The sequence below is a fragment of the Corvus moneduloides genome, chromosome Z (genome assembly GCF_009650955.1).
Source record: "Corvus moneduloides isolate bCorMon1 chromosome Z, bCorMon1.pri, whole genome shotgun sequence".
In the NCBI taxonomy this organism is placed as follows: Eukaryota; Metazoa; Chordata; class Aves; order Passeriformes; family Corvidae; genus Corvus; species Corvus moneduloides.
The window spans coordinates 6,383,816-6,455,904 of NC_045511.1; the positions used below are offsets into that span (position 1 = coordinate 6,383,816).

The 72,089-nt window shown below is 40.2% G+C and overlaps 2 long non-coding RNA genes across 2 annotated transcripts in view; one reads left to right on the plus strand and one right to left on the minus strand.

The window, feature by feature from the left end:
* The first annotated feature begins 2,119 nt into the window (after nt 1-2,119).
* Nucleotides 2,120-23,816, plus strand: LOC116438616. The gene is made up of 4 exons (XR_004237842.1): nt 2,120-2,292; nt 11,190-11,307; nt 13,702-13,812; nt 22,599-23,816. It is a non-coding gene; the product is annotated as an uncharacterized LOC116438616 (long non-coding RNA).
* Nucleotides 23,817-71,097: 47,281 nt separating this feature from the next.
* LOC116438528 overlaps nt 71,098-72,089 on the minus strand; it is a 14,865-nt gene continuing 13,873 nt past the window's right edge. Inside the window, exon 4 of the long non-coding RNA XR_004237794.1 lies at nt 71,098-72,089. This exon is cut by the window's right edge and continues 8,509 nt beyond it. This is a non-coding gene — a long non-coding RNA (uncharacterized LOC116438528).

Here is a 72,089-nt window from a genome sequence, read left to right on the forward strand (position 1 = left end):
AACTGCCAGTTCCAGCTACAGGGAGTGTGGGCGGGAGGGGACTCCTGTGTCCCAGCTGTCCCTGGTCTCATTCCCAGCAGTGCATCTCAGTGACTTCAGTGGGGGATTGTCTCAGTTTTGGAGACAAAACTTCAGGAAGAACACTCCGGAGTGAGTGTCTCCTCCGAAGGGAAAAGGGCCTCCCCTTTTACTCCACCAATAAGACAAGTGGGTCACAGCAAGTGAGAGAGGAAAGAAAACCAACTGTTTATTAACACACAAACAAAACAGGGTAGAACAGGATAAAAAAAAAACCCTCAAAATACAACAAGTTCCCGGAGAGGGAACAGACACGCGGGCTCGGACCAGCCGGGGCCACCCCGCGGGCCCGCCGCACTGACGAGAAGGGAAGGGAGGCAGGGAGGCAAGGAGGAGGGAAGGGGAAAAGAACAAGAAAAAAACCAACAGAACCTTTCCCCAGCCAGCCGGAACACAGAGGAACCCCAGAAAAGCAGCACAGGGCTCCCGGCGCGCTCGCTCCCGAGCCCCGCCGAGTCCCCGGAGCCCTTGGGCTGAGCCGTTCAACGCCCCTCAGGTCCGTGGCTCCGGCCCCGGCCCCTTTCGGGTCCGTCCCAAAGAAACAGCGTCCCTGGGCATCGAGCGGATGCTTAAGGAATAAAGCGACTTCATAACATCACCCCCGGACAGGGATACCTGCAGGTCAGAGGCTTGGTCCTCACCTTAAAGTGTAACAGAATTGCTGCAACCAAGATGTTTGGATGAGGGTTTTGTTACTTACTGTATGATTTGGGGGTTTTTTTCCTGCTTTTCCCAGCAATAATACTGGATATTCTATTTCTCTTTGAGGGAAGTAGATACGGTTCACATTATTTTGGGGGTTTTATAAGCAAAAAGCTTTGGTACCATCTTTTTTCAGGGGGGGAAATGCTGTAATTAATTCTATACTACTTCTTATAAAATACTTCATGATCCATAATACTCTGTGTGCTATATAATACTCTAATTTAATTTTGCATGTGGGTTGGGTTTTTTTACATGGAAGGCTTAATTCAAAGGAGCATAGAAAAAAATGCACTAGAAGCCTCATTTTACATACACAGTGGTAAAGCCAGTACTGCAAACTGTGGGCTCTAGCCAGCTTCGTGTTTTGCTGAAGAATAAAGAAGCAAAGTAAGGGGTTTTACAGGAGCACTTAATGTATAAAACCTGCTCAAAGCCAAGTACCTTAAAATGGAGTCTGTTGTAAGGTTGAGTTTTTAAGATGTCAGTTTCCTGCATCTCTGTCCCTTGTAACAAACAAGCTAATTGTAATTGCAGCTCTGCCTCCAGTAGGAAGGCTTTTGTACTGAAAGAGCTAGCCTTACAACAGAGGGACTGACTGTAATTGTCTTCTTGATGTGACAATAGGCATGACAATTTAAACTAGAGAGAATACTTGACAGAATGACTTCACGAAAATACACTTTTTATTGAAGGTAAAATATATTAAGGAGACCTACTAGTTAGGTGGGAAGTTTCGCTTTCTTTTTCTTCAATAAGGCGGATTTTATCCTCTGAGATCACAATCAGTCTTGAATGTAAGGATTCCTCTCCTTGCTGTACTCAATCGTGCAATCTGCCCAGCACCCAACTGCCCTCACACCAAACAAATGCCATAACAACTTCAGACTCTTTGTATGGATTTAACTGCTGTGTGGTACTGACATATCTTCTCTAGATTAAAGATCCTGGTGGCTCTTTTCTCCTTACTTTCACCAATTTTTTTTGAGGTGAAAAATGCCACCTTTCCCACTGAATCCTGGCTCTCATACATCTACTGAAAAACTGATCAAAATCTGTACATCTCCATTTTCACATAACTAAAGGGGACAGCACTCCTTTTTACTGTGGAACAAAAAAGAACCTGGAAAGTGAGAGGGCTGCTGTGAAAGGGTATGCTCCACATCTGACTTTCTTTCATGGTGTCCTGGTTTCAGCTGGGATAGAGTTGATTTTCTTCTTAGTAGCTATATTTCAGATTTAAGATAATAATTTTGGTAATACACCGACGTTGTCATTGTTGCTGAGCACCACTTACCCTAAGACAAGGACTTTTCAGCCTATCTTGATGCCCTAACAGAGAGGAGGCTGGAGGTCACAAGAAGCTGGGATGGGACACAGGCAGGACAGCTAACCACAACTGGCCAAAGGCATATTCCATACCACAGGATGTCATGATCAGCATATTAACTGGGGAGAAATCTTGCCAGGAGGACCACTGCTCAGGAACTAGTGGGCATCCAGCCATTGGTGGTGAGTTGTTTTCATTTCCATTCATTGCTTTTCCTTTTTTGTTACTTTGCTTTTGTTGCAATTATTTTTTATTATTACCATTAATATTATTGTTATTGTTATTATTATGTTATATTTCAATTTTTAAACTCTTCTTATCTCAACCTACAAGTTTTCTTTTACCCTTTCAATTCTCTTCCCCATTGCACCAAAGGGGAAGGGAGCAAGCTGCTGTGTGGGGCTGAGTTGCTGGCTGGGGTTAAACCATGACACATGCAAAGTCAGCAAGCTAAACCCCTCTAAACTCATTGATGGGGTCAGGAAAAGCCCCTTTTATTATATTTCCTTTTACTTTTATTATATATCCTGTATTTTTTTCTATGCAAAACCAGAAGACTTCAATGACTAGAAAGTGAGGTTGAAACCTCTTTCAGGTACTCAAAAAGAAAAGCATATGAAAGGAACTGAAGGTGCCCATCAAGCTGCTCCATCAGTCCTCCTCCTCAAATGGACAGGGGAGAAAATATGACTGAAGTCTTTTCGGTTACAGATAAGCACAACATTCACCAATTACCAACCAGCACGGGCAAAACAGACTCAGTTTGGGGAAATTAATTTCATCTATTACCAATCAAATCAGAGCAGAATAATGAGAAATAAAATCAAATTTTAAAGCCCCTTTTCCCCCACCCCTCCGTTCTTCCAGGGCTCAATTTCTCTCCCAAATTCTCTCCCAGTGGTACAGGGGGACAGGGAATGGAGTCTGCAGTCAGTTTATTGCACAGTCAGGTCATCCCACATTGTCACTGCTGTTGTTTTCTCCTCCATGGGAGGACTCCTCTCCCTCTTCCACTGCTCACATGTGGGGTCCCTCCCACAGTAGACAGTCCTCCACAAGCTTCTCCAAAGTGAGTCCTTCTCATCATGAACTGCTCCAGCATGGGTCCCCCATGGTGTTACAAGTCCTGCCAGCAAACCTGCTCCTGCATGAGCTCCTCTCCCTCTGGAGACAGTTCCTGCCAGGACCCTGTTCCAGCACAGGCTTTCCAGAGAGTCACAGCCTCCTTCAGGCATCCACCTGCTCTGGTGTGGGTCTCTCCATGGGCTGTAGGTGGGTTTCTGCTCCACCATGGACCTTTATGGGCTCAGGAGCACAGCTGTCTCACCATGATCTTCCCCACAAGCTGCAGGGGAGCCTCAGCCCTCAAGCATGGAGCACCTCCTCCCCCTCCTCCTTCATTGACTTTGATTTCTGCATAGTTGTTTCTTTCACTCTTCTCTCACAGCTGTAGTTGTGCAACATGGTTTTTTCTCCTTTGAAATACACTGCCCCAGAGGTGTTACCACCACTGCTGATGGACTTGGCTTACTGACTTACTGGGCTTAAAAGTAATTTTGAGCTGGGACTCGTCTGAAATATGAACTGTGGCACAACAAAATAAAAATATGTTATGTGAGCTGGTCCAGTATATTTCTTTGGATACTACCAATGCGGTTTCCTGCAACAGAGACAAGATTAATAATGCTAAACAACAGACATGATGCAAAAGATTTGATGTTACTCTTTTACAATAATAATTTAAAGCCAGTCAGAAAAAGAAAAACTGGTTCTATTCACGCTTGCTGAATCTGCGAAACTGAAAATATCTGCAGAGATGCTGTTTCTCTGGGTTCTTCAGGAATCCTTTCCAGGTTTCTGCTAGGGCATTTATACCTGAGCCCATCAAGGAGGTTATATGGGATCTGGACTGCCCGGAAGCAATGGATCTGGAGCCTCCCCAGGCAATTACTGACCCTGCAGTCAGCAGTTTCAGTACTGACATTTGCAGCTCTCTTGAATGGATCTGCTGAATCTCCTGATGAGAACCACTGGAATTTCAACATCCCAGGCAGAGAAGCAGACAGTTTTGTGTTCCATCATTGGGCTGGCTGCCTGGCAAGGCTTCTGGGGAATTTGGGCTGCCATCCAGATTTGGTGGGTCTGGGCTGTTCAGCATTTGCACAGCAGGAAGGCTTTGTTAATGCTGTGAAACAGGAGTACCAGTCTAAGACTGTAAAAAAGAGTGAAGGGGAAAGAAACAATTTTCAATGAAGTTGGTTTGAAAACCAACTTCTGAAGTATCCATGTAATGGAATTTTCTTGCCCAGAGTAGTTTTTACAGCTATTCACCACAGTATTTCCAGGTGCAGAGAGGCTCACACTTCAGCCATTTACTGACATAAATGCCTTGCTGTTCCAAGGAAAGGCTCATTTGTATGAAGAGGAACTGGCAGACATAAATCCAGTGTGACTGAGAACAGGACTTCCTGTATATGAGCAGATAAACCTAATCACTCAGTAATGGGAGAAAGGAGTTAATGGTTTTCTATGAAATATATTATCAACTTTTAAATAAGGGCTAGCGCTACTTTATCACTTAATTGAGAAACTTTGGAATACTGTTATATATGGGATAAAACACTCAACCCTTAAAAGTTAGGAAGCTGATTAGAAAATTTATCTTTTAGCCATCTTGCTGTTTGGCTATTAAAACCAAGCACTCGCAGCTATGCATGCTAACAGCAGGAGGATTTCCCATCTGTGGTGTAATTGCTTTTGTCAGTTTGTTTCAACGCAAAAAGGTGCTGCTGTTTCACAGAGAACTTGTTCAGGGAGGTTCCTGGCACACCAACTGTTAACCACTGATGTCCTGCCAAAGAAACAGAAAAAGTTGCCTCTCTACTCTGCAATAAACTTGCTAGGATTGTGCACCTGTAAAGGAAGGAAAGAGGGGAAGTAGGGGAAAACCTACAACAAATCATTTGCTATCAAACTTGTTTGGCTATAAGGTAAAGTAGGTTGTGTTTTTTTCTAGATTTTTGATAAATGAAAAAAAACTTCCTCCCACTTAAATTCAGTTAGTTCATCCTCTTTGTCTTTTTTAGCTCTACTTAGGGTTTTTAAGCCTATAGAACTATTTTTAAAAGGAACCATTTGAAAGCTCTGTGTCTACTTTTCAAGCTGGAGTCATGAACTATAGCTTGAAACAAGTAACAAAATTTAGTGGTAATCTTTTTTTCTCTGAAGTGATTTTTAGCAATTTAACACCTTGCTTAAATAGTTGTTAGAGCTTAAAGACGGACTAATGACGCTGGTAGGTTTGACTTCTCTAGGTTCCAGATAGGAAATTAGACTGCAAGAAATTGCAGCCTTAGGCCCTTAGATCTCACAAATATCCATCCTTAAGTCTCAGTGAGCAGTATTCTCCTTATATTCCTTTGAATACGTGTTTAGAACATCAGTTAGGTCAACCAGTGATGTCAGGACTTTCACTCCTGCTATCTTCTTAAGACTGTCCTCTCCAACAGCAGCTGTTCCATGAGAAAGGAAGGAGAAAGTACTAAGACTAGACTGTGAGGAGGTACGTGTTCTGCAGGAAGAGAGGAGTCTCAACACAATTACCAAAACTGTACTTAGACTATGTTTATTTGAAAAAAAGGAAATTTACTTAAGGGGAGCTATAATTTTGGGTAGTTTGTGCAGTGACATGTTGGTGCTTTGTGCTCAGCTCCTGCAATCTCTATCCATAATTGACTGTGATATTTTCTTACAAGTGGTGAGGGTTTGATATGACTAAAGAAGTGAGACCAGAAATAACATGAGGGACCTAACTGGCTGGAAATCCTTGCTGGAAAACATGGTGTTCTGGCTATGGAATCTGGAGGAGGTGGGAAATTACAAACATTTGGTGAAATTTTGAGGCCACTGTGGTGCTTCCAAGTTCGGTTTGATCCTCTGCTGGAGAGAGTTCCAACCCACATCCCTCCTGCTGCCCTCGGTATCAGGGTATGGGCTGCTCTGCATGCTCCTGTAGCTTGTTCAAAGGTCAGTAGATAAAATGCCTAAAACATTCTCACGAATAAGGACTCTTCCCCTCTGGTAAGTGTGATCATTACCTGGCTAAAGAACCAAGCTGACACTTGTTTTCTGGTTTTTGTCAAATGAATCTTGAATCCTTCTGCTGTGCAGCAGAACAGCTTCAACAGGATGAAGCAGAATGACTTCTAAAGCAGAATAGCCAGTAAAAATGAGAAGAATGAACCTTGCTCAGTGCTTTGAGGGGAGGGAGGAAGGTTCTGGACTGAAGATCATGACCTGGCAGAGGTACCATCTTACAGACACCCAGATGTGAGATTTTTTTTGATCAGATTTTCCTGCTGGCTATCCCTAGTAATTAAAAGCTTTTTGTAAGGGCTCTGACATCTACTATTCAAGCAACATGACACAACTCACAGACTTTCAAGACTGACCCAGAGTCCTTAGTATTTCATATAACACGCTACACCATAACCTTGCCTTTCCTGCCCCCTTCACCCCCCAAAATCATAAGTTTCTCTATGCTGAGAATAAAACTTTTCACCAAGTGCTGTTGAAGATTTCATAAATATATTTTTCTTTGTTTGCAAAAATGATGCAGCCTCAAGGTACTTTGTATTTTAAAGCAGGGTAAAAATTGGCAAAATTCTCACTGAATTCAGGAGTGCTGCATTGATAGATTTAGTTTGAGAACCCTGAGTGTTGTATTTGCTTGGCCTGATATATTCTGACAAATATGACTAAACATTATTCTCGCAATTTTTTTTGTTTTCCTCTGGTGATTCATAGCTTAGAGTCTATTGTTAACACTGGATACATGCCACTTTCACCACTGAACATATTGCAGAAATCTAAAAACATTTCTGAAATATCTAGATGACAAAATTATTAAAAGCTCTTGATGATATGCGGTGTATTTGTAGCTCATGAGTGGGAGAACCATTGCATACTAAACATTATTCAGAACTCACAGTTTATAAGCCCATTTGCTTACTGAGAAAAGGCTTTTGCTATGTGGGTTTTCTTTTTAATATTTTAAGTTAACAAGGTAAGTCACTTGCTTCACGTGGGAAACAGATATGTGCTGAAAAAGGCAGTTCTCTTAATAAGGAAAGGATGTTAATAAGGCATTGTTGTTATAGTAAGTGTATATGATGTTCAGAAATGCCTATTGCCCCAAGGCAGTAGAATATTTCCCCCTCTGGATTTCTCTGTCTGCCCCAGATTTAGTTCCTATTCTGATAAACTGAGGTCAGTCAAGTTTCCCAGAGAGTACCCATGAGGAAGGAGTGTGTGCTTCCTCCCTTTGCTGTTTAACCCTCTCCAAAGCAAGAAGGCTCCACTTTGTGTAGCAAAACAATAGCAATCTCTCCTTCTCTGTGACTAAATCCTCCTACCAACATATTTCCATCTGAATATTCTTAAATGTTAACTTGCACCAATCAGGTGTTTTTTCTCCCACACAAGAGTGCACGACTAGCTACTGTATTTATCTGACTTCAAGGGTTTTGTGCTCTGGACACTGACCATAGTGTCTGAGAGCCTTCTGCATCCTTCAATTAAAAAATTGAAGTCATTGTGTATTTAGCGGTTTAAAGATTGACACTTTAGTTGGAATTTTAAGAGAATGATAATTTCATGACAACGTTGGCAAAGTTTAGAAGTAAAAATCAACATCAGTGGCTGAAATGCCTGAGGATCGCTTATGGGTTCCATAAAGATGTTCCATGCTTCTAGTTTATGTTCTGGTTAAAAATTACTCATCTTGAAAGTTAGGATCAGAGTCTCTGAACAGAAGTGTGGTGTGCATTCAGCAGCCTCTGGATGGATGAGAGGTACAGCAGTGCTGTGTGTGCAACCCTCATCCCTTTGGGTGCTGGCTTTTTCTGTGCATGAGAATGGTCCTTTGACTGCACTGTAATCAAGGTGTGCAATGACCCTGAGACCAGCTCAGCTGGTAAGAGCTTGGTGCTAATAATACTAACGGTCATCGGTTTGATCTCTGTATGGACTCTTCACTTAATAGTTGGACTTGATAATCCTTGTGGGGCCCTTCCAACTCAGAAGGATGTGATGTTTGTGTAATTGCAGGCATCTAGACATGGCCTTGGTGTGTGAAGCCTAAAGAAGTCCCAGTAGCTGTTTAATCCTGTCTGAGAACCTGGTGTATATTTGATTGCTGAAACCTAAGATGCTGTAGCTGTTTTGTTATCTTTCCTTGGCTAGGCAAATCAAAGTTACTATGATTATAAGCAAGAGTTTCTGGTGCAGAGGTATCTTGTAAAAGGTCTCAATTTCCCTGTCTTGATTTAGCCTTTCATATCTAGTTACTAAGGGTCTGACTATTTTATTAAAAGCAACCCTGGGATATGATGTCATTGTTCGTTACTGAGGAAAGGCTCATGAGAAAAGATGGGTCTTGCATTATGCTCTAAAAATAGTAAAGGTCACTCCCGTCAACAAAAGATAAGATTTTTCAAGTTAAGGAAAACCCTATGTAATCTCACACAGACAGAGCACACAAAACCAAGGCAAAGTGCAGGAAATACACCAACAAAGTCCAATTGTGGGAAAAGACATTCAAAGTACTTAACACTATGTTAATGAGAATATCTTTTCCATAAAATATTTACTAAAATTCAAGTTTTCTGACACAAACTATACAATAATTCTGCAAAACTCTTAACTCTGGGAAAGTTTGAATTCAGCTAAAGCCAAAGAACTTTTTTGAAAGTAGTGCTCTTTCAAAGTATTCCAAATAAAATTATTGGAGTTCCTTCTCTCCTATGAAGAGTTGCAGTTTTCCAGTTTTATTTCCAAGGAAACAAAATATCTGTCAAGTTCTGATATCAACAATTTCTCAGAATGAAGTAGTATACAAAATTCATGTGATTAGGGGGAAAAAAACCCCTAAATATCCTTAGTCTCATAACCGAGGACTCCTTGATCAGCTCTTCAGTTTTTGGAGCAGTATAAATCAATGAATTTTAGATGAGGCAAGAGAGAAACATCAAGTAAATATGTCAATAAACCCCACTAAAGGTAGAAGAATCATCATTTTAATTTTGAGCATTAAATTTGGGCTTAATCAACTCAGTAGGATGCAGTTGAACTACCCCTCATTGCAAGACAAGTAGAGACAAGAAAGGACAAGACCATGCTCACTGAAGCAGTGTGTCAGCCTAGCGCAGTGGAAGGAAAGGCGTCTGCAGTACTCTGTGTGTGGAGAGTTCTATGAAGAGCAGAGGCAGTGGGAATGAAGGGGAGAGAATGCAATGGGAACTTGTGAAACTGCCACCAGAATCCAAATGTCCGTAGACCACAAATTAATAAAGGTGCTATTCTGCATGGAGGCAGAGCTCAATAACAAGGTCTAAAAAGTAGGTCGCATGCCAGCACTAATATGGGCCCGTGTTAGTACCTGAAGATCTAAAGAGTCTGGATACTTGGAGGAATGGGAGGGAGGGAAAGTTGTCTGCTTATGTTAGTGCAATGAACCATGTGCTACATGGCTTATGCAAAAACTCATTTTTTAGGCTTATTTGACCTTCACAGTACGCAAACTTATTTTCAGTACAATAAGCTTCTGATAAATATTTATTGGTATTCTATATGAAGTAAACATTTGTAGGGGGTAAAGAGGAAAATGTTTTACGCATGTTTTTACATCTTTTGAAGTAAAAATCATGGTGAAAACAAAAAACCACAAAAATTACCTTATAGCAAATTTCCCATAAATTTAGTATTTTGTATGATTGGGAAATCTGTAGAAGTACAAAACATTTTTCTGAATTTGGAAAAGTGATGGAGATTTTTAATAGAAGTATCTAAGAATAAAAGTAATTGATGGCAATTTTCAATTCTATCTTCTCTCTGATGATACTTGAAGGTATTGACTGCTGCTACTGATTTCTGTGGATACTGCTGTTCTAGAATTCACATGATATTTCAATAAGAAAGACAGTGAATTCTTCTTTTCCTTCTAGAAAACTGGTTGTAGCTGTTGACATCAGCTAGGTATTATGGATAAATTCAGCTAAAAAGACTAATTTATTTTTCAGAATTCCAGGCTATTCCCGAATTTTCTGGGTATGTTTCCACTGTTTTAATGTTTTGAGGTTTGTGTATACATACATGTCCTTACATATTGTCTCTCTAATGCCCCAAACTCCAGCTGAGTTTGCCCCATGAAATGTCTGCCTTGACTTAAGCATTCAGAAAGCAAACCACTAGCAAAGTAGTTCAAGATACTGAATCTTGGATTTATATTTCTTATGAGCGTTAAGGCATACAGTATTACTAGTTTCTAGGGATTCTAAAGGGAAGCAGGAAACTCAAGAGAGTGCTGGTTTTAGACAAACTTGCCAAAACAAGTATCTCAAAGGTTTTTCTGTCAGTGCCTCTGCCAGAGAGAGCCTCTGAGAAGATTCATGCTTCGACCTACTGCTGATAGCAATTAAGGATGCTAACTGTTGAAAATGCATACAAATGTGCAAATTTCTGACACTCACCCGGATGGGACCAAGATGTCCTAAGTATTATTTCTGAACTGGTTTATTTTAGTTTACTTTTTGGTGAAATGAGAAATATTGACACTATTGAAATTTCCACTTCTCCCTGTTCAATGCAAAAGTAGCTAAGGTGTAGACAACTGTGTGCAAATGAATGCAACCAACGCAGTCTGGGTAAAGACAGAAACAGAGTTTTTTGTTCTTTGTTATCTTTGGCTGTAGTAAACCTAGTGTTGCATGTGGTAATTATTGCTTGGATGCTGAAGATTTTTGGCCAGGAGCTTTATACTGCCAGTTACTACAGGGTGGAAAATATATGCTTGAGATATCTGAAATTTAATTTCTTCTGCTTCTCATTGAGGGAAAACAAAAAACCTAATAGTAGGGGCATAATGATAGATGGAGACAAAATTTAAACCAGGCATGTTGGCTGTATTACCTGGGAAAATAGAGTGTCATGATTAATTTAAAAAATACAATCTGAAAACACAGAAGAGAGTTTCATTAAAAATATTACTTTCTTCTTTCTTTCTTATTCCTTTTGGTTTTAGTGTCTCTTCACAAGCTAAGTATACTATGCTGTTTTATGAGTTGAGAGGAACTGCTTACAAAAATGAAGAAAAGCTATGAAGTTTTTGAAAAATGTATGGGATCCTTTGAGGATGGCAGGTACTCTAAACTTACTGGTATAATTTTAAGCAGGTATGTCAATGATTACTTTAAAAAAAATAGCCAGCTAATGCATATCTATACAGGTTTAAAAAAAGACATTAGCAGCTGAAGAGTGAAATAGCTTTCCTGGGATTTTAAACAAGCTAAAACATAAGGGAAAATTAAAGAATATCTTTCCATGGGTCACAGGAAGTTTATCTATAAATAGAGCATGCATTTGTTTCATAGCTAGCAGACTGCAAAAAACAACTCTTGATGCAGAACTGCTGTAGAGAAAAGGCAGTGAACTGCACTGGTACAAGTTGTACATCTACGCCAAAATGCTGTTCCTGGGGCTGGAAAAGTCAAACTAGAAAAGGCATTACCTCTTGAAATTTTCCTTCTCAGCAACTACTGAGAATTTTACAAATAAATTCTCAATTCTCCAAACAGCCTGAAAAAATTAGTCACATGTCTAAAGTTTCAATAAATTGCTTGGGAGCAATACCAAGATCTTGTATGAACTAAGTATCTTCACACTTGTTTCCAAGATAGTGAAAATGGCAGTTCAACCCAGATGCTAAAATTCTTGGTTTAGTCCCATTCTATGTAAGAAAATTATTAGAAGACAAATAGGTCTTCTATTGAACATTAAAGAGAAATAATAAAGAAGTACCATAACAAATATGGAATGGTTTTGTGTTATTCGTGAGAATAATTCATTTAAGAAAAGAAATTGCAGCTCCAGAAATTCAAAATCCATGAGACTGTCACTTTCTGGTAAACTAAACTTAATTTTGTATATGGAAACTTGCTTATAAATGTGCTGTGTTTTATTGTCAGTTGCTGTACAGCTTTTATACTGAATAACAAAGTGCTGCTGCTAAAGACACCAATATTAACCCTTGCACCAGTTGTTCATGATTCTTCCAGCCAAACTACTCACAACATTGTAGGGAGAGAATATGCACTTGATGATTTGCTTCCTTTAATGGTTTGTTAATACGTTGACTCTAACTTTTTGCAAATGACTGGATTTGTCAAACAGTGCTTTGGGCTAAAAAATAAATAAATCTGTCCATGCACATTCACATTTCTCGAGCTGATTCCTCTGAGGAAGTTATTTAGTTAAAATTTCCATGTTTCTAACCCCTAGTCTTGATGGGACCTGCCAAGCAGGTGCCCACCACCCTACTCCCAGACTGTCACACTGTGATCTCTCCAGAACTGCGAAAAGGGACGGGCTTTCTGGCGCACAGAGAATGTACTGTGCAAGAGAGTAGTTTCAACTGTTTTTCTGCTCTTCATGGAAGTTTCCATACCTGAGCTACCTTGAAATCATCACTTAATTCCGAAGTTTTTTTGTGGTTTAAAAAGCATCACCTAACACATGCAATTAGGTCTCAGCTTACCTTGATTTACCTTTGGGAGGAAGAATTTGCTTTAGAAAGACACACCCCATTTTAGATTCATCTGAGAATAAGATGCTCACAGCCTGTGAGCAAAGAACTTAATGACTTGCAATGCCCTTACTCGCACTGCTACATTCACAGGCAGCTCAAGAAAATATTTTTCTTGCATGGCAAGTTATTGCAAATAGCAATCACATGTTGGAGGTGCTTCATAATTAGTGGTGGCTAACAACCATAACCCTTTGGCTCTGATTTCAGTTTATCCTATGGTTTTTATTCACCAAGAAACACATGGACAGTTGTATCTCAAATCTTGGCTCTTAATAAAATCAATGGAGGGAAGTCTGGAGCTTAAACTGGGAATGTGAATGTTTTCTCTGCCCAGCAGAGATCTCTGCTCTCCAAAGGATGAATCTGGGAAGATCAGGCAGCAATACATCAGCAGCAATGCTGGCTGCAGTACTGGGGATCTGGCAGTCACCAAATTATTTATTGTAACTGTTCCAAACCCATGTCTGGGAACTGTGCAAGAAGCAGAAAAGCCTGGGGATTGGTAGCATGCAGATGCATCGATTGTATGCATCTCTGGTAGTTTGTTTGGCCAAGCTGCAAACTGCCTTAACCTGTTAATAATTGGTGTCTCAGCAAACTTCAAATTAGTAATATTTATGGCAGCCTGTCTTGCTGCAAACAGAAATAACAATTTTGCCTTAAAGCAATAATATACAGATGTATGCTAGGACTCCTAACTCCTTTGCAAAATAAATAATTACATAAATTGTATCAAGGCTTCAACTGCTTCAAGGCTTTTGTTACCTTGTTATATATCTTATTTTCTTGATTTCTGTCTGAGCTGAAGTGATTAAAATCCTACCCTGTTCCTAAGACAGCTAAGAATCAGTCAACTGAGGCAATGTACAATTCATGTCTGACAGATGTGTTAAATGTCATTAGCATAAAAATCAATCCAAATCACGTAAAAAATTTCTCTGTTGGACAGGTAGAAACAACATCGCCAACTGGATGTCTAAAGGGGAAGAGGGGCAAAAGAGCATGTCTCCAGAATGCTGATATTGTCCAGATTTTATGTGAAGGAAAAGCAGAACACAAGGTAATGTTATTCTGTCCTCTCTTTGTTCTTCTAGGACTATTTGTAACTTTTTTGGTTGGAAGTCTTTCATGACATGGGATAGGTTCTCAATCCATCTGGCATGTGCTTCTTGTATCTTGGGCAGAAGTGCTTAAGGTGTCCCTTGGTTTTAGTCTTTGTTATCCTGCATCTCTCTTGTGGAAGGTATTACCTTTCCTTCCCATGTCCAGGGACTGTCTTGTTTTATTTTGGTCTTTTGTATCAAAATATGCGTTATATCACCTATTTTTATCCTAGAATTAGCAACTTATTTCATTAATGTGTATAAGACCTGCAGACAGGATGTGATTAATGCTTGTTACCTCTCATTAATTTATATTAGATACATATATATTATATCAGAAAACCAACCCTTTAATTCTGATCTCTCTTGAAAATTCAAAGACAATCTTGATTACATCTCAGCTACCAGTTATTGAGCAAATCATGCCTACACTGGAACCAATCCAATTGCTTAGATTGCTAGTCGCTTGCACAAACTAAACAGTGTGCCAGATAGAGCAGCATTTTATGAATGTACAAAATGCTACATAAATAGATCAGAGTTAAATGGGTACGGGAGATCATTTTTTACTGACAGATCAATAGATTCCTAAGTGCATTTCTTAGTATGAAATACCATTTTGCTGAGAGCTTTGTTGTCCTGGCAGTGTCTGATACACAGTGAGGGACATTCTTTGTATTATCATAGTCAATTTCAGCTCCTGGTATTTTTGTTTCTGACTCTCTCCAACTACACTCTTCTGTGTGTTTGCTACCAATGTTTCTCTATGCTACTTGCAGATTCAATTTTATTTTTTTCCTCTGAATTCTTATTTCTTAGTGCTTGGTTAATGTCTCACAAAGTTTCTGAAAACAGTTAGTTAGGTGTTAGGAAATGTACTAAAACCCATCCCAGCAGCTGAATGACACCTAGGTTAGATATTTGCAAGCTCCCTTATTAATTTTCACTGTGAAACTGTTAAGGTACTGACCAAATATTTTATTCAAGCTCTCAGAACTTCTCATAAGAGGCTCATAACTTGACTTATTTTATTAAATCTTATGAGAAGTATATTAGATGATCTTAAAGAGTGAGTGAAATGTCCAAATACCTGGAACCTAAAATTTAAATTTAAACTCCTTAGAATTGAGTTTAGCTACATTTACTTCTCTTTCTTAGAGTCACTTGGTGTTTTGGCAGAATTGAACATCATTTAATAGAAAGCATTCAGCATGTAATATTAGAGGTACCTATAAGCTTGATAGAGGTAAGGGCTACTTGGGGCCAGATTGGCTAGCCTCTGTAGGGTGCTAATAAAGCTACGCCATGCTGCATGTCTAAATTAGCTGTGCAGTTAAACTCTCCTTAGGCCTTGCTCAGTGAACCTTTACATACCAGAGAAGCAGTCTTTGATCAGATCTCTGCTGTTGGGAGCCCCCATACATGGGCTGATGGAGGATACCATTTGGCTGGCCTTTTTCAACTTAATTTTTCAGAGAAGCCTCATTTTAAACACTGAGACCCAGTAGCTCCGCGGCTATGCAAACCTGATCTAGGAATGTGTGCCAGCTGCTACAAAGAGCGCTTTAATTTACCACTTATTTCCATGAGCTTTCTGTTCCCTGCCTGCAACTGCACAGATGCACAGATTCCTTGAGGACAGAGTGTTCTGGATGGATTACATCCCATGTGATGTGCTAAACTTCTTTACCTCTGATCTGCTCTGGTGCAACACAGGAGTAACTAGCCATGGCTAATCATGGCAGACAGGATAATCAGGGAGCCTGGAAATGAAAATCAGAATTTAATGCATTTTTATTCAGTCAGTTAATATTTAATTAATAACTAAAGTGTTTTGATAGACAAAGGTCTCAAAGTTTCATTTACTTCTTTTTCTTTTCTTTAATGGTTACTGCAAAAAGCTCCATGTACTGCAGTTACTTTCATGACCAAGGAAGGGAGACAGTGTCAGTACAAGCGGTACCTTGCTTATTTTGTTCTGTTGGATTTCTTTCATCATCTTTTGGAAGAATTTCTAGCTCAATGCGTCTCTTAGCAAATATTTCTTCCCAACTTTCTAATTTATGTCTCTCTTAATGAAGTTCTCAAGAGTCTTCAGCTGCACGTGACAAGAGTTTCCTGAATGTTAACCTGGGGCTGTGTCCTTTTGTGGATCATGGTAATTGTGAGATGACTTACAAGAATTTTAAGTAGCTGCATTTTGCTTTAGGAAGCATACCAGACTGTCATTTCAAATCTATGAGGAAACATAGGTATGATACCATTCATCTGTGCTTTATTTCAGTACTTCCAACTGAGAGGAATTAATCTTGACTCTGTACCAAATGATACTATCCCTCCACTATAGTAAAAAATGTAACAACAACACTTCTCGTGTTTCCCTGATTTTAAAAGAAAATGCATGGCCACAAAACCTGCATATCGAGGGGGATCATGATTCTGGCAGCAATATCCAATCTCACACTTTAATGCTCTTTCCAGTGATGAGTTTGTGTCTGTAGATATGTTCACATCTGATCTTAAATTATGTTATTATGTTAGTTTGATATACAGGATGAGCGACAAAGAGAGAAAAATCAGTATGATCATCACAGTACAAATGCAGAATATTCGATATCAAACCACTTATCCAAGCAAACATCTCTAAGCACTTTTGTCTACTGTTATGATATTAAACTGCATATGCCTCATAATCTAGTCCTTCTAATTACTCTTTCAATTTCTTAGTGCAATAAAAAAAAAATGCATCTGTAAAACAGAAGTAATTGCCTTATCTCCTTAAATATACTGGGGAAAAAAAGTATATTTATATTTGAATGTCCATTCAATGGTTGTTTGAAGAAGTCATAAAAGCAGATGAAGGATACACTGTCAGCAGTATAAAGGAGTCCTTCCCTCTTGAGGTCAATTGAAATGTAAATAAAAGGTGACTGACAATAATTACACCAAAGACAATAAACAGAAACAGGCCCACTAGGCTTGATTGCTCAAGGAACTTCAGAGGACAGACATAGCAGGAGTTATGGCACAACTGTTTCCACAAGATGCCCAAAATGCCTATAAAAAAAACTCTGTGATATATAAACAGGTAGAAAATATAGTCAAGGTTGCATTGCCACTCAGGGCCCCATGAAGGTGTGCTAATTCAGTAAGGAGTCCAGGTGTTTATCAATATCAGGCTATACTGATTTTTGAATCATATCTTACAAGCTGTCTTGAGATGTCATGACATTGCTTTACAGGCTCATGATCCCCTGAGTCTCTGATTTAATTTAACTGATCAGGTCAGCAGGGCAGCACTGAGGCGAGGCCATCAGACCCTTCAAGTGTAGATCATGCTACAGTAACTTTTCCAAGGAAAGTTGTACCAGTTGTTTGAATCCATACAATTGTCTCCTTTTAAATCAAGACTAAGTTCAATTCATATAGATAAAACATCTATTTAAAATATATTACCCGCTTTCAGCCCCAACACCCTAACAGGAGAGCTTGTTAAAGAGGCTCTATTCCGATGTGCAGAATGCAGGAAAATGTATGAATCACAGCATCACAAAACAGGCAAGATCGGATCCAAGTCTGAAGATTGTACAGTCCCACCCCACTGCTCAAAGGAGGACCAGGTACATCACATTGCTCATGACCACTTCCAACCAGCTTTTGAGCATTTCCAAAGAAGAAGACTAAAGATCATGGGCCACCTGTTCCAGTGTTTGGTCCCACCATCTTTAGTCTACATCCATTTTCATGTATTTGACTTTGTGCCCATTGCCTCCCGTCACCACTCCCCTGAGAACAGATTCCCTTCTCCTTTAGTCTGTCTCTCCCATCCTACTAGAACTCTATATACACTAAGGTCTCTGCTGAGCCTCTCTTCTCCAGCCTAAACAGTCCCAGATCTCTCTGTCCCTGTATGGCAGATGCTCCAAGCTTCAAGCTCTTAATCTCTTTCCTGGCTCTCCACTGGACTCGCCCCAGCAGACCCATGTGTCTTTTGTATTGGTGAGCACAGAACTGGACACAGCATTCCAGGTGTGCCTTGCCAATGCTGAGCACAGGGAAAGGATCACATCCCTCAACTTGCAACGCCCTTCCTAAAGCAGCCTACAATGCTGTTGGCTGTATTTGTCCAGAGGGCTCATGTTCACCTTCACATCTACCAAGACCACCAAGTCCTCCTCTGCAGAGATGATTTTCAGCTTGATGAGATCAAATGACTAAATCATTTGTGTGGTAGGTGTGGTATTGTCCAGGGTTGTCATGTGTATAACTCTCTATAAAATTGATCAATGCTGCAAATACTGAAATAAATGTGTGTAAACAATACAAAACTGCTAACTGCTAACTGTAAAATTAAGGGTTTATGTTCAGTACTACATTTTCAGATGTTAACAGCTTCCAAAATAACCATTTCCAAACACATAATACAAAATAGTTTTAATTACTAGGGTGTTGGGATGCGAAGTAACTTAAATTGTTGAATATGCTTTGCCACAAACACTGTAATTTATCTTATGAGTTTACCTGCAGCTATGGCAAATCACTTTTTCAGTGGAATCTTACCTTATTCTTTTAGTATCAAAAGATAAGTGTTCCATTTGGTGGTGACTTTCCAGACTGATTTCTACTGAGCCACCATCTAGGTATTTCATATAAGATGGGGACAGCAAATGTGGGAAAAAAAATATATCTTCAAGAAATATCAACTTTATGTGTTATGCTATTTAAAGCAAATTTTAAAAGTGGAAACCAAAAGCCAATCACAACCACCTCATACATCCTTTAAGAAAAGGATAGAAATTATACTAAAATGCATTTAATTTTTGAAAAGAAAACCTACGTGAGTCTACTGCTCTGATGTGGTAGGGCAGACAGAGGAAGTCCTGAACTTTTCCTCCCCTTAAGAGATGGCACCAGCAACCTGGTAAGCACCACTGGCTCCCAACATAGGTCTGCCTCAGCATATACTCCTGCTGCTGCTGCAAGTTTCAGGTGTCAAGATACTTCCACCTACTTCTTGTGTTTAGTTGCTTTGGTATCTTTCACACAGAAATAGAAAGGGCAAACCCACATGATCTGTGTAGGGAACATAGGCAGATGGATAAGGGTTGAACTGCAACCTCCTAAGCTTGGTAGCTGGAGCTCATGGTACAATCTGTTCTGTGAAACATCCTTTCCCATGTTATTTCTGGCTGTTTCTGCAATGCGTCATCAAATGCTATTCATACTATGAAGCACAATGATTGCATTGCTCTTTAATTCCCCTCAAGCTTGCCGTGACTGTTGATTAAACAGTATGTGGGCTATGATTAGCTTCAATGTAGAATACAAAATTGACTCCTACCTGCTCAGGAGGATCTCCATAGCAGACAGTGCTTTGGTTTTTTCCTCTTGAACCGAGCCATCAGTTTTAGGACCATTAATGTAATAGTCATGCAAATATAAACATGAACCACTGAAAATATGGAATTTGTCTTCTTTTTGATCAGAATAATAAAAAATGAAAATATTTTAGACTTTACCTCAAGTTTCAAAATCATTTAGTCTTTATAACTGCTGCTGCTGTTTTGTGATACTTGTCTCCTCCTTTCAGCATTTCCCCATTCTTCTCCTTTCTCCCAGAGAAGTACCAGACATACAGTTCAACGAGTTCTGTTGCGACTTTCTGGCTTCCGATAGCTTTGGCCTGTGAATATCCTTGGTATCTACTGGCAGTTCAGCTTATTCTGGGTGCTTTTCTCTTAGTGTCTATCTCATACTTGGTGTCTAGTTCTCATGATATCTGTAGGAGCTTTCAACAAGACTCCTACAAAATCTCATCAAAATTTACATTTTGTTAAAATTGAGTGGCTTGTTCAATGGATAAGGAAGTGATTGGACAGTCATATCCAGAGGGCAGTGGGGGACAGCTCAGTGTTCTGATAGATATTGGTGACAAGTGATGTCTCTCAGAACTATACACTAGTACCAGAGTTATTTAATGTCTTCATCAATGGCATAGACAAAGAGATTGAAGGCACCCTTGGCAAGTTTGCCAATGACACTGGGCTGAGTGGTGCTGTTGACCCTCCTAAAAAGACATGATGCCATCCAGAGGGACCTGGACCAGCTCAGGAAGGGACCACGGACATTTATGAGGTTTAACAAGACCAAGTGCAAGGTGGTGCACCTGGGTCAGGGCAAACCATGGTATCAATCCAGGCTGGGGAATGAAGGGATTGGGAACAGCTCTGCCAGGAAGGACTTGGGGGTTCTGCTGGGGGAAAATCTCAACATGACTCAGCCATGGGCACTCACAGCCCAGAGAGCCAAACATGTCCTGGGCTGCATCCAGAGGAGTGTGGGCAGCAGGGGAGGGAGGGGATTCTGCCCCTCTGCTCTGCTCTGCTGAGACCCCACCTGCAGTGCTGCATCCAGCTCTGGGGTCCCAGCACAGGTATGACATGGACCTGTTGCGGTTAATCCAGAAGAAGGCCATCAGAAAGATGATTATCTCCTATGAAGACAGGCTGAGAGAGTTGGGACTGCTCAATTTGGAGAACAGAAGTCTTCAGGGACACCTTATGGCAGCCTTCTAGTACCTAAAGGAAGCCTACAGGAACATTGCAGAGGGACTTTTTAAAGGATGTCTAGTGATAGGAAAAGGCAAAATGGCTTTAAACTGAAAGCAGGTTTAGATTAGACATTAGGAAGAAATTCTTTACTGTGAGTTGCTGAGGCACCTCAACAGATTCCCCAGAGAAATTGTGGATGTCCCACCCCCAGAAAGGCCAGGCTGGATGGGCCTTTGAGCAACTTGGTCTAGTGGAAGGTGTCCCTGCCCCCTGCACCAACCACCAACAAAACAGGAGAACAACATAAGAGAAACCAGTGGCTGGAAGTGAACCCACATAAACTGAAGACAGACACATTTTTAAACATTAAACTCATGTTTTAAACAGTGAGAAAGTTTAATCATTGGAGCGAAGTTTCAAGTGAAGTGACAAATGATTCATTTTGTGTTATCTTCAAATACAGGCTGCTTTTCTGGCATGTACTTTAACATGTACAAGCTATGTGTCACAGAAGGGCAAGTTATCCTGTGCTCTGAGCAGGGATAAGGGAGAGAAATTTAATGTTTGTGATATAGGGAGATTAGGGAAAATTATGCTCATTCTTCTTTAATCCCATCTGTTATTGATATGAGTGTGATTGCATGCACAAAAAATGAGCGCAAAATGTCTGACTTGGTCATTTTTATGCTGCCAGTTTCATTTGTGAGTACATGTTCTGAACATCTGTATTCTTTCATTGCTTTGCAGGGGTCACAAAGTCGCTTTACAGTGACATTCCCCCCCCCCCCGCCCCGCCCCCCAGTCTCAAGGGAAGAACTTCAGAACAAAGCACCGGTCTGCAAGAGATCACTAAGAATTTCTGTGTCTTTTAAAAAAATCTTTTTAATCAAACTCATCCTCATTCTGGAAATTCATTAGTAATTGTTTATTTAGTATAATGGCTCAGTTCCTTTCTCATTATTAAAAAGTTCCTTCCAAAGGAATATAGTGTTTCTGTCTGGACACCATGGAGTAGCTCATATTTCTGTTCTATTTGTTGATGTGCCAGTTTTTAAACATGAGTTCTGAGATCCTGAACTGTGCCACAATATAAGAATCTGCACAGTGACAATTACTGGCAACTTGCACTGGCACTGAGGTATTGTAAAATACGGTGTTGATTCTAATTATTTTCTGTACCATTTCCAACACTAGAATCCTAAATTTTCAAGACTGAACAATAACATGTGGTAGAATGGAAAGAACTCTTTCAGTTTCTACTTTCCATTAACAGCCAGTGTTACTATTCTCTTGCTTTTCATCTTTCCTGTTAGGTTGGAACAAAACAAAACCTAAGAAACAGCAATTTTAATTTTTAGGATAGGGCCTTGCTTTCTGAAAAAATGAAATAAAAAACTTACTCATTAAAATAGACACTCGCTGAGACCAACTAAATTCACAGCTGTTGTTGCATTGCAACACCAATGAAATCAGACGGTAAAGCTCTGAAAAATCTTAAACTCCGTGAGAAATGGACTTTTCAAAGTGGTTTTATGAAGACATTAACCAGGTTTACATTGTTTTCTTATGGCAATTATGCTAAAAATCAACTAGTCTCCTTCAGTGAAAATTACTTTTGTTCAGACAAAAGAGAAAAATATCAATAAACTATATTTTAAGCCAGTGCAAATGGATTTAGTTTTTTTGAAGTCAATAGATTTATCCCAATTTCTATTAGTTAAGGATGAAGTAAAACTGTTCACTACTAAAAATGGCTACTTTACCTCTTTTAAGTCGCTGAAGCTGCTCAGAAAGCATCATATTCTATTACTTTTCAGGACTTCATTTATTGCTGTGTTTTGCCTCAGCAGGATATTCTAATAATGGTATGGGCTGTGTGTCCAGCATCCAAGTGTGCTGCCTGCTTTTGAATATTTCTAACACTCCCTCTTTACCATCCCTCCTCTCAGCCTTTCAAAGAGACGTTTGAACAAAAAAAATACTAGTTGTCTTCAAATCTCCCTGTAAGAAATGAAAGCAGTCCTTAAGTCTTGGTGGAGGGAATCTACAACAGGGATATAGTATTTCTCTGAATCCTCAACTATGTTTTATCTCAGGATGTGTGCATGCGACGGCACAATGTGAGGGCTGAGCATTCTTGTGGGGCATCTCATGACTTAATGTTTTCTTAACTTTCCCTTCTGTCTTTTAAGGTGTTTCTGTGCACTTCATGAAGTTCCCATTTCCAAAGATTTTCATCTCCTACAGCCACACTAGCAATTCAGTAGCAACAGTTTAGAGAGCCACAAACAGAAGAAGCGAAGGACCTGGAGCACAAGTCCTATGAGGAGGGGCTGAAGGAGCTGAGGTTCTCTAGCTTGGAGAAAAGGACACTCAGAAGTGACCTTATCACCCTCTACAACTGCCCAAATGGAGTTTGTGACCAGGTGAAGGTCAGTCTCTTCTCTCAGGTAACAAGTGAGAGGGAAAAAAAGGAAGTGGCCTTAAGATGCAAAAGGGGAGGTTTAAATTAGATATTAGGGAATTTTTTTTTCACAGAAAGGTTTGTAAGGCATTGAAAAAAGACTTCTCAGGGAAGTGGTGGAGTCATCGTCCCTAGAATTGTTCATAAAACGTGGATATGGCACTCGAGGACATGGTTTAATGGTGAACATGGTGATGGTGCTTGTTGACAGTTGGATTTGATGACCTTAAAGATCTTTTCCAGCCTTTATGATTCTGTGATTTTGCTACTTATGAAGCAAGCAACAGCTTCGCCATCTCAAGAGACCAGATCACCACATCCTTTACCCATGGCATGACCAGATAAAAGAGATACTTAGATAGCAAAAGCCTGCTTTGATATGGATGACAAATCTCAGCCTCTCAGTTATCTCACTGTCAGCCGATATTGTCTATCTGTAATCTACACAGCGTACAAGGGTTCTCATAAATAAATAAGACATTCATGTTCCAATCCCACTCGTCCATGTATTGACTTTTATTCATACATGTTCTGTAATCAACCTGCATAAAAAATTAAACTCACTGCTTCTTCTGCAAAGAACACTTTAAATATATGAAGGAAGAAAAGCAGAGAGTAATTGCAACATGCTCTCCAGACCAAATTTGTTAGTTGGCTAATTTCAGAACACATCTTTATACCTTGATGCTTTAGGAGAGGGTGGATATAACTGTAGACTTAGGGCACGGTAAGTACCCATGACTGTCGTGGAACACATTTGTTTGAGGAAACTTGTCCCTACACTTCCACCAATGCAGTGTGGGCTCTCAGCCTCCCCACCTGCCAAATAAATCCTGCAGGATGTCACAGGCAGAGTGTCTGTTTCCTGCTAGGCAATGCCCTGTGACCCTTGGCAGCAGGAGCCTCTTTCCTTTCAGTCTTACTGCGCTGCTTTGTGTCCTCTCTGGGTGAGAGTTGAGAATGCTCCTCCCTTGGAAGGTTTTGGACTAAACCCCCAGGTAGGAAGGAAGTGATGCGCAGCATCTTTTGTCAGAGGTAAAATGCAATTAGCTTGGAGGATGTGTGAGTAAAGGAAGCTTACAGGAAAATAGAATCACATGACTCTGATGAAGCATTTAAAAGCACTTGTCTCAAAAATAGGATAAAGTGAGTTAGAATGCAGGAAAGCTGGGATCCTTAGGCATAGCATTTCAGTATAGCCCAGGTCTCATAACCTATTAAAATGTATCTTTTGCCCCTGTGAATTTTCATAGACAGGATGGTTGTGAGGTCTTTTCTGTCTTTTCACATGAAGTCATAGCAACTGCAGATCTAAACTGTGCACTTATTTTGAAGATGTAGAACGAAAAATTAGGTTTATAATAATATATCTTTATATAGTGTGTCATGTCTGTATACAATTTTCAGTAAGAGTAATGGAAGGTTTCAGTCTCTCTGGAATTTGCATTTGGTTTTGGTATCAGTGTCAGTATCAAATCTGGATTTTTCATTTTCAAATATAGTATAATTAGTTTACTGATTTAGTGAAGTCAGACTCTTATTTATATGGTCCTTCTGTAACTGAAGAATATATTCATTTTTATGTTGAAAAAATTTAATTAGAGAAGTTGGTTGTGGTTTTATGTATTTGGTTCATGCAATTTTATGACTGAAACTATAGGTAGACAATATACAGTACATTTGAATAAAAACATAATAAAAAGTCAGCCAAGGAGATGAATTTAATAAATTCAAAATGATTTGTGGCAGAGTGACTTTCCCAGAAGGTTAGCTTACTAAATTCATTTCACAAGGGTTATTTTTAGCAATTTAGAAATTTCATTTGGAACAGCCAGCTTAGATGTGATGTTAAAATTGGAAGAAACAGCCACAGCTTTATAAACAGGAAAAGTCTGGTGTAGTACCACATTATAACAAAATTTGGGTTAATTATGCCACCAACAGAACAGAATTTTGGCCATAAAGTTGATAGCAATTAAAGATATAAAAGTGATTTCGAAACATGTTATTTTTATCCAGTAATATTTATGTTTGTTTACATTGGTGCAGAATAATTTTTGCTCTCCCTCTTCAGTTCTTCTGCTGTGAAATGAAAGAGAAATTAATTTGATAAAAATGTCTCCCAGCAATGGGTTCAATCAACATTTCAGGGATTTTCTGATACCAGAACTACTCAGATAGATATGTGCCCCATTTCCTTGAGCAGATAAGACAAATGAAATTTCTGTAGGATTATTTACAAGACCTAAGTAGAGTTGTTCCCAGTGGACCCTGGTTTCCTCTGCTTGTTCAAGCTGTGATTAGTGCAAGGCTGGAGAGGAGCCACCCCCCTCCAGGAAGCCGAGGTGAGCAGTCACTGACCGCTGTGTGCTCTCTCCCTCACGGCAGATCAAGAGCCATTCTGGTTTGCTCCTAGCTTCCTCATCAGGATGTAATGATACAGCCAAGCCATGAGCCACTTCCTTTGATTGCACCTCCTCTGCTAGTGGCTGGCTAGATAAAGGACATTATATAGCTTCACAATCTCTTTGATGGACACAATTTATCAAAGGGACATCCTACCCTTCCTTGTGCAAGTAGGACTACGTGGGGCTGTGTACGTGCTCCCAGTCAGGAGACATTGAACTGTCCAGGCTGTTCTGTTTCTGCTCAAGAAATGCTGGTGGTACAGCACAAGTCCCAGATCTGGCACCAGCAAGAATCCACTGTGATTTTTTTAGAATTATATGCCACTTGATCTCTTAGAATTTTGTCATATGTTGCCTAGATAGCTTAGGCATATGCTTGCTTATTCACAGCAGTTATAAAATTATCCTCATTAGTGATCACAGTCACTCATTTAAAAAATGGCACTAAAGTTAAAGGAAGGTGGCAAATAGATACCACACTGTATGATAATGCACACAGAAGATAAATCATCCACAAAATTTACAATTTAAAAGCAGCAGCTCCTAAGTTTATTTTTGCAGCCTGCTCCCATTTCCACTGATAGTATAGGGCTTACAGCCTCTGTTCAGTTCATGAAATAAGGATTCATGATACCCACTTGAGAAGTATATGAGACAGCATCTAGGTCCAGGCAAGGGAGGTGGTGCTGAGAAGAAGCTGGTTAGAGGAGAGGCAGCCTTTATGACATCAGAACATTTTCAAGATCCTAACTGTGTATTTTGGCAAAGGAATATTTAAGGAGGAAGCATAAAACAGACATTGTTTTTTTGTGGGAGTTGTTCTGTAGCTTATTTTTTCAAGAAGATTATTTTGTGTATCAGGGATGCATTAAAAAAAAGCAAGGAAACGCTGAATGGGGAATGAGAAATTTGGGAGTGGTTGGTACCACAGGTGCACCTGAAGTAGAAGGAAATGAGAAGAGAAAATCTCATGTCAAATTTTATCATTAGAATAAAAAGCCCTTTAGAGTAAAATAACAAAATTCTCACCTCCACATCTCTCTTCCTCTTCATACGCGAGAGAACTGATGTTTTGTAAAGTCAGCCAGTACTGTATCAAGGTGGGGATCAGTGAAATCAAGAGAGAAGACAGCCTATCTGTTGTGGCCAAATGATAGAGAGAAGGAAAAAGGGGGAGAAACTGAAGAGCAAATAATAATTATTAGTTAAACAACTAAGAAGTTAGTTAACTTATAATCCTGGGAAGAGCAAATGGAAATACTCAACATCCAGACTAAATCAAGTAGCTATATTCCATTTAAATATTCTGGCCAGTCTGCCCTTGTTATGGAGCAAGAGAAAGAAGTAGGAGTTTGCAAGGTTTTGTCAGTACCACCTAGAAAACCAAAAACCATCAAACCTTGTGGGTACTGCTGCTGAGGAAGGTAATAAATATGCTATTCATTTAACCATTCACTATGTGGTGGACATATCAAGCAAATAACACCATTAAAATACAGAACAAAACTTAGCGTATTCCAGCACTTAGAAAACTGTTAATGATAAACGTTTAACCCTCAAACTAAAAGCAGGCAGGTGGTCAGATATGTAGTCGATAAAATTTTTTTGGTACAGTAATACAAAAACCACTTTCATAAATTATGCAAAATGTGTTCCATGAAGGACAAGGAGAAGTGCTTTTTTCTATATTAAATGAAAACTTCATCAAATAGTAAGTAATACAGTGTTTACTAGTATATTACAAGACCTATATTACAATCGTATATTCATCTCTATCACTAAATAGATGTATTATTGAATCTGAAGATTTATTATCCTGCTTCTCAATACTCAGAAAACTAGTTTCTGACATTTTGTGCTTACATTTTATTCAGTTTTTTTCTGCTAGGGAGGCACACTTTGTAATATTTTCTGAAGTTGATAGCATTCTCAAAAAGAGCACATCTTACTACATTGTAGCAATATAAAAATGGAACAGGAGAGTTAGATGACAATTACTTTGACTTAATGACAGCTTAGCTTCCTTTGATTTCAGTTATCTGAAATTTTCTCTGTATTTGAAAAGTCTCTAAGTATTGTTGTAAAAGTTTTAATGATAAAATTCATGAGAAGATTTGGCACACAACCTACATATATAAGGAAGCTCACATAAGTTACACCTGATATTTGTTTCCTCTTTCTTTTTAAATAGAAATTGTTCATAAGGGGATTCATTTGGTGTGGTAGAAACAGCAAGATTCTGAACATTTGTGTCCCAGCTCCATGAAGCCCTGGAACACATACTTAACGTTAAGTTCTGGGATCACATTAGGGACAATGGGACCGTATAGCAAAAATATGTGTTCTCAAGTGACCCACTGGATTGGAGTCAATATTTTCTGCAGAGAAGTTGAAGATGCTCATCCCTGGAAGTGTTCAAGGCCAGACTGGATGGGACTTTGAGCAACCTGCTCTGGTGGAAGGTGTCCCTACCCACAGCAGACGATTTGGAACTAGAGGATCTTTAAGATCTCTCCTCCAAAACAAATCATTCTATGATTCTAAAACTCTGTGGTTTTTTGCCTCTTACAGAATGGAGGTTGCTAGATCAGGATTTAAGAGGAAATTCAAATAAAAGGTCTAAAATTTCCATCCTAATGCAACTACACCTTTCACACAATTCAATTTTACTTTTCAGTACCAGTGATTAAATAAGGTAAGGTATTCAGCATTTTTATTGACATATGACTGCACAAAATCCTGAAAAATTGCCATCTTAAAACCTGAGGAATACACAAACTGGGTCCAGAAATCCCACACTGTACAATACCAGCCTTCAGGAAGCTGCAAAGATATGTGCTCTGTAAATGCAGCCGTTTTTGGCTGTGTTGTTCATACAGAAACAAGCATTTCAAGAAGCATTTGGACAATGCTCTCAGGCACGTGGCATGACTCTTGGGGTGTCCTGCACAAGCGCAGATGTTGGACTCGGTGATCCTTATGGGTCTCTTTGAACTCAGCATATTCTAGGATTCTATAACTAATCCTCAGTGCAACCTGACAAAGCAATGCTTCTTTCGCTGGCAAAGCAATTTAAGTATTTACTTGCTCTTTCATGGGGTTTGGTTTACATCTAGGAGTCTGACAGGTACTAACACACTACTACCAGTAGTCTGTTGTGATAAATCAAGTGTCAGTCTGCGTGAGCTGTTGTTTAACATCCCACCTGCTTAAATTCTTAGGCATATAAAGATGTTCCACTCCAAGCAGTTTGAAGGGCAGAAAACTTGTTTAGGAGTGAAAGGCTCAGGTTTACATCTCTGTGGCACGTCTGTTCATCTGTTTGCTATTCAGCAGTGAGCCACTCTCAGATTGTCCTTGAACACAAACCATTGCACACAAACATCTCTCATGGCAGGATCTTCAACCTCCACCTGACAAACCCAAAGCTACCTTCTTTCTAGCCAAATAATGTTTGCATATTTCCACATAACATAACAGTTCCAGGAGAGAAGAGCCATAAAAGAACTTGTTGGTCTCTGTAGGAAATGTGTTTGAATCTTCCACGTGTCACCCAGGTGCACTAATCTGTGGGCTATTGATTATTTGCAGGAGGAGTTTCCTTCCATTTTTCAATCAGGAAAAAGAGTGCCTCTCTTGGGAAAAGAAACCCCTAACATTAACAACCTGGATATGACTTTTTTTGCAGTCTCTATCTGTTGCTCTGTAAAGCAGTAGTGTACACCATGGTCACAGCATTCAGGGTCACTGGAAGAACAAGTCTCTGATTCCAGCTGGAGAACATAGGCCTATGGACAAATATTTTAATATTCATTAAAATCTCCCTGTGAGCTGATTAATTTTATGTGTTCATTAGGATTTTTTGAAAAGTTCAAGGAAGAATTTCCAGGCATCACAAAGGAAACCAATGGCAAATACAGGGGCAAAATTACCTCACATCCCTTGTCTGGATTTGAAGTTCAGTCTCTGGCTTATTTCCCCTTGGCAGCAATACAGATGCATTTTGGCAATGTATATTTTAGCTTTACTGTGCATGCAGGGAACTTATAGGCAACTAATAGATCAGCACAAGTACCTGACAGATGCTCAGAATTGGCTGTTTTGATTTGCAACACCAGTTGGACTGTGCCTGTCTTGTTTTGAGCCATCACTAGCACTGGTGATTTTTATTTTCCCCATGTGAAAACAAATAAGCCAGGAAAATACTGTTTACAGCCTCCTCAGTTCTCCACTACAGCTGACAACCATGATCTGTGCAGTTTTCCTGAATTCTGGTTCAGGGTGGGTGTAAAGACAAGGAAAGGGTGCATGCAGTGAGTGTTTAGCTCCGTCACAAATACCACCTGTTTTCTCTCTTGGGATCAAGACCAGATGGACAGTAGGTTCTACTGAGCAAAGAGAATCCTTTACGTAGCAATCAACTCTTGAACTTTTGCTCCCCGGGAAAAAAACTTTAGAGAGAAGGAAATGCCTGGTTAGGCCTCATTAAACTGTTGCTGCCAGGCGCTGTAAGATCATGGATAATGAGGACCTCACTTTGCAAGGAGTTGAGTGTTTAATTCTTTCTGCATTTCTGGTCCAAGCACCAGTGCAAATTTCACCCATCTGGAGTTCGTCTAATGTCTACAACAAAAGCACACATCTGATTTAACCTTCAGACTGGCTTATGACCCTTTTTCTTGCCCATATTCTTGTCAATGGAATCATCTTTCTTGGCTGGTGTTTGTCCAAAATGCTGTGCCTGGGCTTTTTCTTTCTATCATATAGCTCACATGGAGGTGAAAAGATCTGGCAACCACTACAATACACTGTTTTTGCTTACCCAAGGTTGGATTTATCTCTTTAATTATTATTTTTAACCTCTAGCTATCAGTTCTTCCTTCTGAACCACTTGGAGGGTAGAGATTCCTTGTCTGGTTTTTGTCTCCTTTATCTAACAAGAATTTTCAGTCCTTCAAAAATAAGTGTTTCTCTTGTTTACTCCTTGAATAATAAGGAGCTACAAACAAGTGTTGAGATATGCATTCAAGGAAAAGATTAAATAGATCTTTCTAAAGCAAATGGAAGAATATGTTGAGGGGAACTCTTCAAAAGCTATAATATTTACCATCAGAAGAAGAAACTCTTTAGAAGGAAAACGCTTATTGGCATCTAGTGGTAATAGACGCATTAAGGCTTAACGCCTATTTTAAAATATGGGCGCAATCAATAAATAAAATAACGCCTGTCAATCCACCATTCTTGAAATTAGCACTGGATGCCTTTTCAAATCTTATGGCTTGACACAGAGTCTAGTTGAAGAAGGGACCAGAAGCGCTTTCTCTCTGCATCATCAATTACTTATGAACTGATCAATAGTTATTATCCTCACATTAGTGTCTCTAGTCTTGTTTCCTTTGGATAATTCAGAATTTGAATGATGTGTTTCTCTGTTTTCTGGATAACCAAACTTTGGCAATCTCTGTGCTACCACTCATGGGCTTTCAAAGGGACTCCTGTGTTTCAGAGTTATTTCAGAGGAGTTGAAGTTTGCCAATATCTTATTCAAAAAACAGTTACCTACAATCTACTGCTTTAAAATAGGAAGGACAGTACTGTGGTGTGTTGACCCTGCTTGGAATTCTCTCTCCCTTCCTTTTATCTTTTATTTCTGACCAGACACAGTATGTTGTATTCCTTTGGTCAGTTTGGATCAGCTGTCTTAGCTGTGTCCCCTGGCAAGATCTTGCCTCCTGGTGGGGAGGGGGGAAATGCTGGAGAGGCAGTGCTGATACTGTGCCAGTGCTGCTCAGCACCTGCCAAAACATGGGTGTGTTACCAACACCCTTCTGGCCACCAACTCAAAGCACAGCACCGGGGGGACTGCTGTGGGGGAAATGAACTCCGTCTTATCCCAACCCAATACAAGTTTTTGAAGGTATACCATTTCTGCTCTCACTGTCTGCACTCTGGATTTATAAATGTTGACATGTAATTCTGAAAATAAGCATCTTCTCTTGAGAAGTCCAGATACTTGGTTATTTGACAGACTGGTAGAAAGAATTTGATAGGAAAATGTCTAGAAGGAATGATTCATTAGGAAAGACTGAAGTACTAAATGACAGTTTACGGGGAAGAGGATAAGCCCTTTTTTTACTTGAAGAAAAATCTGTGAGCAGGAAGCTATTGCAATAGGTACAGATTTGAATGAAAATGAAACAGCCTCTTAGTCATCATGTCCATATCCTTGTTTTAATAAACTGAGATCAGTAACTTGAATGGTTTTGGAAAGATCATGCTGAAGATCAGAGGAGCAGCGCCTATACCAAATGCTAGCATCTGTCTCTGTGAATACAGCACATTTATTCACAGCTAAATGCACTGCATTGAAGCAATCCACAGAAATGTTAATTACAGACTCCAGTGCTGCAATGTTTATTTCTAAAAACAACAAAGATGTTGGCATGATAATCTTCTGTTATTTCAACTGCAAGTCTAATCAGAATTAGTCTGTTTTCTTTCAACTTCTCTCTGTTTTCCTCCCTCTCCTCCTCCACAGTCACAGTGATTCACTTCTGCTCACCATGCAACAGAAAGAAAACTGCGGAATTTCCTTGAAGAGAACTTGAGTTTGCTTGATGTTTCTCTGTTTTATTAAAATAGTGTGCTCAGGATCCAGCACTAATAGGTGGTCACAATTCAGCAAGAGCTAAATTCATTCACAGAATATTTACAAGCTCATACAATCCCAATAGAGCCTTTTTGAAAATCTCTTGAAAATATTAACTTAGAAGTATCATAGGCATGCAGAGTATATTATGATTCAAGAAGCATGTAGCAAAAATTGGCTCTTCGAAGACTAATTTCAGGGCAAACAAGCTAGAAAATCAAAGTGAACGAGATACAAAGACAGACAGAACAACTCATATAAATTTTAGAAAATTATTACGTAAATCTGGGAACAAAAACTAAACCAAGACTGGGACCAGTGTAGAGAAAGCAGAGCCAGGCTCTTTCAAGTGGTGTCCAATGATAGGAGCAGAGACAATGGGCATGTGCTGAAGCACAGGAGTTTTCCTCTGAGGATCAGGAAGTACTTTTTACTTTGAGGGTTACCAAGAAGTGGCACAGGTTGTCCAGGGAGATTGTGGAGTCTCTGTCCTTGGAGACCTTCAAAAGCCATCTGGACATGGTCCTGGGCAAGCTGCTCTAGGCCATCTAGGCCATCTTCCTTAAGCAAGGGGCTGTCCAAGGTGACCTCCGAAGGTCCTTTCTGGCCTCCGCCTCTCTGTGATCCTTAGATTCTCAGATAAAGGTGCTACAAGAGATTGAACAGCGTGAAACTAATGCAAGATTTCCGATGTTCAATTTTTAGTTTCTGTTTACTTTAGTTTCTGTTACTCCAGGTTTGTGAGTAAAGTTTTCACTTAGAAAATTATATGTAGTTTGGGATAATTTTTATACTACATATTGACATGAAGAACAGTGCTTAGCTGTCTAGAATAAACAGTAATGCCATTAGTTTACATTACGGAATTGGCTATGTATTGTGGTAATGCTAGTATTTGCTAATGCTGTGTTTGTTTTTTTCCACTACAACATTATAATTGTGTTCATTCAGTCTATTTGTCAACAGAGTTTTTTTTAATTGGTCCTATATGCTCAGCTCTTCACAGGTCATTTTGGGAAGTCTAAGTGTTCTATCTATTTACATCTGTATAATCAGCATGGTCCTGAAAACATCTGAATTTTCAATGTCCCCTTGTTATTAATTTTAGCCTAATTCTTCTCACATGTTTTTCTTCCAAAAGCTTTCTGTTCAATACACAGAATATCAATGCAGAACACATTCTGTGCACAGAAAAGATTCCTTTTGGCTCCAGCACTCCTGGAATGTCAGCAAGCAATTGCGCATACAAGCAAACTATTTAGCCACTAGAGAAGTAATTTTTTTGCATGTTGCCATCTTTCTTTCACTCTTTTACCCTGTTTTTTCCCAGAGGTCTCTGACTAAGCCTATCGATCTCCACACTTTCCTGCACTTATTTTTAAAATAAATCACTTATTTACTGCCCTTTCAGTAGTAAGAGAAGGAAACACATGAAACAAAATTCCATTTCTTCCTGATACCATCTTCTAACCGGTCTTTCTTAGTGATATACTGTGCTTTTTCTTAAAATTCATTCTTATTTTCCTCTACCTTGAAGGTCTCTTTTCTCAATTTCTCTGTGTTTTGGAGGTCTTTTCTCTCCTCAATTTCCTTTTTGTCTTCTCCTCATTCTAAGGATTCCTACAATATGAACCCCAATGAAAACTGATTTGCCAAGGGATAAAGACAATAAGACTACTCTATAGCTCTTTTTGATTACCATTGTTGGCCCTGCTGGCCCTTGACTCCACAGGGGCCCATCAGCACAAGAATCAGATGTTCAGCAATTTCTGTACTGAAAGTTTTGGGAAGCAGATGTTCAGCAATTTCTGTACTGAAAGTTTTGGGAAGCCATAGCCATAATAATGCAAATATTAAGTTAATGGTTTTTGCTGATTGCTTTATGTTTAGAGCAATGATTATATTTTCTTTTAAGAGGAACATTTCAGCAAAACAAGTTTTTTAAACTAGCTGTGCTAGAAGTGGAATCTGTGTTTAGCTTCAAAGAAATGAAGGACATGAGCAAATGCTACCAAAGTTCAGGTGCAAGTAGGTAGCAGCTATTTGCCCCCTAGCTTCTAAAACAGTTCTTTTTCAACTTCTTCAACTTAGGCTTTGCCATTGCCAAAGCAGAATTTTTATTTTCTGAAAATATTCTGTTTTCCAATATTCTGTAATTGCAGTCCTTCTTGTTCTTATACTAAGTATGAATTAAGACATCTCAAATCCTAGCATGAATAGATTAATCAGGTTTACAACCCAGCGAGAAAAAAATGTAAACCTCATTTGATTTGTGTCTGGCTTAATGTATAGTGTCTTCACTCAGTAATCTTTTATTTCCTTCTCTACTGCTTGTGCTGCTGCTCTCTCTGCCCAGTAAAGCATTTATAACTGCATAGTTACATTTTTTCTGCCTTTTTTAATGTGCTGGTAGCTCAAACAGAACTCCACACCTTTGGTTTCATTAGCAAACATCGCAAGATGCTACACACAACTGTTATCTGTAATCCTGAGTAAAATTTTGTTTTAAAAGAATTTCAAAGCCCCTCAGTCCCAGCTTTTTAATTTGCCGTATGTGATCCCTCTGTATCCTACAGATCTCCTCTGCAATTTTGGAATGAAACAGTATTGCTGAATTTCTAAGTAAGATTTCAAATATGGAGAAAAATCATAACTTTTTTTTCATTTAGGAAAAAAATGTATGTTAATCTTTCCATCTTTATTAGGTTTGCCCTTTTTTTGTGATTTCTGATTTATTTTAAGCAGTGTGACATTTCACATCTTGTATCTGTTTTCTCTTTTTGTCAAATACAAAGATGGTTTTTCTTCTTAAACGAAGGAGTTCTGCAAGATTCTGAATATCTCATTATATAGAGTACCCTGAACATCACCAAATGCTCAAAACGTATTTTTAATTAGAATTTAATTTAACTAGGAACAAAAAAGTTTGGGTTTGGCTTTTTGGTTTGGGACTTTGTTTTTTGTATTTGTTTTGTGGTGTTTTTTCCACAAGGGGAAAAGGAGAATGTACTCCATGATGTCTTGGCAGAGGTAGCTGAAGTGCATACCTTCATTTCAAGGAAATGGTTGCAGAATGAAAGCTGATTTGTGCTAAGTAAAACCAGCACAAAAAGAGCCTGGTCATGTAACCCATGATGTAACCCATGCCTACCTCATGTATGACTCCTGCAATTTACTACACTTCAAAGTGTAAGTTCTGCACCCCGAATTACACCACCTGGCAACTGGGTCAGGATCAAATCTCCTTCCCCACCGTATCATTCCAAAATGGTATACAAACTCTGCAAAAGCTCTGTAAAAGAGAATTTGTTCAGAAGCTTTCTGGAGGGCCTCTTGGATATAGGCTTCTTAGAGTGAGACAAAGCTCCTCAGCAACGGATGACTGATGACTGGAGGAGTTGGGGCAAGAAGACTGACCTTAGAATATTTTTGGTGGATTTCAGTTCTGTGCTTCTCTTTATGATTTGCAGAGCATCAAATTTCCTTTTTGATGACAAATTTTTAGCTTTCATTTTTTTATATAACTTAGACTCTAGGTTTTGGCACTTAAGGAACATCAGCTCTCAAAATATATGTTACTGCCTGCACTGCAAGCTGTAGCTCTTAAAGAAAAAGCAAGTAATGAGCAGACACATTGGATCACATTGCTTAGAGGTCTAAGTAAGCCTGTCCAATATCATTAACAGTAATATAAATGGTACCTAAAACAGTCAGAAGGGAACTTCTTCATTATCCAATTACTCAAAAAATATTTCCCAGCAGTGTCATGTGTCACTTTGCTTACAGGTTTCACATACTATCTTTATTAATTTAATTAAATGTATTTCCAGTAGTAGTGTATTATTTTCATAAACATACTATGAAGAGCTACTCAGAAAGGGAGTCTACTTTCAGATTTTAAAAGCTATGAAAAAGGGTAATGTTTTCAACAGTCTTTGATCTGCAGCATGAGCTTCAAGGACTGTCCTGGTTTAAGAACAGAAAAAGTAGTGGTTTTACTTGGAAACTCTGCTTGTAAGATTTCAAATGTGCTGTTTTCTCTAACTAATAGAACCATTATGAGAGCTTAACATGACTGTAGAAAAGTATATTCTTTCTGCTCTGAGAAGAGTCAGGTTTGTTATATACCCTAAATTTGACTAAAAGTTCTTTAAACCTTCTTGAGGTTACTGAAAGTGACAAAGTAGAGGAAACAGTTTAATTTCTACCTTAATTTTTACATTAATATATTAAAAATTGAGATAGGATTAATAACAAAGAAAATGTATTTCCTTGCACTGTTTCTCTTCCTCCTGAATTTTAGTTTTGCTGGGATAAAATGACCTGTTAAATAGTACAAGACTGCAGCTTCATAAAGCATCAGCAATTAATCTGATCACATACATTAGTCACTAACTGCAGCAGATTTTTCTAAAACATGCTTTGTGATGAGGAGCAGTAATTTCCTCAAAAAAATCTTGGACAGGAAATCAGATCATAGAATGGAGTGTCCCAGCTATAAAATCTGATCTATATTTTAAAGGAAGCTCTAAACAGTGTTGATACGACATGTGAAAAGGGCTTTACAGATTGCTTACTGAACATAAGGCTTCAGAAAGCTGTAAAACACTTGGAAACATAGGAATAAATATACTCCTTCTTCATTATTTTGAGGCCCTTCTCAGATTCTTAAGTAATGAAAAATATGTGCCACAGTATGTGTTCGAACTCTGCCAAGTGCCATATCAAGCAATGGAAGAGCATGTTCCTGCATAGTAGTTGGGCCAGTCATTTCAAATTATTTCAACATTAATTGACAAAATGTAAATTCATTCAATAAACTCTCAAGTACATTATTAATTCCTTGAATCGCTGCAATGTGAGAAATTCTTCACATAACTTTCACACCCAGTCATACTATCTTATTTTTTTCTGTAAGAAAAGTTGCAATATAATTGGCACAAGGTGCCTGATTCAAAATGCTTATGGATATTCACCCCAAATAAAAAAAAAAAATTCAGTAATATCTGCTTTCTATAAATATATTACTGTTTCAGTTTACTGGCAGAAACATTTGCATAAGCTAGTAGCTTAAGTGAAGAATTTAAGAGACTATTTTCAAGAGAATGTTGATTTTAGAATTACTTCAAACTGAGGTTTTAGCTTATGTTTTCTTCTAATCCATCCAGTGAACAGAAAACAGAATCCGGATTTCCAAGAAAGGTTTAGGGTTTCAGAAATAATTACTTCAAAAAAATTGTTTATGATTTTTTACATAATTTATTCAATAAAAAAATTTAAGTCTTGGAATAATTACAAAATTCTGTAAGCCAGCTGATACATTCAGTGACTGGCAGCATGTCCTACCCTAAATTCCCAAAATGATGTAATATCGTAAGTTCCCAAAGAATCTCTTCTGGTTATTGAATCAAGTTACATTCCATGGGATTAAAATTAAAATCTTTTTCATGGAAGGTCTAGCTATCACATAATCTTGATCTGTCATTGAGAGAATCAAGGGGCAGCTGCTGTTGTTGTGTGGGAACAGAGGACATCGCCTGGAAAAGCAAATAGAAATGGGGCAAAGTAGAGGTTTATCATCTTCTCCTCCACAGAGACAGGAGCATAACTATACATTAATTCTGTTATTTCACATTTTCTCCTTCTTTGTTCAATATTTCCTCATGCCCTAAGAGGAGAGTGAGGTGTGGCACTGAAACACTGTGAGGGAGCTTCTGTGTGTCAGAAAAGCCTTCCAGAAGCTGTTCTGTCACCCTGCCGAGCTCCTTTTCACCCTGTGGTGCCCATATGCCACGAGCGTTAGTGATGGTGTTTCTATACAGGCACAGGTAACATTTTAAAGATCTTTGATACCCTCAGGGTCATGGAAATCCAGATTAAAAGGAAATATCAATCATTAGTCCAGTTTCCTCTGCCTAGCAAGCACACAACCTCTCCAAAGAGTGGTGTTATCTGCTGGACATACATGCAAAATTATTCAGTCACAGCTGAGTAAAGTTGAGAAGGGGACCAGTTAGTACAGTAAAAATCAGATTCTATCTATGTTCATCATTAATAAATTTATTTTTGGGCCAGTAGTGCACGTAGAAGGTGAAATACAATTCTGATTATTTATCAAAAGCAAAGTTTGTAGTTTGTCCCTGAACTTTCACAGTATTGAGGGGTGTTGTACAAATAAATTCTAAATCAAATATTTAATTTTATAAAAGTTGAAAATTAATCTAGAACGGCAGCTGTTCTCCGCATCCTAAAAGACAGGCTGATGAAAAATCATTAAGTCACCATGGGATGCTGATAAAAGTAGTCATTGAGGATTGAACTATAAAATCAAGGACACTATTTTACAGTTGTCGCATAATCTATCTAGTTATAATCACACAATGTTGCTGATACTCCCAAACAAATCAAACAAATTCTATTACTGGTAATCACCAAGTTAATTAATAGCAAGCATATTGTTTTATTTTTCTTCCAAATGCTAACATAAGTTTCAACAGCCTTAATGAAAGGTTGTGCTGTGTTTGAAGTTTTCTGAAATTTGTCATGTTTTATTTAGCATAGGTGAAATTCTGGACACCAATATTTACACTTCACAGTGAATTTCTAATTCAAATTTTTTGTTTGAACTCACCTTTACTTTTTTGAGCACCTGTCCAAATGCTGGAGGCTGACTTCAAGCTATGTTACTTTTCTGTGTTTGTTTCTGGCCCCTTAAGAAAGTATTTTCTGCTTGCTGAACTCACCTGCAGGCAATGTACTCTAGTGTCCCTTCTCTTTCTCCTTTGCTTGCTAGTCATTATAGTTAGAGAATTTAGCTGCTTCAGCTCCCATTCCTTTCTCCTCCTTACCACGACAAATAAAACTGAAATTTGATTTGAACTATCAAAAAAAATTAGAAATGCACATCTGGTTTTTTTCTTGCAATTTGAAACAGTCTATTAAATAAACTGGATGAAAAAAAATCTAGTATTCTTGAGATCTTACATCTCTTACAATGTCTGAAGAATCATGTCCTGTTGCTAGTAATTGTCTTTTGCACAGAGAAGTGAGTGCAGAGAAAATGTACCTTGAATTGCATTGGTCTCTATCCTCCTCATTCCTGTTTTTTTCTCACCTGCTTAATTTTCATGCTGATTACAAGGGTCTCTACTCCAACTGATTTGATTATGGGCAGCTGAGTTACGCAGAACTGTGAAGTCAAGGTCTGTAGCTCCTCCAAATCCCTGAGAAAAATAGATGGCTAAAGGAGGAGTAGCAGGGAACTCATGTTATGGATTAGAAGAACCAAATCCTTTCATCCTTGCATTCACTCATGGAAATTCATGGCCTCTAGTTACATCCTGCTCCTACCTAGTTTTCCATTACTCATTTATTTCTAGTTTGCTCAGAATCCATTTCTAATGAAGATTGGACCTCTTTGCATGGTAACATATTAAGAGACAAAGCAAAGGGACATTTCCTAAGTAAAATTGAACAAAATTGTAATTGGTTAAAAAAAAAAAATCAAAACAAAAAGAATAAATTAAGTTTCAGTGAAATAAGACTCTATGATATAGTCAGAAAAGTGTTTCTGTATTGTTTAACACAATGGTTTGGTTTAGTCTGGAAAGAAACTGTCATAAAGAACTTGAATAAATTGTGGAGCTGAAGCTTTTTCGTGTTTTTTTTATTTTTGCAGGAAACAAATGCTGTGTCTGAAACCTCTTTTGACTTTTTGCGAGAGTAATTAAATGTAGAAGATTTATTCATTGCTGTGCATATGGTTGTAGGTACTAAAGTAAGCAAAAAAGCCAATAAATTAGGTAATTTTCATGAATAATGTTAATTTAATTTTCAGTAAGAACTATGAGAGATACCAAAAGGATGAACTCTTGGAAAACTAATCCTCGCAGGATCTAGTTAACCCTGTTGCTTTAGAGAAACCTTTATCTTACTCATACATTGTCATACCCTGTGAATCCTCCATGCTGCTCTTTTTAGCTGTTCCTGAAGATAAATTGACAGAAGCTGTGTGATGGATATACATAATACTTTGTACAGCTTCATTTGCATCCAACATATTTCACAGAAAAAGGCAACCTTACAGGAAATATCCTGCTTTGTTCTCTTCAGATATAATTATGTGAAATGAAACGAGGAAGAAAATGCAACCAGGTTGAATTTGTATCAGTCACACAGAGTACAGGTGAGGAGCCTTACCAGCCTGATCAGTCTTCCATCCGGCTGTGGTCATTCAAGTTGATTCAATGATTATCAAATTCATTTTAGTTCCAACAGAACACACACATGTTCAGGAAAAAAAAAAAAAAGAAAAAAGTTTCTGTTAACAACAACAGAAGGCTAACCTATTATACTTATGCATCTACTCTTGCATCTGTTTTGAAATTCAGTTGAATTTGGATAAGAGCAGTTGTTGAAATAAAGATGTCCTTCAGGCCAGAATCCTGACTGTGAATATGTACATACATTAGGACCTGCATTCAGGTTTCCAAGTCAGACGCATTCCTGATCTACTGCACACAGTTTCCAAATATCAGGTACTGACTAAACATAGGAAAATAACATTTTTAAAAATTTCATTGCTCGGACTACTTGAGGAGAGTATAGAGAGCAGGTAATCTTGAAGGGGAAAAAAACACATAAGATCAAAGGTGTTGGAAGAATTGCACTGATGAAGGGAAAATAAATCCAGATGAGTATGAAATATTTAAAATGAAAGAACATCTTTTCATTTTTCTTTCTTTAAGAAAGAGGCTGAATTGTATCATTCAATTTTAAAACATGTCTTCCAAACTCTCACTAGACTTCTTCTTCCTTTAGTTGAATAATTTTTTGGTTTACACATGCACACACCAGATTCATATTCCATGGTCCACAACAGCCATTCAATTAAAGTGCTTATAGGACAAATTTATAATGAATTGTTAAAAAGTATTTTCCCAGAAATGGAGAGAAGATGAGGTACAGCAATTACTGATGGCAAGTTGCAAACTCTGGAGACCTCTGTATTCCTTCCAGGAGTGTTGCACCCAGTTTAGTGTATTGCATGGTTTCGACTCTTCAAGACCCATGGAAGGATAAAGGGAAACAACATTAAAGAGAAACTGGCCTTGTTGACCTCTGCTCTTTGAATTTGAAGCCATTCCCCCTTGTTCAGTCACTACATGATCTTATAAAACATCCCTCTCCATCTTTCTTGTAGGCTCCCTTCAGGTACTGAAAGGCCTCAATTAAGTCTCTCTGAAGACTTCTCTTTTCCAGGCTGAACAACCCCAAATTTCTCAGCCTTTCCTCACAGGAAAGATGCTCCATCCCTCTAATCATTTTGGTGGCTTCCTCTGGATTCACTGCAACAGGTCCATGTCCTTCTAGTGCTGGGGACCACGGAGCTGGATGCAGAGTTGCAGGTGGGGTCTCACCAGAGCAGAGCAGAGGGGCAGAATCCCCTCCTTGGCCCTGCTGGCCACGCTGCTCTGGATGCAGCCCAGGACATTTTTGGCTTTCTGGGCTGTGAGTGCCCATGGCTGGGTTGTAGTGGGTTTTTCATCCACCAGAACTCCCAAGTCCTTCTCAGCAGGGCCATGGTGATCTGTTCATTCCCCAGCCTAGACTGATACCAGGGATTGCCCTAACCCACGTGCAGCACCAGCACTTGGTCTTGTTAAACCTCATAAAAGTCCATAGGCCCACTTCTCCAGCTTGTCCATGTCCCTCTGGATGACATCCCATCCTTCAGGTGTGTCAACAGCACCGCTCATCTTGGGGTCATCTGCAAATTTGCTGAAGATGCACTCGATCCCTTTGTCTATGTCACTGATGAAGACATTAAATAGCACTGGTCCCAGTACAGACCCCTGAGGTCACCACTTGTCACTGGTGTCCATTGGGACTTTGAGCCCTTGACCACAACCCTCTGAAAGTGACCATCCAATCAATTTCTTATCCATCTAACAGTCCACCCATCAAATCCCTCTTTTCCTGATTTATAGAGAAGGATGTCGTGGAAGACTATGTCAAAGGCTTTACAGAAGTCCAGGGCACCCACAGCCCTTCTCTTATCCACTGGTGGTGTCACTCCAGTACAGAAGACCATTGAGTTGGTCAGGCAGGACTTGCCCTTGGTGAAGCTGTGCTGGCTGTCCCAAATCACCTCTCTGTCTTCCATGTGCACAGCTTCTAGGAGGATTTGTTCCACGATCTTCCCAGGCACAGAGCTGAGGTTGACAAGTTGACTGTTCCTGAGGTTCTCCTTTCCATGCTTTCGAAACTTGGGCGCAATGTTTCTCTTTTTTCAGTCACCTGGGAATTCACTTGACTGCTGTGACTTTTCAAATATCATGGAGAGTGGCTTGGAACCTGCATCACCCTCAGGACTCTGGGATGCATCTCATTGGGTCCCATTGACTTCCGTACATTCAGGCTCCTCAGGTGGTAATGAACCTGATCTTTACTTACAGTGGGAGGGACTTTGCTCCCCCAGTCCCCATCCTACTGTCCATCCACTTGAGAAGTCTGGGAGGAGAGGCTATCACTGAAGCCCAAGGCAAAAATATTGTTGAGTAACTCAGCCTTCTCCTCATTCTTGTTACCAGCTTTGTTTAACACGGACCATTACTCCTTCTTGAACTTCCTTTTCTGATTAACATACCAGCCCTTCGTGACATTCTTTGTGTTCCTTGCCAAGTTCAGCTCCACCTTTGCCTTGGTCTTTGTGACCCCATCCCTACACAACCGTACTTCACGTCTATACTTTTCCCTGAACATCTGCCTGTCCTTCAACTGCCTGTGTTTTTGCTTCTTCCCTTTTAGTTTCTCCAGCAGATTCCTACTCAGTCATGCTGGTCTCTTGCCTTCCTTGACCAATTTGCTCCTTGGATTTGTCAGCTCTTGCTCTCTGTGGAAGATTTCCTTCAAAGTTTTCCAGCTCTGTTCCACTGTCTGAGGGCAGTTTCCCAGGAGACTCCCCTGAAAAGCTTGAAGTCTGCTTTCCTAAAGTTCAGGGGGCTGACTTTACACCTCATCTGTCCCATACCCCTCAGGACTGCTGACTCCACCAGTGCATGATCACTGCAGCCCTGGCTGCCTTCAATCTTGATGTCCCCAGTTAGCCCACTTGCACTGGTGACCATCAGGTCCAGTAATGCCACCCCTGCAGTAGAGCTGTCTACTACCTGGGTCAATAAGGTGTTCTCCATGCATTCCAGCGGTCCCCTGGATTGTCTACAGCTCACTGTGCTTCTTTTCCAGCACATGTTGGGGTAGCTGAAGTCCCCCAGCAGGACAAGGGCCTGTGAACACAATGCCTCCTGTCACTGGAGCAGGAAGGCTTCATCAACAGGCTCCTCTTGTTCAGGCAGCCCATAGTGGATGCTGACCACAAGGTTCCCTTTGTTACCTCGGTCTCTGGTTCTTACCACAGGCTTTCAACCTGCTCGGGGCTGTTCTTCAGACACAACTTTTCACACTCAATCACTCTTGATGTAGAGGGCAACCCCTCTGCTTGTCCCTCCTCTTCTGTCACTTCTGAACTGCCTGTACTCATTGATAGTCACATTCCAATCATGGGACTCATCCCACCAGGTTTCAGTAATGGCAACAAGGTCATAGCTTTCTAGCAACATGGTGGCTAGAAATGGTGGATCATTTGTTGCCCATGCTGCATGCATTGGTGTGCAGGCACCTCAGATGGGTTGTCAACCATGTCACCTTCCTAGAAGAATGCACCTTAATTCCTTTTAAATAATTCTCTGGTGTTTCCCTGTTGGCTTATATCACCTCAGGAGTCCCTGGGTGATATCCATAAGACTACAAGTGTGTTCCAGCATCGCCAGCACAGCTCAGAGTCAGCAGGGTGTAGCTGCACTTCTCTGGGTATGAATTTCACTCCCAACACCAGTATGCCACCCATAGGTTTATCTCTGTCAAGGCTGGTGTTAGCTTTTTCCCCTTCAAACCTAGTTTAAAACCCTGTCAATCAGCCCTGACAGCTCACAGTCTAGAATTCTTTTCAGTTTTTTAAACAGGTGAACTCCATCTCTCTCCAGCATGCCTGGTGCTGTATGAACCATTGCATGATAAAAAACCCCAGTATTCCACCCATGGCACCAGTCTTTAGGCCACGTGCTTATCAGATGGACTTTCCTTTTCCTTTTGGCATTCTTTCCTGCTACCAAAGGAGTTAAGAAAAACACCATGTGTGCTCCTGTCCCTTCAACTGGCTGCCCCAATGCTCTAAAGTTCTTTTTGGTTGCCCTAGGATTTCTCTTACCCAGTTTATCACTGCTGAACTGGAGAACCAGCAGTGGGTAATAATCAGAGGGCTGAATTAGTCCAAGGAGTCTCCTGGTGATAACTCTTGCATACTTCTGCCTTAGTCAAACCATGTGATTATCCATGAGTATCTTGTGCCAGAATAACCAAATCATCTTGTCAAGGCACATGTGAAGGTGGCAGAGGTTTAAATCCTAATACAAATTAAGAAGACTGGGCACTTCTTCAGTACTCTAGGTAAGTGTTAAGCAGTAAATAATCTCCATACATATACAGTTTGATCAGAAAGTCTCTGCTACAATGCAGAAAAGTCTTTATAAAAGTTTTATTTAGATATAGCTCAATAAAATTTTTCCAAAGGAAAAAATTACATAATTATCATATTTTGCATTACGTTATAATCATGAAATTTCAATCAATCTCCTCTCTCAGATGAGCTTCATAACCTTTTCAGGATCTTAAGCATGAAATTCAACATTGAAACTTACTATTTTCTCAGACTTTCTCCCCTATTACTTCTCCCATTTTTTGTCTCTCCTTTTACTTCCACCCTTCCAGATCCATGTTTTTGTTTAAATTTTTTTCCCCTCCAACATTGCCTTTAAATCTCAGGGACAGATTGTAAGCATTGCTGAGAGAAACATTCGCATTGTTGTCTGTAATAGTTAATGTGACTGCTCACTAGTGGTAGCTGTTTTCACAATCTGACCAGTGTGATTTACCTTGGTTTCTTTTGTAAGATTTTGTCTCTACAGCCCACATTGGTTGTCAGATTATTATTTTTCCAGAGACGAGGAGGGTGAGAGAAAGACCCTGAGTGGTTATTCTCTTCCATTCCCTGTTAAATAAAACCTTTAGTCTTCCACCATAACAGTGGGTTTCCACTGATAAATACAGAGGCTTACATCTGAAATAGTTGTACTTTTCTGCTCAGTGTAAAAAAAGAAATGGAGGGCACAACTCATCCCATCAAAGTAAACTTCTAAAATGGGTCAGATGAATCCCATCTTTGACACCAGCAGTTATCCAGAGACAGTATATTGAATAAGTGGCCTCAATCATTAACATATTTTTCCTGATATTTCTTGCTTTAAGCATTCTCATTAAGAAGTGAACAAAAGGTGCTAAATAAGTTAGTCCATAGAGAAAGCCTCCATACTTCCATACAGAAACTTTGTATCGTCTGTAACACCCAAATTTTTACAGGGAGTCACAACAGAAAGTAACACTTGTACGTGCTGTTTGGGCACATAATCAGATCAACCTTGTGTCCTATTAAATGCTGAAGAGCAGAGTAGTAAAAAAAAAGTGACATGCCAGTCATGGTAAGTCTCCTTTTGTGCAGAGCTACCAGCCTGCAGCACAGAAAGCTGCTGTGTTATAAAAATAAAAGAAGTGATTGCATTTGAGTGAGCAGTATTCTTTTATTTGTCTTGAAATCATAAACTTTTAGATGATGACTCAAAAACTGAAACACTCCAGCTAAAATACAAATATTTTTATTTGTAAAAATTCTCAGGTGCTTCATATGAGTTACATTACAGAAGCTTCATATTCCATCTCATACTTCATGTCCTATGACAACTCATAAGCTTTCCTGTGAGTAATATGTAGAAATACGTAGAAACCTTTCAGCTTTGGAAGCTGAAGTCCCAAAGGGGAATCCTGTGCCCATGAGAGAAGGACATGATGTAACTGAACAGAAGCTCTGGTGAGTCACCACTGAAGCATATCCAGCTATATTATTTCATTCTTTTTTTTTTCATTACTTAAAAAAGCATTGAAATTTCAAAAGAAAGACACGCCATTAAAAATTAGACATGAAAACCTAGTTATACATGGAGCCTAGTTCTCCATTATAAACAATTCTTATTTATACAAATGCATCATTATTAATAACTCACCTACAATATCATCTTCTATTAACACTTCAGAAGAGCCTGACCATACCTTAGAGGGTGCAGTTAAGCACTGAAATGGTATATGAAGTTGGCTTAAAACTAAATTCTGTCATCATATATTTGCTATCTGGAAGTTTTTACTAGTTATTTTCCTCTTTCTTTTGGTATTTTGGTGGGTACTGATGCTAGAAGAGATGTCACAGATTAGAAAATGTACTGGCATTACAAGAAGAGCATTTAGTACATGGAGTAGACTAAGCACAACTGACTTGTGATCCCCAGGCTGTCAACATAACATACCCTCACGGAACTTCCATTAAAGAGCTGGTAATACCACTGAAATATGTGTTCCTCAGTCCACAATTCAAACTGAAAACTAACCATACAACCTAATGCGTCAAGAAAAAGAGCAACTGAAAAATGTCAAGTTATCCAAAGTTTGTTGCAATTTTTTTGACCAATAGCACCTTATTTTATTGAAACATCTCTATAGACATGTTTTGCTGAGAAGCTGTAAGAACTGACTGGTAGTAGTATCCAGTGTTACCTAATGTACTAGTTTGAAAACAAACCAGTGGGAGGCACCAAGTCAGAATAACAACTTAATGGAAATTAAAGAAAAAGGGAAAAAAAGGTAAAAGAAAACACTGTCAAACTGACAGAGTCAAGGTACAACCTGACACCCTGTTAGGCAGGGTGGTGGTAGCAGTCTGGTAGAAAGGTGGCTGCAGTTCCCTGAAGCAGTGATCCTGTAGTAAAACAGTCTGCTCTTCCTCAGGAAGTCCAGTGGTGGCTGTGTAGCTCCTGTCCTCTGGAAATCCAGTGGGAAGCCGGTGTCTCTGGTGTTCAGCCTCAGATTATATCCACGATGGGATGCTTGGTTCCTCCCTCTGGGTGGAGCATCTCACAATGGGGTAACGAGTCATGAGGCCAAGCGTTGATTAGGCTCATTAACAGAAGATAGTCCGGAGGGAGTTATCTCTGAGTCAGGCGGCAGGACAATGATGGGCAATTAACAGCAAGATAGTCTGGGGGGAGGAGGCAAGGGAACACTGCCCCACCTGATTTCAACAGCTGATGGGGATGGTAATAGAATACACTGCAACCCAGGACATTATCCACCCCTTATTCTATTACCATCTACATTATCCCAAATCAATACCTTCTTAAACTCTAAAACACACATACATATATATATATATATATATACACAGTGAAACCTACACACCGTTCTCACCTAAGATTAGGTCTCCTTGTGGTACACAACGGGTTTCCCCATCTTTCTGCATTACCCACCAAGTGCAACCAGGTCTTCGAGCAAAGACAATCCCACAGATGGGTTTGTCTTTGCCTGAGGTAGGATTAATCCAAACAGTCTTTCCTAAAATACCTCTCAGGTGTACCACAGGGACTCTATCTCCATCCACTGTGTGCAAGGGTTCAGACTTGGCAGGACCAGCTCGATTGATGGACCCTCGGGTATTGACCATCCAGGTGGCCTTTGCTAAGTTCACTTCCCAATTTTTGAAGGTCCCCCCACCAAGTGCCTTTAGGGTGGTTTTAAGTAGTCCATTGCAGGGTTCAACTTTTCCAGCAGCTGGTGCATGATAAGGAATATGATATATCCATTCTATACCGTGTTCTCTGGCCCAGGTGTTGATGAGGCTGTTCTTAAAATGAGTCCCGTTGTCTGACTCGATCCTATCAGGGGTGCCATGTCTCCACAGGACTTGCTTTTCCAGGCCCAGGATGGTGTTCCGGGCTGTAGCATGAGGCACAGGGTAGGTCTCCAGCCCTCCAGTGGTTGCTTCAACCATGGTCAACACGTAGTGCTTGCCTTGGCGGGTTTGGGGAAGGGTGATGTAGTCAACTTGCCAGGCTTCACCATACCTATACTTTGACCATCGTCCACCATACCACAGAGGCTTCACCCGCTTGGCCTGTTTGATTGCAGCACAGGTCTCACAACTGTGGATGACCTGTGAGATGCTGTCCATGGAAAGGTCCACCCTTCGGTCACGGGCCCATCGGTATGTTGCATCTCTCCCCTGATGAGCAGAGGCATCATGGGCGCAACGAGCTAGGAATAATTCTCCCTTGTGCTGCCAGTCCAGATCCACCTGTGATACTTTCACCTTGGCAGCTCGGTCCACCTGCTCGTTGTTGCGATGCTCTTCATTAGCCCGACTCTTGGGTACGTGCGCATCCACGTGTCGAACCTTCACGGTCAGCTTCTCTACTCGGGCGGCGATGTCCTGCCAAATCTCAGCGGCCCAGATGGGCTTCCCTCTGCGCTGCCAGTTGGCCTTTCTCCAGCGATCCAGCCATCCCCACAGAGCATTAGCTACCATCCATGAGTCGGTGTAGAGATAGAGCCTCGGCCACTTCTCTCGTTCAGCGATATCCAAAGCCAGCTGGACGGCTTTAAGCTCTGCAACCTGACTCGATCCACCTTGTCCCTCGGCAGCTTGTGCAACTCGTCGTGTGGGGCTCCATACTGCAGCTTTCCACTTTCGATTAGCGCCTACAATTCGGCAGGAACCATCAGTGAAGAGGGACTAACGTCTTTTAGTCTCCGGTAGCTCATTATATGGTGGGGCTTCCTCAGCACGAGTCACTTGCTCTTCCTCTTCTTCAGAGGATAATCCAAAAGTCTCACCTTCAGGCCAGTTTGTTATAATTTCTAGAATCCCAGGGCGATTTGGGTTTCCAATACGTGCACGCTATTTGATGAGGGCGATCCACTTGCTCCATGTGGTATCGGTGGCATGATGCGTGGAAGGAACCTTTCCCTTGAACATCCAACCCAGCACCGGTAGTCGGGGTGCCAGAAGCAACTGTGCTTCAGTGCCAATTACCTCTGAGGCAGCTTGGACTCCTTCATAGGCTGCCAAGATTTCCTTCTCTGTGGGAGTGTAGTTGGCTTCAGACCCTCTGTAGCTTCGGCTCCAGAATCCCAGTGGTCGGCCACGAGTATCACCAGGCACCTTCTGCCAGAGGCTCCAGGACAGACCATTGTTCCCGGCTGCAGAGTAGAGCGCATTCTTCACCTCTGGTCCTGTCCTGACTGGGCCAAGGGCTACCGCATGAGCGATTTCCTGCTTGATCTGGGCAAAGGCTTGTTGCTGTTCAGGGCCCCAGTGGAAATCGTTCTTCTTGTGGGTAACCAGGTAAAGAGGACTCACGATCTGGCTGTACTCGGGAATGTGCATCCTCCGGAAACCTATAGCACCTAGGAAAGCTTGTGTTTCCTTCTTGCTGGTCGGTGGAGACATCGCAGTGATCTTATTGATGACCTCGGTGGGAATCTGACGTCGTCCATCTTGCCACTTTACTCCCAGGAACTGGATCTCTTGGGCAGGTCCCTTGACTTTGCTCCTTTTGATGGCAAAGCCAGCTTCCAGGAGAATCTGGATGATTTTCTCTCCGTTCTCAAACACTTCCTTTGCTGTGTTTCCCCACACGATGATGTCATCGATGTATTGCAGATGTTCTGGAGCCTCACCCTTTTCCAATGCAGTCTGGATCAGTCCGTGGCAAATGGTGGGACTGTGCTTCCACCCCTGGGGCAGTCGGTTCCAGGTGTATTGCACACCCTTCCAGGTAAAAGCAAACTGGGGCCTGCATTCTGCTGCCAAAGGAATGGAGAAGAAGGCATTGGCGATATCGATGGAGGTGTACCACTTTGCTGCTTTGGACTCCAGCTCGTACTCAAGTTCCAACATGTCCGGCACAGCGGCACTCAATGGTGGCGTCACCTCATTCAGGCCACGGTAGTCCACCGTCAGCCTCCATTCTCCACTGGACTTACGCACTGGCCATATAGGGCTGTTGAAAGGTGAATGGGCCTTGCTGACCACCCCTTGGCTCTCCAGTTTGCGAATCATCTCATGAATGGGAACCACAGAGTCTCTGTCGGTGCGGTATTGCCGGCGGTGCACTGTTGCTGTGGCGATTGGCACCTGTTGTTCTGCAACTCTTAGCAGTCCCACGGCAGAGGGGTCATCTGAGAGGCCAGGCAATGTACTCACTTTTCTGATATCTTCTGTCTCCACAGCAGCTATCCCAAAAGCCCAACGATGTCCTTTTGGGTCCTTGAAATATCCATTTCTGAGATAGTCTATGCCGAGAATGCACGGGGCCTCCGGGCCAGTCACGATGGGGTGTTTCTGCCATTCGTTCCCAGTTAAACTCACTTCAGCTTCCAGTACAGTCAGCTGCTGGCATCCTCCTGTCACCCCAGAAATAGAAATGGGTTCTGCTCCCACATACCTTGATGGCATCAGAGTACATTGAGCACCGGTGTCAACCAAAGCCGTGTATCTTTGTGGGTCAGATGTGCCAGGCCATCGGACCCACACAGTCCAAAAGACCCGATTCTCCCTTTCCTCTACCTGGCTAGAGGCAGGGCCCCTCTATTCCTGCTCATGTTGCATGTTGCTCCCTTCCGGTGAATACGTTCCTGAGGTCCCTTCAAGAGGATCGGTCATATTATCATTCCTGTACCGTCTGGAGTTCTGTGTGCGGGAGACTGGAGCAATGTTGACTCTAGATGCGCTTCTTGTGGTAGTTGTCCCTCTTTTTAGTTCACGTACCTGAGCTGCTAAGGAGGAGGTGGGTTTTCCATCCCACTTACTCATGTCTTCTCCATGTTCCTGAAGGAAAAACCAGAGGTTACCTCGTGGGGTGTATCCTCTCTCCCTGGTTGGGGGTCGCCGGCTCCTAATGGCAGAGACTCTTGTTGGTTCTGGTGAGATCTGGTAAATCTCTTCCTTAAGTTCCTTTTTCAATTTCTGATGGCCTTCTTCAATCAAGCTCCGGACTTGCTCAGCCAAAAGACTTGTTTCCACGGATGAGACATGGGTGCGAAACGGGGCTGTGACGGTGTCCTCGTAAATCCTCAGTTTGCTCACCAAGACGCCCACCCTGTCCTCGCCTTCCCTCCATTGCAGCATTGCCAGGTAACGGGAGTATATCTCTGGTCCAAGGCGTGCGAACCTCAACCACATCTGTGACGTGCACTGGACACCATCTGGGCTCTTAGGAAATCTCTCGTCTTCTGAGAAAATGATCTCCAGCACAGCCAATTCCCTCAGGCACTGGATACCTTGTTCCATTGTGCTCCATTTTCCTTGGTGCACCTGGAGGTCTTCTTTACAAAGGTACCTGTCCCTTACACTTGTAAGCAGTCGCCACCAGAGGCTGAGGGTTTCTTGGGTTCTCCTGATCCCCTGGTCAATGACCACATCCCAGGACAGAGATCCCAGTTGCCTGGCCTCACTTCCGTCCAGAATGGTGTCATTGGCTGCAGCGTCCCAGATGCGGAGCAGCCAGGTCAGGATAGACTCGTTCGTCTGGCGGGTGAATTCCCTCCACAGGTCTCGCAGCTCACCCAGGGATAGCGACCGAGTGATGATCTCTGGCTCTGTCTCTTCTGCTGGGTGCGAAGGTCCTGCTGCATCCTCATCAGTCACTATGCGGACTGATTTGCTTTTTGATTTCTTCTTCTGCACGGGGGCAACTGCAATCGGTTTAGGCTGTTCTGGTTCAGTGATGGTTTGCATGGGGACGCTGACAGTGCTTTTGGTTCCTTTCTCCTCTGAGTCAGTCTGCGTAGACATGGATGCTGTTGTTTTACATTTAGTTCCTTTCTCCTCTGTGACAGTCTATGTAGAGATGGACACTGTTGCTTTTTGTTTGGTTCCTTTCTCCTCTGTGTCAGTCTGCGTAGAGATGGATGCGGTTGCTTTGCTCTTGGTTCCTTTCTCCTCTGTGACGGTCTGCGTAGAAATGGATGCGGTTGCTTTGCTCTTGGTTCCTTTCTGTGTGACAGTCTGTGTAGACACGGTATTTGCTGCTTTGCTCCTTTTTACCTCCTCCTCAAGCAGACGTTGCACCACACTAGGTAGTGTTTTGTTTCTAAGCATGGTGTACACAATGCAGGCCATAGAGAAAAAAAGAGAAGAGAACTGACAAGAAGATTATACTATCCTTAACATCCAGAGGGAACTCAATTTTTTCAAAAACTGCTGTGCCTGGCCTGAAAGGCTGGAAGAAACCACTCTCTACTCCTCCCACCAGGGGCTGGCTGTGATTGTTGAAGAGGTCCCAGACATAGGAGCCCAGACTAGGACAGCTAAACAAAATTGAGTATATATTCCGAATGGTATTCATCGCCTCGCAGGTTATTATGCTATAGACATAATAAACCAATAAAGCAATTCTCATACCATTTCCTGGTTTTAACAGGAGTAATACAACAGGCAGGTAGTTCCCCATGCGAGGAAAAATATAGAGAGCAAGATACAGTACCCATGCAGACCAGCTGAGCACCATGGTGAATAGATTTCTGTTTATACAAAATTGTAATTCTGACTTTTTCTCAGAGCAAGCCGCACATTGGGCGCCAAATTATGTACTAGTTTGAAAACAAACCAGTGGGAGGCACCAAGTCAGAATAACAATTTAATGGAAATTAAAGAAAAAGGGAAAAAAAGGTAAAAGAAAACACTGTCAAACTGACAGAGTCAAGGTACAACCTGACACCCTGTTAGGCAGGGTGGTGGTAGCAGTCTGGTAGAAAGGTGGCTGCAGTTCCCTGAAGCAGTGATCCTGTAGTAAAACAGTCTGCTCTTCCTCAGGAAGTCCAGTGGTGGCTGTGTAGCTCCTGTCCTCTGGAAATCCAGTGGGAAGCCGGTGTCTCTGATGTTCAGCCTCAGATTATATCCACGATGGGATGCTTGGTTCCTCCCTCTGGGTGGAGCATCTCACAATGGGGTAATGAGTCATGAGGCCAAGTGTTGATTAGGCTCATTAACAGAAGATAGTCCGGAGGGAGTTATCTGTGAGTCAGGCGGCAGGACAATGATGGGCAATTAACAGCAAGATAGTCTGGGGGGAGGAGGCAAGGGAACACTGCCCCACCTGATTTCAACAGCTGATGGGGATGGTAATAGAATACACTGCAACCCAGGACACCTAATCAGACTCAAGGATGTTCCTATTATTGATCTGGCCTTAAACGTCAGTGCCTGCCCTGTGGGAAACCAGAATAAAAACTCTCTGGACACAGTAGGAAGCCTTTATACTCTTCAAAGCTTCAGGATCATAACCATAATCAATGAATATTTAGATATTACTGAAGAAAACATCTGATTATTTGGATGAAGTTCCAGTTTGTTGAAAGACTTAATAAGGCAAACAGTATGAACTATGCATCCTTCCTTTGCTCCCACAGGTAAGGCTGAACATGAAGCATATCTTCACAAAGATTTTTATGTTTCACAAGAAATGAAGAAAAAACAGCAGGAAAGAAACAGTATTGGGAATATTTTCAGAAATAAGACTTGCAAGGAAAGGCTGAACTTCAACCTAGTCATTATGTATAATTAGAACAGAAATTATTATTATGTTGTCTCACAGGTGCCAATTTCATCTCTTGCTGCATTTTCAGTCTTTTCTGTTCCACTGACTAATCAAAAGCCAGGTTAACAGCTGGCAGAAGCAGTATTACTATGAAAGAGACAGATGTGTTTCATAGTGCTTGATGTATCGTGAGTAGTCAGCAGCTCAGTAAGGATTCCTCACCTGTAAAGGGTCAAAGGAGTTGTCTCTACTGTGAGCTCAGTTTCAAAATGCAAATCCATGTATAATTTCATATTCTTCCCAGTGGAGAGACACATACGGGATTGAGAATGAATGCTTAACCTACATACAATCTAGGTACCCAAGGGAAGTTTTTCATATTTTCTTAATTAGGTCAGGATCCCATTAAGAATTACTTCCACTTTCTCACTAATGTACATTAAAAGACTTTTGGCCTGCACTTCAGGTAAACAAACAGGCTGTCTATTTTGTAAAATCTATTTTGGAGGGGAGATGTAATATTTTGTTTGTTTTGGATTCAGGAGGGATAGTTAAAGACTGGGACTTTGCTGCACTGAAGACATGTGCTTCCATAAATTTCTCTGTCTCCAAAATAGGTTGTTATCATAAATATAATTCTGTAAAAATAGATTTGCATCCTCTTGTGAATTGAATTATCTGGCTAACTAGCTAGACTTAGGTTCTGTTGTTCTGTCAGCAAATAAGCACTGAAATCCTGGGGACTGCACAGTTTGTTTTGTATTTGTTTTACTGCCTTAAGCTAGGCATCAAACTTTGCCCTCCTACAAGTTTAATGTTCGTGATAAATAGGGAGAAGAAAAGAAACAGAAGGCATACATCTAAATTAATGTTCAAAGACAGGAGAACAGAAGTAACTGCAATTCAAACCTGTACAGATTAGCCTAGCAATACTTTAGTCAGTCAGACCAACCCTCTACGTTGCCCATTGCCTGCTATAATTTTTGATTTCACTGCTTGCCAAGATTTTCAAAGAAGTGCTAAGTCTTCAGAAAGGATGGAAATACGATAGCAAAGTCATTTCACACAGGTTGATAGAGCTGGTCAATATTACATTTTGTATCCATTTGCATCAGTAAAAATCCTGAGGGTTTATTTCCACAATTCATGTAAGAAAGTTGTTTTTATTCTCTCTCTGATGGGAATGCACATAATGACACAGTCTGAAGTTACATTCATCACTGCATTCACAGCACACTATAATGCCAATCCTCCCCTCCAGCACTGAGAATAAAAATGATAATACTTAGGAATGAATCACTCAAATTACTTACTCAGAAGAAGTACTGCAAACCAAAACCATCTCTTTTCCATCAGATTTGCCTATGTTTTCAGTGACCAAACAGGGACTCTCACATGAACTTTGGTTCAACACAGTCTGAAAGTCAAATGAGACAAAAGACACTGCGTTTCAAGGGGATATGGCTGCAGAGAGAAACCAAGACGAATGGCCTGGGGAGAGTTATAAGCTTTAGAACAGTACCAATCCACTCTTCTCTGTGAATATTCACTCTTTTTTTTTTCCTAATAAATATGCCTTTCCACAGTTGTCATTATGCCATGCGAGATCTCACAGCTCTTTTTTTTTAGAACATATGGTCCTTTTGCTACCTACTCTTTGTCTAGAACTCCATTTGGAAATGATGCATAAATGCATCCTGTTTTTCTCAGCTAGAAGAGTCACCCTGCTCAATACTCTTCCTTATTAACACCTTTTCACTTGCTGGTGCAGTTGGATGCACAAGAGGAGATATAACATTTTCATTTCATACCAGCAAGTGAGAGGTTGGGGTTTTTTTTAATTTCCTCACCAAATGCCAAGATGTCATGATGCTCTTAATGTTAGTATGCTAAGATTTCAGCTGTAGATCTCATTAATCCATCTGGGCCCCACCTCTATTTAAATGCTTCCTTAACATTTTAGAAACTAACACAATTAAAATTTAAAATGAGACGAACATACGGGGCAAACCAAAGCTTTATTGCCACAACGTATGATTATACAATAATTTCAGAGTGGTTTAAAAAAATGCTGCACTAATAAAAACAAAGAATAGGGGAAAGGAATTTTTGCAACATCAGGATTTGTATATTTTAACTATTCCAGTTCTTACTAACAACTGTGGTAGGTAATGATTCATTGTATTTTTCTAAATAAGTAATTTTCTTAATGAAATGCAAATGAACAAGCTTTTGACAAAAGCTTTTGACAAAATCTTGTGTAGGATCTGGCTTAAAAGTGTGTCCATCAAAAAAACCAAGTATAGCTCAACATTAAAAACATGTAACATTCAACAGAGGGAGATCACTTCTTTCATGACCAAGCATTAGTGTCTTCCCATGCTAACTGGTTCCTTCATGGTGAAATTTTGTGTCATCAAATATGAAGTTGTGAATCTAACTGGTGGTTTGTGCTCTGTGACCAGTAAGAGCTCTTTTGTAAGACAATTGCCTTTGTTTAATCTTAGGGGTCAACTGGAGAAGCCTGTTCCTGGTCAGCAGCTGAGATTCATTCACCTCAGATTTATCTCTGAGCATTTTCATGAGATTATGTTTATTAAACTGCTGCTGCAAACACAAGACCTACCACTGACTGATCATATTTATGTAGAAGGTCAAGCCAGCAGCTCTATCACACTTCATTGTAGTTCTACTCTTGTAGCATGGGGATAAGAGAGCACAGCCCTTCTTTCCTTTCCTCTCCACCCAAAACTACACCAGAATATGCTCACTTAAAAAAAGCATTTAAGCTTGCACTTATTAGTGCTTTCTAGAGCACTGCTTTTCTGTGGAAATGTTCTGAGCAGGTTTCTCTTACAAATAGTTGATTTTTTAATTTACCGAAACTTTTAAAAATGTGCCATAACCACTCCACCGTAAACTTAGAGACAGAAAGACATTTGATCATTTTGTGTATTAGCAGGCACATCTACATCTCTATTTAAATACAAAGGCTATTATACATGATACCTCTCCTTTACCCACATGCCTTTACATTACTGTGCAAAAACTACTTATCTGAACATTCTGTAAAATAGTTAATCCTCTGTGTGGGGTTTTTGTCCCTCAAAGTCAATGTAACATGGTCAATGTCAGCACCTGAGCCCTCATTATCTTTTTGCAGAGTAAGAAATCAGCCGAGAAATCACCATCATTTTAAGGAACTGATGTTTCAGAAGACCACAGATTTGGTACGTAGTTGATAGGAGACACTAAGAGAGGCTCTTACCAGAGGACTGCCATATTTCTGAAACTGTAAAAGCTGCCATTTGCACTAATAGTGGAATTATTCAGCAAGCTAGCAGATCATACGCTTTTGTAGTTATTTTATATTTCTCTTACACTTTCATGTCCAGGGTTTCAGATATATTTTTCTGTTAGCATGTAGGATGCGTGTTTTCAATAGTGAATCTTTCTGAAGGGAATATTGTCTGATTTCTGTAACTGGTCCAACAGTTGAAATTACTAAATATTTGCTGACAACACTGTATTCGTTAAGGCACTAATGTGTCCTTGTCTTGTACTTGTGGTTTCTACTATGTGTCTCTCAAGTGCCAGTCTAAGCCTAGGGCTAGAAAACTGAGGGACAGACACCTTTTTCAAGTCTGAATAAATAACCAATGAATATCTAAAAGAAAACCACTTGTACTTCACATTTATATGCATGAGCTCTATTTTCTTGAAAATATCTTCTTATTCATAAGTTTAAGACTCCCAAGAATTACATCAAGGGCATTTTGACAAGTTATTTTCCAGAGCTGCTAACCATTATTTCCAGTTTCAGTTGCTGCACTTTGTCAGAAAATAAAGGATTTCTTTTTAAATGTACTAGGAAAACCACACAATTTAAAATATAAAATGTTTCTGGCATCATTAACAAAATGTCATACTGAAAACTGAATGGGCATCTAGCAACCCGTGCTAATAAGCCGGAGTTAGTATTTTTCCACAGTATACTGCATTTGCAGGCTGATGGAGGGTCATGTAGAGTTCACATGATCTACATAAATTGTGGAAAATTAATACGCTTTTGGAAAAATACAAGCAATTTTATAAGGTGATATTGAGCTGTCAGCATTCCTTTTCTACTTCTTCTGCCATTATATTTTTGAAGAAAAAAGCAAGTGTAAATGATGTTTTCTAGATTTGCTCTTATAGTCTCACTGAAAGCCATTTTATTATACACAACTATAAAGAAATAAAGAGGACATTGCACAGTACTAATATAAAACAGAGTGGAAACTGCTATGGAGATGTTCAGCTCCAATGTACTGAGAAAAATGAGAGCCCATTTCATGCAAATAATTGAGCTGAAGCAGTGACTGAAACAAATACAGCTATAACAGCATCACTGCAAGAGTGGGTAGAGGTAACACACTGGGTTATTTCTTCAGCAAGTTTGGCTAAATATCATTAGCAGGCAAACCGTTTCATTCACATAAATTAATTACCCACAGGTTTCTTTTCTGCTGTAGTACCTGAAGCTGAAGTTGGCAACTCCCATCTAGAGAACCAAATGTCTCCTCTTGTTGCAAGTATACATCGAAGAAAACACTGTTTATTTTTTGTTAAGTACCCACCATTCTTTTAGGTGTTTTTAAGAAAAAACAAAATAAGTCTATATGTTTTATTTTCCTTACAGTAATAGAAGTTGGGGAGAAGATTAAAAACCTTGTCCTCAACTCTCATCAAATTGTCCTTTTTTTAATGCATTGCTGCTACACACCTGAACTGCCTGTGTAGGCCCTGTCTCTCTTGCATCAGAGGGCACACAGTGCCCACACTTACCTACTTTCCAACCAAGCTCACATATCCTTGCTGTCTCTGCATTGCCTATACCACTTCACAGTCAAGAGGTTCTCATTTGGTTTAAGCAGGAAAGTCTTTAGCAATTTCCGGAAAGACTGCTGTGAGTCTCAGTTGAGATCCTGTTGTACCCATTACCTGCTCCTGCTTAGGAGGGTCTGTTGAACTGCTGCATTACAAAAGCCTGCTTCCAGGTTAGGGTATTTCCTTGTGGTCTCCAAGATTGCTCACAAACTATTCTACAGGGAACTCCTGATGATAGTATTATTTCCCTGGCATACACCACTGTTTCAGTGCAGGTGTTCTGATCCCATACAGATATCACTTTTCTCAATAGCTTGTGGCATCGGGTCTTGAAGTCTGACCATCAGACAAGTGGGAGATGCTCATAGACCTGACTGCAGCCTTTTAATTTAGAACTGAGACCTGGTGTTTTTGAGCTAGGATCACCACAGGAAACAGAAGACTTTGCTCAAATGTCATACAAGGTGAAAAAAATCAAAGGCCAATGATGGAACCCAAAATATGAGTATTCTCTGTGTGAACTGACAGAGGGGACTTCCAGTAAGACAGACAAATTAGCCCTTTTCTTTCTCAGTTTCTGGTCCCGAGTCTTTCAGACCAGTGTGTTCCAGCATGAATCCAAAACCTACTGCTGGGAACAGTTTCTTCAGAGGGATGCTGTGAGTAAGTTAGTGCTAGGAGTGCCTTTCTGCACACCACTTGGGTACTGTTCCTACATGCAATGAGCTACAGGGTGCCATTTTGGTGGGCTTAACACAGGTCTCTCTTACTACATGAACTGGAAAAAAAGCACTCCAAATAGTAATAATGACAGAAACTGAATCTCTGGTTCATGGTCAGACTCAGCGTAGACAGAAATTAATGTGCAAAATTCCTACCTGTGCATCACAAGGCTGACTCAGATCAGTGTCGCACAATTCAGAGATGTCTTTGCTACACTGCAAACGCCAAACAACGCCTTCTGGGAAGTGTTACTCTGAACTACTGCATGCTGACAAGCCTGTGGTGGACTAACCCAACACAAATCTCTCACACCCAGAGAGCAGAGACAGAACTCCTCCTAGCCAGTTACCTCTCTCCTACATCTGCTACTAGCTGTCATTTTTCTCTGCTTACCTTTGACTGCTAGTGTGAAGTTCTGAGTGTTTGCTGAAACACAAGCCCATTGTTTCCTGCAAAATTTGTTTTCTTGATAGAAAGGCAAGCTAATTTTCCTTTCATTGCTGCATTGTGTGTTCTCATAACTATCTGAATAGTCTGTAACTGATAAAACATTTGTCAGATGGTAACTAATTCTCTCTCATTCAATCTTCTTTTCTTCTTTGATAGGTTTTATTTGTAAGGGGGGAAAAAAGCAATGATAAATGAAAACCCACCATTGATAAAGGCACATATAGAGAACTACTTATTCTTTCACTATCCAGTTTTATGTGCTGCAAGATTCTAGCAAAATAATCTCGTATTCCACTTTTTGTTGATGAATGAATGGTTTCATTTGCAGCAACCCCCTACTTGCATTCCATTCTGAACCCCGATTTTATTTCCATGAGCAAGATAGGCATAGTGACAAGTAAATTATCCTGAATCAGAAGTAAATCGTTTTCTTCCCACTCAGACATGTGGATGTGAAAATGTACTTTTAAAGTTTTTACAGAACAGCAGGAATATTTGTTGAGTCACTTTGAACTGCTGAATTGCTGCAATTATCTAAAATGGCACAGAGAAGTTCTGCTCCTCCTCCATAGAGTTTAAAGCATGCCATGCTCACGGCATGCACAGAAGCTTTTTGTTAAATAGCTGTGGTGCAGTGCTCTCACCATGGGCTGCCAGCACCCATGCCTTGTGGAGAGTAACACAAAACATGGAGCGCCCAGGAGCAAAGACCTCACCCCAAATACGAGGCTGGGAGCAATGAGCACTGCCAAGAGCTGCCATGCTGCTGTTAGGCAGAGGGCAGGTGTGCAGCAGCATCCTCAAAGCAGCACAAGGGTGGGCCCACTGCTCCGTGCCAGGCATGGGATGTACACTGAGAAAGGGACTGTCTCTTCACCCAGGCATGCCATCCTAGGCCACTGTCAGCACCAACACCCAGCACTCCTGCTGAAAAGTCAATTGTGCCAAAATGCCACAGAAACAGTTCTGTCCCCAGTGTTATTCAGAAGGACACTGTTCCCAAATTAGACTGATTTAAACCATGACCTCGTCTCTGCACTCAAGCTCCAGGGTGAAGGTCCTCTGCTGGGAGGAGCCGGAGAGCCTGGGGCTATTGTCTGTAATTGAAGACACTTGAGTGTTTGGCTGTAAAATACTCAAAGGAATAGCTCTTACATTAGTGTAGCACAAAGCAGGTTTATTAATCATGGTGGAACTTCTAAACTCTTAAACAATTCTTTCTTAAAACAATGAATCCATGTGAGTGCTTTAACATTGCCTTTCTACCGTTAAAAACCAAAAAAACGTGACAAAAGAGAATTCTGCAAAACTTGGTTTTCAAACTATGGGAACATCAACCATCTTTAAGCCAATTATGTAATTTGTCATTCTTGATTTTCAGTTTACTGAACTGTTCAAGCTATTTCAACATCATTTGTTTGTACCAGTAGCTCCAATTTTCCTCTACTTTTCTTCATTCACTATATAACTACACAGTTTAGACAGGTTTGCACTATGGAAGAGAGAAGAGGAGAAATCATTAAACCATGAATGATGACAAAAAAAAAAAAATGCAAAGAGCTTTCTAAAGTGGATAGCAGAAATTCCTTCTCAGGAATAATGAAAATTGAATTAGTAGCCTTGAATAGCATTTCCCTGGAGAAATCTTCAATTTTACAAGTATTTTGTCCTCTCTTAAACACTGATAAAAATTTCTGCTCTGTTCTATTTTCAGCATGAGCTGTATCTGTTCATGCCCAGACGGAAAACATCCCTGCGCCAGCACCCCACCCTGCGGTGACAGTGCCGTGGGGAGGAGCATGAATGCCCAGCCAGACAGCTTCTGTGGTCTGGCAGGACTGGGGCTCTCCCACTTTAGCCTCAGACCCTGGCAGCCCACCCAGCCCATCTCTGTCAATCCCAGGGCATCTGTCACTTAATCTTTGAGAATAATACAAAGGTTCATCTCCATCATGCGGTCCTATTCCTCCTTCAGCAAAATTTCTGGCAGCTCCAGAAGCACCAAATTGCTCACTATAAAGAGCCAATGTCTAAGGATCACATGAGTGCTTAATGGCATTTAAATTAATTTTCTCAGTCCTTTTGCAGGTTAGCTTGTGGATATGAGTCTTCAGATAGATTTCTTTCCAACAGATTGCTTCAGTGATTAAAGAATTCAGTAAAGTATTAGAGATGACATAAGTGACACAAGAAACCAACTAGATTTTTGATGACCAAGAATCTAATTCTCATTGGCATGACAAGGCAATTGGCTTCCCACTGGGCACCAGCTTTTAAATCTATAGTGCTATTTCTCAGCTGCGCTTGGGGGAAGAGTTCCTGCTTCAGGCTGAAGATGACAGAAGATGCTGTTATAACTTCTGAAATAATAATTATTTTAGCACCAAAATATGCAGTTTATTCTAGTCGTAGTATTGTAATAGTGAATGTGGTAACCAGGCCCCTGTCACTTAGAACACATCAGCAAATCATTCACAAATTACCTCTCAAAATAAAAATTTAAGATAGGTGAAAGAAAATAGTTATTTTACCCTCTGAAACTTCACATTTGTAGTATTTCTCCTTTTCTATTTTGATGCAACTGAGAGCTTTCCAATTCTATTACACTCACACAGACACAAAGAGATGAAACTCCTGACCAGTGATCTTGAAAAGAACAGCATTAAACCTTCATGGAAGTTTATGCTTCTCTGTTTCTTTTTCTGCAGCATTTACAGTTCATATAAGTAAATGGGCATTGAAGCCCAAAGGAGTAGTCTTCCTGGAAGACTCATTTCTCTGATTAATAATTCTGTTTTGGAAGATAAATGTTTTTTATTTTAAAACAAGTTCAGACAAAAGTGGCTTCTTTTTCTAGAAAATGGTGGGACAAACAAACAAAAAAAAATGCTCTGAATTATTTTTGATTATTTTTGTATGCAAGAATTATTATTTCCAGACAATTATATATTTAGTAAAAGCTTGTTTTAAATACCAAATCTGCTAAAATGTTAGCGATAATCAACCCAAGCCATTCTGTGACTCTAACATAACAAAGAACAGAAAAAACTAACCAACTTCCTTGTCCTTGAGTCAATGGAAAAGCCAGAAATAGAACTGAGCAGGGCCCAGCCTATGAGTGGCATCTCAAATACCAGAATGAAAAACGGTTGGCATGACTGGCATCAAAAGCCAGCCCTCATGGGTAGTTCCCACACAATGGCATCCCCTGGCGAGCAGGAAATATTTCCATTATCTAAGATCCTGTTGCATGGCAACAGCCGGTGAGTGTTGACTTGTTACCAGTACCCACTGTACACCGGCGTGACATCGCCAACATAATCAATGTTCATTTGAGGCAGCAGAAGTCCAAGATTACTTTTAATCTGCAAATTAGGCTTGGATTTTGACAATTTAGCAAATAGACCTCAAACAATACGGAGCAAGGCTCAGCTATTAATCACAGAAGCTCTTTAATCCATGAGAAAACATGCAATAAAAAATGGCAAATGTTTCAGGGTGGATAAATTATGAGATATTTTGTCATTATCAAGTTGCAGATCGTGAGTCATGCTATAAAGACATTTTTTGAGCCTGTATAAACAAGAATTACTTTCTTTTAATGCCAAGACCTAGATTTCAGATATATCATCCCAGGTGATGCAGCAGAGGTTGGTTATACATGCATCTGTTCACCGTGTTGACAAAAGGAACTTTTGAGTTGACTCAGAGTTCTAAAACTCTACATAGATGTGAGTGAATGAGCTGAAAACATATTTCAAGCTAAAATCTTGGGTCTGCTAAGTCCTTAATATCTTAGAAAGAGGAGAATTTTTAAAACTTAAATGCCTGTTGTAAATTTGTTTGTCTTTCTGACCTGCACATACATCTATGCATCCTCAGCAATCTAAAAATCTTATTCAGTGAAATTGGTTATGTAAAACTAGCAGCTCTGCCAACACACTTCCAACCTGTATTTCATCTTTCTGCATTACAAATACAAGAAATATATTCTCAAGAAAAGCTAAAATCCTTCCAGAAGTATGGACTGTGATCCTCTGTTTCACATATAATGTCACAAGAATGAGAGATAATTGTCTATGCAAGTACTGACTGCAAAGGACTCACTTTTATTATTAAGGTAGAAAAGACATCCATTTGGATTTCAGATCCTTGATTTTCAGCACTAACAAATAGGGAATAAAATTCTTTCTACTCACAAGTTAGGCAAATTTACTGTGAAATTAATAAAATAATCTGCAATGCAGCCTTTCAGTTGCACGTAGCATTATAAACCTGCATTTAAAAACAGTTAGACTTCAAAGATCACAGCTCACCTCTGAGGAGGGTTTTGGTATCCTGGTACCCAGATGAATGAAAGGACATTAAAGAGGTTTTTGCAATTCAATTCAAAACAAAAAGGATTTTGTGGTTCAGTATAGATGAGTGGAAGCAAAAGGAGGGAAAATGAAGTTTACTTAAGTGATATTCTAACCACCCCTTTTCTTCCCTGTGCGTTTCCACAAGTCTCTGAGGGGAAGAATATAGCAGAACTGGCATTCCTGCTTTCTCTGTTGAGCTGTGTGTGACGTTTGGCTGAACGATATCTGCAGAGACCAGGGTACAAATAGAGACCAGTTCTAAAGCTGAGGGGAGGAGGCCTTTGTCTGAGACCCAGTCCACCACAGCTGCTCCAGGCTTCACCATTGTTAGTCCTGCCATCAGAGCAACCCAAGGAGAGGCCCAGGAGCTTTCCCCAGGTGCTGATCAGCATCACTGAGCAGCCACCAAAACCGGGGGGTGTGAGGGGTAGAGGATGCCTGCACACATCCCTGAGGAGGGGGCTCAAACTACCCGCACAGAGAGTACAACCACACAGCCCCCATGTCAGAACGCCATTTGGGGCTTGCCTTGGTAAAACAGCTGAGAAGGATGTATCTCCTGCAGTCTACTATCTAAACTGTGTAATTTGAAGTGAATTTTCTCATCTCAGAGGAGGAAACTTCAGGCCCAAAGGTCTTAGTTACCTGCAGGGACTTAAAAGCTCTGCAAAACTAATGAATAGTCTAAAATAGGGCTTTCCCCAGTGGGAATTGTTCTTTTTTGCCATAAAATATATAAATATTAATTGGACTTGAGGTTTCAACTCTGTTTTTTAATTTTCTTTGTGAATCTCCTAGTCAATGGGCTCCACAATGCTTCCCTCTCCCCAATGAATCTTTAATTATTCTGCAGGAAATAGAAGAGCTTCATTACCTTTCTTATTCTTAATACTAAAATAAATTCATTAACAGGAAGAAATGGAGAGGGATTAATTTTTACTCAAAGGGAAAATGTGAAATGAGTGGAATATGAAACATTAAACATGGGTATTTATACCAATTTTCAACTAAAAAGTGTGTATTGATTTCACCAGAGTACCTATGATTTCAGACTTTTAGGAATAAGACCAGAATTGGTACTTAAGAAGACAATACCAGTATTTGCATTTAACCATGAGGTAAAGTAAAAAGCTCTTTCCTTAGGCATGGTGGAATTCTGTCTCCACCAGAATTTTACAACTTCTTCAAGGGTTTTCCTTATGTTTCTGTCCTAAGTGACATGAATTGTCAGCACAAGAGAGGTTTAAAAGACCAAAACAAGGATAGTATAGGTAATTTGTAGGGGGCAGTGGGCCCAGTTTACCATCCAGCACCACATCACGACAGTAATTCAATATCAAAATTATACTAATAAGATAAGGCTACTGGTTACACCTTGAGGGAAAAATCACCATGGCCTAGTAAAGGACTTTGTAACTTTTTCCTGTCTTTATCTCTCTCACTCTAAGCCATGTTGCTACACACCCACCATTTGCAAGCTCTTGGATGATCAGTGCAAACTACAAAATGAAACTTGTTTCCACAGATCCTGTTTGAAACTGGTTATTAAAAATGCTACAATCTACTTGTGTGTTTGTGCGCCCAAGCAGAAACCCACAGCAGGGATGTCTGTGATTATCACTCAGCTCAAAGAGATAGGCATGTGAAGGTATTTTACAAAGGAGTAGCTCCTTTTCTCCATTTTTCAAAATATTACAAAATATCACAACCAGGTGTTCTCATGTTGCTAATATTTTCTCGGTGGTGACTAGTTAATATGGATAATAAATAATTATAATGATAATCAATTATGACTCTGCTTTGTGTTATATTTTTCACATTAATCCTCCTTTGTAGGCATACGTACACACTAATGTCTTCCTCAAAATTTTGTGCTAAGGATCCCACCAGCTAAAAAGCTTTGAGTCACCTGGGTCATGTTCCATGATTCTACAGAGCTTAGCTCTCATACCCTCAAATTACTTCAATCTGACTTGACTTTTTAAGATCACAGTCACTCTTCTTTCTTCCCCTGATCAGGCACTTTTCATCAATGAGAATTCTTGAACACAACACAGTTGAATAAAGTTGAAAAGAATAACTTTGAAGAAAAGGAAGAATCCAGGAATATATAAGAGCCGGATGATTCAGCTAGGTCATACTACTGTTCAAGTTCCCTACCTCTACAAACTTGTCACATGGATGCTCCCTCTATTAAAACTCGATGAAACCAAGAGCATTACAAGTAAACGTGAGAACCTGAGGAGGTTAGGAGCCTGATTTCCTTGAAGCATGAATTGGAAAATAGGTATACATGTTTGCTGTTAAAGCAGGTGTTATGTTTTCTACTTTGGGCTAATCAATTGCATTTTTGTGTATGTTTATCTTCACTATAAAAACAAGATTCCACAATCTTCATAAATATCTTAATAATTGCTTGTTATAGTTACATTGCAAATGGAAGAATTCATCTGCTTTAAAATTCCCTGAATGCAGAATTTAGTACAGAATGTGCCATTCCTTCACAGAAGTGAAAAGAAAAGCTCAGTGACAGTGTTTATGGTCTGTTGTACATCATAGAAAGACAGCAGGAAAACTCTTATCACTGGAACACTTGTTACACAGACACATAGAAATTTACTTAAAGGGAAGAGAAGATCCATCATTAGCATTCAAGATGATAATTCTGAAACAATTCTAACAAAATATCGATTGTATAAGAAGTAGGGAAGAAAAAACAAATTATTTAATGAAATAAGGAAAAAACAGTCATGCAGATAGCTTCTGCAGATGTAAAATTCAAGAGAGTAAAATTTTGCTGAATATGCCAGGAAAGAAGTATTTGATTATGCTCTCTTCCAAAGATATAGCAATTATTACACTGATAGATAAAACCACAGAAAGATAAAATAATATGTCCTTGTGAACCAGAAAAGATTCTGTAAGAAATGTTTCTGACCCTTTTTCTCTTCTGTATGATACTGCAGGGACTGTTGTTATTCCTATCTACAACCTGCTCATTAGTGGGTGGAAAGGATTGAGCCTAAAGCGAATAGTGAGTTTCAAATAAGACACTTGGCAGCAGGAGTGTCAATCACCTGAGCATGGATGAAACACAAAAGGCCTACAGTGATTAGAGAAGTCAAGAAACTTCTTTAAGGTCAAGCTGGGAAGATATCCCTCAGGTCCACAGACCTCCCTGGTTGTTTCTCCAGGGAAGGTGAGCCAGGACTTGTAGGCAAGTGCAAGGCAATAAGGCAACAAGGCAAGTCTGCTACCAGTCAAGGGGTTCAAACATTAGTTTGAGAGCAGCTGGGATCGAGGCTGTGAGCACTCACACCTACATTATAACTTAGGGCTGGGCTGGAGATTCCTAGGCTGTGGATGCTCTCAGCACTGCACTGAACTGCCTGTCCAGAGGACAGCATTACTCTCTGCTATAGTAATACCACAAAAAGGCAAAGAATACTAGAAAATATTAGCAAACCAAACCCCACTTAGCATCCGTAAAAGTTATCATTTCTCCTCTTAGACATCTTCATCTTGAAAAGAGAAGATCTTCCAGAAATAACACAAAGGCAGCTGTGCAGCGTATTTATTAGGGTCAGATACACAGATTCAAATGACCACTTGAAAGCCAATAACCTTTTCTGAGATTTAAAAGAGCCAGATTCAGTACTTTGAAGTTGTTTTCTTCCTGAGTATTTCAGCACTCTCTGATCCCTGAGCAGCTGAGAAGAGAGCACGTATAAAATCTCAGGAGGAAAGAAAGTAGGCTGCTGGACATTTCCCATTCAACTCTAGGCCAGCTCAGAGAAGATCTAAGCAAACCTTTGGATTTTCAACACTTGCCTAAGCTGAACTTCTCAAATTTTGAAGTTTGCTTATTACTTTGTCAAACTGAAGCCTAATTTATGTTTCATACTCATATACTGTGTAAAAACTTCAGAGGATTTGAGAAAGTGAAATTAAGGGCTGAATGTGGTTGTGAAAGTCTGTTTCCTTCAAACATACTCCTAATGGAGCTTGCTGAGTTCATCAAGGGGCTCCACAACAAACTGTCGCTCTGAGTATGACAGGCTCTTTCTGTACCACAGAATCACAGAATCACAGAATTACAGAATGAAGTAGGTTGGAAAAGACCTTTGAGATAATTGAGTCCAACCTATGACCTAACACCTCCTCATCAACTAAGCCATGGGACCAAGTGTCACATCCAGTCTTTTTTTAAACATGCCCAGGGAAGGTGACTCCACCACCTCCATGGGCAGACAATTCCAGTACCCAATTACTCTTTCAGTGAAGAATTTTTTTCTGATGTCTAACCTAAACTTCCCTTGGCACAGCTTAAGACTGTGTCCTCTTGTTCTGTCAGTGAAGTGCTGAAAGTAGAAATACCAAAATGGTGAAGGTAGAAACCTATTTAGAAATTTCCTCCTAAATAACCAGTCCTATACCATCAGCAAAGACCCAACATTCATTGTATTGCGCTGAGTACATTGAATGTACTCAAATCAGCTCAGTTTCTCCACTAATTATGCAATTGCACTTAGTAAGTTGAAAATGAGAGGGTTTCGGAATTTTGTACTTTCCTAGATGGCTTTTTGAAACTGCTGGATTGCTAGTGCACAATAAAAACACACATCGCAGAACAACAACTCTGGGGAGACTGCACTATGAAGCAACAAGAAAATTGTTAAAAATTAGACTATTTTGAAGACCTTTTCCAGATGATAAAAAATAATGATATAGACTGGTTTTCATTTTAGTTTTATATAACCTTGTATTATGTTACAAGCTGTAGTCCAAGAAACACATCACATATGCAGACTCCTTGCTGTAAGAATTGCTGTGGGTCGCCCTTCGGGCAGATAAACTTCTCTGAATCTGAAAGCTCCTTTCCTTCCTAAAATGTCCCATTGACTCCTCTGCCACCCAATCACATCTAATCATCTGACAGACTGGGAGCTGGGGGAGAAGTTGTGAGAGAGTTTCAGCAATTCTTCAGGCAGCAGCCCATTCCCAGGTCTCCTCCTCTGGAGCAAGGCTGCACAGCACCTCATCCACAGACCTGGACACATCTGCATAAACCAGGCACTGCCGGGAAGCACCACAATGGGTGAGAGTACTGGGTGCTGCTGGTACAGGCAGGGTCTCCCACTGACCCATCTGTTGGCGCCATCCTTTTTTTCTGCTACTCAAGACCAGAGGGGAGAAAAGCCTCTTTAAGAACAGTGGTCAGATTTTGCTGTTCTCTCCTCTATGGATGTTAAAGCAAGGAAAAAAAGATTATCTTCACTGCAACATTGCCAGGTATTTCACGTACTATTTCTCCTAAAAGCCCGTTTTTCAGTAGTCCTTTAAAGAATCTTATGACATACTCTTGGATTTTCCTTCAGGCCTCTTCCTTTTGCTGCCTGCAACAGACCTTCTGTTCTTATTCTATTTTCTGTCTTCCTACCACTTAAACTCACTTTATACTACTTATACCTCCCCACATCAACATATGAATAGGTATTTCTAATCTCCTTTGTGACTGTAAAGAAACATCTAAATATAGCCTCAATGAAATCAGATTCTCAAAGCTATTGTTGGTTAAATATTGACCCAAGGATTTTTATATTATAGTACCCATCCACACTTACTAAAATCAATAGCATATGTCATATTTCCAGTACTGCACCAGAATTCTGGGTAGACAAAAATACCTATGGTCACCCATGATTTGATGAAATCAAGAGTTTAATTTTTTACATGCGTTTCCATTGTAATGCCTTAATGAACACTGGAAGGAAAGACGTGTGGACCCTCATATGGATTTGTATTCAACAGAGTCCTTCTGATAATGAAAAAGCATGGCGATTGCAGGGGTGGAGGAGACTGAGGGGAATACTTCATCTTCATGTTCTCTTCCCAATGCCAAAATACCTCTCTGTGGCTTTCTGCCAGAGCAGAGCTTTCCACATTCAATAAGAAACACCAAGGGAGGAGGCTTTAAGAACTCTCTTAACAATGAAGTATGCCCATTCAGGCACTGGAGCAGAAAGCATGCTGAAAAAGGCCAGTTTGATGTGATGAGGTCTATAAAACTTTTTTTGCACAAATAATTAAGCCGGGGAGAAAAAAACTAATTGCAGCAAAAAAAGCCCTGCATGTATTCTTTTCTGAGATTCAGATTTCCCTTTCAGGAAAGGAAACGTGTCTCTTGCTTCAAATATATTGCTAGCAAAACTAAGACCATTTTTTTTTGTGAAAATGACAGGAAAAAATACAGATTCTACTTTTTATTGTAAAGGATGTGACATTGCAGAAAAGATATTCCCTGGGTAGATAGAAATTGCCAGAAACCTTTGTTAGAATAAAAGCAAAGAAATATATGGAAATTTTCAAATGTTAAAATATTTCAACTCATTTTCTTATGAGTCCCTTTTAGAACTATCCATGAATTAGCCAAATGACAGCCTTATAATAACCAAGAGCATGCAACATTCATTTGATCTCATCAGTAACTCCTACTTAGATTAAACATGCATTTCTTTCTGTCCTGTATCTCCTCTCAAGGCAGTACACTTTCCTGCCTTGCAGCTGTTCTATATTTATTCCACATTTTCCACATGGTCGGCTCCAGATTTCTATTACAGTCACAGCACTGCACAGTAGCTGGAGTAAGATTGTATGTGCTTTTATCTCACAATTCTCTCTCTAAATATTTAGTCAAAGGTACAGGATCTCCACTTTCCTTCTTTTCCATTTGCACTGAAAGTGAGAACAACCTGCAGACAAAGATGTGAAAGTGATGGGCTGCAAACACCTCTGGAGATCGAAGGGTCCAGGCAAATTCTTCCCTTCCCATTTGCTGCTGCCTGCACAGGCAGAGAGGCAGGAAAAAGATCAGGAAGGAGAATACAAACTACAGGTCTCTGTCACTGGTACTACCTTATACCTTCTCATGTCTTTCAAGCTGTAACTAGCATCCAAATACCGTTTTACTAATGCAGCTAATTTTCATGTGCATGCTGATATTTGTTCCCATGCTGTTTTAAATTATAAAAGTGACCAAAACTCCCACTTATTGTTAGCACTTGGCAGCTCCAACCATAAGCATATTTTACACTGTAGAGGTTTGCAAATTTATAGTGTTCTGTGCTGGGTAAAAATCTTATGGCTGCCAACACAGCTGTAATGAAGGGGAAATGTCAATACATAGAAAGATTTTATTGAAATGTTTATGACAGAAATCATCAACCATCTACCATCTCAAGCTGGGAAGTAGAGAAAGCTATGTATAAATCAGAAGAAACATCAAAACTTTATGCAGCATAATCTGTACAACACAAGGAACAAAATAAGTCAGGCAGCATTAGCAACAGGTAATTCCAAGATCTGTAGCAATCTGAAACCCCACATTATAACATTTCTCCCAATCCACAGCACACCATGAGCACTGGCAGGCAAACAACATGGGAATTGCCACAGGTATAATAAATGGGAACACATACAGATCAGTTATTTCCATGCCCTCCACTAAGTATCAGCCAAATAGGTTTAGGGTGATCTCCATTTGTGAAAGTCAGGTATGGTCAAGGTCCCATCGTACAGGACTGCAGCAGCATCTCCTAAGCCTTTAATCTCCAGGATGCACTCCATCCTCAGCCCCACTGTTACTGCTGTGAGTGAGTCTGCTTGGCTGGCTTTGGCTTCAGAAGCAGCAGAAAGGGAGGACAGTCCATAATTGACAAAAGACATGTATAAACTTTGGCAGCCAAATTATCAGGTGAGAATAAAATTTTGTCTTGTCCGGGCAGAGCAATGTCATATTCCAACAGGACCCTGTGGGGTGTTACCCCACATCCATCAATTTACCTTTGTGACTTTGTGACTTTGATCACTTGTGAAAACATTTTGGCAGGCTCTTCCAAGAGGCCTTCAAGCACGTGTGCCATCAATATCTTTGGTATTCTAGATGCTCTGAGAATAGCAAAGCCTGAAATCCAGCTCTTATTTACAGCACAGCATGATACCCAAATTAGTAATGATGGCAGGGGTTTTTTTATGCCTCCTCCATCATTACCTTGACAGCTGGTCTTCCTCGTTCAAAAATCCACTAGAGACCAATGCTGAGCAATTTGGCAACAAAACTAGCAACTCATTTCTGTGAATTCTGTGACTTCCCTTGTTTATATTCTGAGGCTCTCAGACACCAGTCAGGCATCCCACCTAGCTCTGGAAGGGCTGTCTGCTCGT